We start from the raw sequence: 60,948 nt of genomic DNA, 5'->3' as shown, positions 1-60,948 counted from the left end.
CAGGGCTACCGCCAGCAAACAAAGCATCTTATGCAGAATTAGAAAAAGGCAGCCCTCTGGGAAGATGAGTGACAGACAGAAGGCACCGCCTCTGGGTCAGGGCAGGTCATGTTGAGCTGTGCCTGGGTTACAGCTCAGCTCCCACCATGCCCCCAGCAGGGTGTCATTGTGCAGGGACCCACACCCAGCGACCCTGACGGGGATTGTTCGGATAGCTGGTCCAGGTGGGACTATCCCAGCGGAACCCTGGATGACAGGAGGGGACGTAGCATCCAGGGGAGGGCAGGGCCAGCTACAGAATTTATGGGTCTCAGTGCAAAATAAAAAGCGGAACTCTATGTTATTAAGAATTTCAAGATGTCTGGGACGCAGCATTCAACTAGGTGTAGTGCCCTTCCAAGCACGGACCCTACGGGACTCTGCACGGGTCACAGCCCAGGAAGCTGCCCCTAGGAGAGGGGATAATGCCCGGGATGCATCCACCTTCCCCAGGCTGGCAACACAGGAGAACACACCACGTGGAGGATGTGAATGATAGCTCCCCAAATGTTCTGTTTTCCCCCAACAGGCCAGCAGGAGCTGCTCTCGCCCAGGGAAGGAAAGGTGCACGGCTGGGTTTCGCTTGTGCAGGACCCAGTGTTTTGCATTTGGTATCTCTCTTAATTCTCCAACAAGCCCATGCAGTTGGTACCAAAGTCATCTTCATTTAGGTGAGGGAAGCAAGGCTCAGGGAGGTGGTGTTGGGGGATTTGACTCAGCCAGTCTGACCTGAGTCCGTATTTTTAACCCCTTACACTGCATTGCCTTGTACCAGTTCGTTCTCACACGGGGCAGTGGGTGTGCGCATACACACACTCACACACACTCACACTCACACACAGTTTGCCAATGAATTGCTTTATTCAGAAGGGTGTAGCTGCCACTGCTAAGCAGGAAGCCGGGCCTGGAGAAAGTGGGGATGGGGAAATCTCCTGCGCCCTAGGAAGAGGGGGAAAAGGCGCCAGGCACACATGCCTCAGGGCTTGTCATTCTGGAAAGAAGGCTTCTATCTGGGGATGGAAGGGCTCCTGGCTTGTCTCTAGGACTGGAGAAGGCTGTTTCCTTCATTTCTGGGGAACAACTAGGGTAGGGAAGGGTGAGGGCTAGAGAGGAAAACTCAGCATCGGAGGTAAGGTCCAGGGTACAGGACCCTCAGCACCGGTAGGCTTTCCCTTTGCACTGCTTGTTGTTGTAGAATTGGTATTTCTTATTGTAGGTCTTCAGGTTTCTTTTAAAACAGGAGGCAGCTGTTTTATCACATTGACACAGTTGACTCTTACAGGAGCCCTGTTTCCCTGAAATCACAGGGAAATAAATACTGGATGAAGGTTTATTAATATTTTATGGCTCCAGGAAAAGACACAGCCCCTGTCCTCTAGAGGCGTCTAGTCTGAGACAAGCGTCTATGCTCCAGGTATTTCTGATGGATGGGAGGACAGATTCCTGTCCTCGGGACGCTAGCACCCAGCCTGATGGGGACACCAGCACCCACGCACTGGCAGACCCTTAAAGGCCCTCCTGACAGCCAGTGTTTACTTTTTTTCTTGCCAGCAGATGTGTCCAGGTGCAAAGCCCACCCCCTAGGCCCAGGAATGGGTCGTGATTGGTGTAAGCCAGCCCCGCTCTTCCCTTTCTCCTTTCAATGATTGGTTTCTGGGGAGCGCGTGACCTTGTTCTGGCCAATGAGCCGCAAACAGAGAGATGTCCAAGGGGAAAGCCTCCTCTCTAGGGTAAGGTCATGATGTTCAGAGTGGCACCGAGCATCTTGGCACCACATTGCCAACGTGGGGTGGGGGCGGAAGGTGGGGAAGAGGCTGGGTCCCTGACCACACGGTTGAGAAGCTGCCCCGGCCCCGCCCTGGCACTGCCCCCTGCCAGGCCTCCGTTTTGTTAAGTCTGGCTTCTTGTTGCTTGCAACCCAAAGCCTGTTAAAATACATGACCCTGTGAGAGGGCATGACAGGCAGACAGAGTTTCTGATCTTAAAGAGCTCAGGGCGCTGGGGGAGAGGCGGTGCTCTCTCCAAATCCCACCAGTGGGCCTGCTGTCTGGGGGCACTGGGCAGACCCTTTCAGCGGCCTCCAGCTCTCTCCTCCCTCCAGAGCCAGGCTTGCTCCAGAATCTCTCCGCTTCACTCCCTGCTCGCTCCCCACCCACTCAGACCTGGCTTTGCACTCAAGCTCCATGGCAAGAGGCCCCAGTGAGGTCCTCGGTGGTCTTCCTGCCTGGTCGGCCCTTATCCTGGAGACTCCTTGACCTTCTCTCTCAGATCTCCTGTCCCTCTCTGACTACCCCTCCTCTCCTTTCTGAGCCTTTGGTCATTGAGTGGGTGAGCACATCCAGCTCTCAGCTCTCTGCTGCGGACTCCGGAACCTGTGTCCCCACTCTGGAACCCCCCCTGGAGCTGCCGGTCCTCCATCCAGCCGCCCCCTTCACTTCTCGCTGGGTGTTCTAGAAGCTTCTTAAACATGACTACACAGAACTCCGCCCCCCCCCCCACCAGGACCACCTCCTGTTCATTCCACACAGCTGTACCCACCCAATAGCTCCCAATGCCCCTTCCCAGTCAATCACCAAGCTCGGCTGATTCTACCTGAAATGCACCTTAATGTCACTCTCCACCCCTTCCATCAAGACCACCATTGTCATATGTCCAATGGCGATGGTCTCATTGTTGCCCCTCCCCCTGCAATTCCATCAGTCTCTGCCTACCCTGCAGCCAGGGTGAGTCCACCCAAATGCAAACCTGTTCCTGTCACTCCTTTGCTCAAGAGCTCCCTACAGCTCTAGGACAAAATCCAAATACTATACGGCCTTGGGCTCGATCTAGCCCCCCATTCCTTCAGCATCACCTCTCACCACTCCCTCTCCTCAGCCTCACAGAACTGTTCCAGTTCCCTTGGGTTGCTTGGACCCTGCTGAGCCCTCCTGTAGGAAGGCCCCCAAACCCTCGTCTCCCCTGATGCCTGCACAGCCTTGGAGACTCAGCATAGATGTCTCAGCCTTCCCGAACCTCAGCCTGCGTTCAGGGCCCCTCCCTTTTGCTTACGTCCTATTGGAGTCTCCCATCTCGTGTGTTCATTTTTCCTCCCCACTCACCTGTGAGCTCCCTGAGGCAGGGACACTGTCCCTTTGTATCTCTATCTCTGGTGCCCAACACGGTGCCTGGCACAACAGACACTCAGTAAGAGAAACCTAGGAGACGGGGAGAAGCTGGAGGACTCCCTTACCACAGATGACTTGGCCCTTGCGGTAAGTAAAGCTGTAGCCTAGGGCCTTGGTGCCACAGCCCCGCTTCTGCAGCCGTTTGTAGCAACAGTCATGTGCGGCGCAGCACCTGTGGTGAGAGGACAGTATTGGGGCTGCCTCCCCACAGCTCCAGGGAGCCTGGTGCCCCGTGGTCTCGCCCTCTTGACCCTGGGCAGAGACCCAGTGACCTTGCAATGCTCTAGAGCAGAGTTTCCAACGCAATGACTGCTTTTCCAGCCGGGACCTCCTGGGGCTCTGTGATGGTGGGCACCAGCACTGCCCTGGCATCTCTCAGCCCTGCGGGGGCGACGAGTGGACAGAGGGGAGGAGGGCTGGGGTGGTCTCACCGATCCGTCGCATCCTTGGGGGATCCTCGGCCGCCAAGGCCACAGTAGCAACCATAGAAGCCGTAACTGGTTGCAGCTCCCTTTCCTGTCACTTGCCGTATCATTTTCTGGAAATCCCACAAACTCCCTTGGGTCTGCAGCAGGCCTGGAAGGAAATCGCCTGGTGATGGGGCCCAGAGCCCTGTGTCTTCTTCCTTCCCTGCCCCTCTCTGCTTCTCTCCCTCCCTCATGGCCTCTCTCCCACGCACTGAGAGAGGGTCTGCGGAAATGGGTAGGAAAGCTGGGGTTGAGGGTGCTTCCATCTCGGGCTGCACCTTGTGGCCAGAGGTCAGGGTCTGCTCTTACCAAAGGCCATGATCAAGGCCAACAACAGAAGGGTCTTCATGTGGACAGTTCCCTGCTGGAGAAATGCAGATGGATTGGCATAAACTCCCAGGTAGTCCCAGCTTCTGTCCTGGCCCCCAGTTCTCTGGCTCACAGTCAGCAACCCTGGAGAAAGAAATCTTCAAGGGAACACACAAACATGCTCCTCAATCCAGGATAACTACCTTCGTCACACATGGATCACATGAGTGTGCACAAGCATGACCTCCTGACCCTTCCCAGTTCTGCTGAAAATTTTGACACACATGCAGGCCTCAGACCCAATGAGACCCCCACATGGTACACTAAGGAGACCTCCATGCTCCCATCAGACTGAGAGTCCCTGGAGGTCACAACCAGGTCATCCCTACTAACTGGGAGATTCCCAAGGTCACAGGCTGTGTGCCCCCCATTAGAAATATCTTACTCGTTCCAACTGGATTCGAGGCTTGGGAATTTCATCCATGGAGTCCAATCCCCAATATTTTTCTCCCAAACTAAAGCACAGCACCATCTCTTTGAAAGACTTACAATCCCTTACATGTACATATACACATGCAAAATGCATATATATTCACACACATATGCATGCATACACACGTTCCTGAGCTCGCCGGCTAGCGCAGACCTCCTTTCATACAAGACACTCACATACCCACACAACACACTGTGCACACCCCCAAATCATGTGCATGCATGTTTATGTTCATGCATGCAACATACACACACATAAGCACACATGCACACATTTGTACAACACAGCCTCTCTTAAAGTCAGCCAACGAGCAGGGACTCACACTCCTGACAGGGCATGAATTTCCAGGGTGTTTACCTCTCAGAGGACGTCGGAATTGATAGCTCCAAGTGACGGTCTTGTATACTCTGAACTCCAGCTCCCCTTAAATAGCTGTCCCTTGGGGAGGTTGGGAGCTGGTGGGTACGCAAATGGGCCCAGAGTGCAGCCAGTTGGTGGACTCAAAGTTTGGCAGGTCCATACCCCTGGTCCATCCCCTTTTCTTCCCCTCATTAGTTGGCAGGACAGAGCTGAGGATGGAAAAACTTTATGTCCTGTTAGCTGATGCCAGAAGTTTAGATTACTTTGTAATCTTTCCCAGGGGCCTCATCCCTGACTGAGCACATGCTCATAACTGGCACTGGGTGTGAGCACCAGTCACCTTCCAGGAACCGTGTTGGTGATGGGGCGGGGCAGGGGCGGCTAGTGCTGCAGGCTGTGACTCATCTGCATGGCCAGCGGGACCACTGACTGAGGGACGATCGCTGCTTTCTTGGGCTGAATGTGGCGTTTGGGTATAGAAAGGGGGGCTTTTAAAAAAAGGGGGCATTTATTGTTATTCATTCATCCCATCAATCATTCATTCACCAGAAGTACATACTCAACCTTTACAAAGTGCCAGGACCAATGTGAGCCTCTGGGGGGTGCTGAGGACTGGTCTGCCCCCCTATGGGCCCCAGAAGGGAAAGGGGTGCAGTAAGGCAGATGGTCCCTTCCTCCTGACTTGGGCCAGCGCCTCCACCTTCTCTTCTCGCTCCCCTTTGTTTTTCTCCTCCCCTTCTGGAAAGAGCCAGAGACCGCCCGGGAGGTCACCCTAAAGCACTGCCTCCACCTTACCCCGTTCTCACTGGCCAGAGCTTCCCGGATCTATTGCTCTTCTTCAACCGTCAGGGACACAGAGACCGCAGCGTTAATCCCCAAAGCAAATAGCGTTGCCCCTGCCTTCCAATACATGCTAAGAATTTAGCTTCCATGGCCTCAAGTAAACACTCCCTGACACCAGTCCCCAAGGAGCCAGCGTGGCAGAGGTCGTGGGGCTCGTAAATGCTCCTCCTGTGCTCCGTCTTCCCCAGGCACCCGTCCAGGTGCGCAGGCCCAGGAGACAGGTGGACCCGGGGCGGGACCCCTGCGGCAGGGCGTGGAGAAAGCCTGCCCTGGAGAGACCCACAGGTCCTCAGTGGACTTAGAGAGAAAGGAGTTTTATTTTACATCACTGACCACTGAGCTTGGTAGTGACCACAGCATAACCTAATCTATGCTAAGAGCCTTCTAGGCAGCTTTCGCCTCTAAGATACAATTTCATTCAAGTGCTAGACCTGTGTTAGGTTGAATTGGGTCCCCTGCCAAATTCCTATGTTGAAGTCCTAACTTCCAGTGTCTCCGATGTGACTTTATTTGAAAATAGAGCCTTTGAGGATGCGATTAGTTAAGATAAAGTTATTAGGCTGGGCCTAATCCAATATTTCTACTGGTGTCCTTATAAAAAGGGGAAATCTGGCCCTAGCCGGTTTTGCTCAGTGGTTAGAGTGCCAGCCCGAGGACTGAAGGGCCCTGGGTGCGATTCCGGCCAAGAGCACATGCCTCAGTGGCAGGCTCTATCCCTGACCCTGGCCGAGGCAGGTGCGGGAGGCAACCAGTCCATGTGTCTCACATCCATGTTTCTCTCTCTATCTCTCTCTCCCTTCCACTCTCTCTGGAAAGCAATGGAAAGAGTGTCCTTTAAAAATAAAGGGGAGGGGAGCGGAATCTGGACACAGACACACACAGGAAGGCACCATGTGAAGATGTAGGTGGGGACTGGGGCGATGCTTCTATAAGTCAAGAAACGTTAAAGGTTGCTGGGCACCCACCAGAGCAGCTAGGGGGGAAGAATGGAACAGATCCTCACGGCCCTCGGGTGGGACCAACCCCACGGGCACCTTGATCTCAGACTTCTGGCCTCAAGAATTAGGAAACAGTACATCTTGCTGTTCATGCCACTCAGTCTGTGGGACTTTGTACCTAGTACACAGCCCTGGCAAACCAATGCAGCCTCCAGGGATCACTGTCAGTCTGGGATTTTCGCTCTCGCAGCTGTTCGCTTTAGCCTCAGTTGAGGTTCAGAGGTGATGGGCTAGACCTCCGGCTCCTGTTAAGCATCGCGGCTTTTGGAACGTGTCATTTCTTCAATAGGCAAACTACCTCTGCCCCCAGCTCCAAACCCTGGGGGGGCCCTGGCGTTGCATCCAGGTAGCAGGACCCACTGACTGCTGGCAGCACATGGTGCCTCTCTTTTCCCATCTTTGCAGGATTTTTTACCCCCAAGCATTCAAAGTCCAAGATTTGGCCTCTTGACAGCCTCCTTCACCCAAGGACTAATTTAAGCACTTGGAGTACATCAGTGGACAAAAGAAACACCTCTACTCGTGGGGTGTCGTTTCAGTGGAGAGGGTCACAGACTACACAAGAGACACCAGAAATAAATTATATAGCATGCTAGGTGGGGATGGTGCAATGAAGAAAGTAGCAAAAGAGATGGAGAAGGGATGGCGGGAGGCAGTGGGTGGGGGGGGCAATTTTACGTAGGACGGCTCTTCTCAAAAGGAAGGTTCTTTGAGCATCCTCAGTGTTCAGGGAAGTTTTCTTAAATTATTCATACTGAACAGACTCAGCCTTTTGGCCGTGGTTATTTTCCATCTTAGGCTTATGGTTGAAATTTTTTCAACTACTTTCTATTTCCTAACTTTCTTTGTATGAGGAAATACTATCCATCACTCCTTTTTTGGGAAACACACACACAAAAAAACCCTTCTTCTTTTGAAATATATTTACACTTACAGAAAAGTTGCAGTCATACAGTTCCTCTATATTCTGGGGCGTTCCAGCTTTCCCGAATGTTAGCAGCCTGCATATAGCCATGGTACAGTTATGGGACCAGCAAATGAATATTAGTAACTCATCTGCAGACCAGTTTTCCTACAAATGTCTTTTTTCCAGTCCACGATGCAATCCAAGGTGTCACAACTCATGTAGTTTTCACATCTCCTCTGATCTGTCATAGCTCCTTAGTCTTTCTTTGCTTTTTGTGACCTTGAAACTTTTGGAGAGCACTGCTCAGGTTCTTATAGACTGTCCCTCATTTGGGTTTATCTGATGTTTTCTCATGACCAGATTGAGGTCATGCATTTGGGGCAGGACTATCACAGAAGTGACACTGAGCCTTTCTCGGGGAAATTGATCGATGGCCTGTGATATTGGTAGGTCTCATTACTACTGATGTTTACCTGGCGAAGGTGGTGTCTGCCAGGTATCAACACTGGAAAGTTACTAGTTTCCTTTTGTGATTAGTATGTATCTTGAGGGGAGTTACTTTGAAACCATGCAAGTATTCCATTTCTCCTTTTTTTGGTATTGATTGAGTCAATTCGTTATTTATATTAGTATGTATGCATTATTTTCATCTGTGGATTGTAAGTCTATATCATCATTATTTATTTTCTTGCTCAAATTGTCCCATCTTGGCCACGGAGAGCACTGTTAAGGTGACAGCTGTGTCCTTTGGCATCCCCTCATCATCACTATTTTTTTCCTTAGCATTTCCTTACTTTCTGGCATTGCAAGTGTTCCAAGATTATCTTGTATTTTAACTTTCCAATCATCCATTTCTCCTAGGAGCCCTGGTTCCTTTTTTTCTTCCTTCCTTCCTTCCTTCCTTCCTTCCTTCCTTCCTTCCTTCCTTCCTTCCTTCCTCCCTCCCTCCCTCCCCCCCTCCCTCCCTCCCTCCCTCCCTCCCTCCCTCCCTCCCTCCCTCCCTCCCTCCCTCCCTCCCTCCCTTCTTTCTTTCTTTCTTTCTTTCTTTCTTTCTTTCTTTCTTTCTTTCTTTCTCTCTTACGTTTTGAGAATGGTATTTAGAAACAAAGACCTGGGAGATAGGCTGCTTAGTGTTACTGCAACGACGTTACTGCTTCTGGGCCTTCTCAGCTGTCAAAGTTGGGACACACGTGCACATGTGCACACACACACACACACACACACACACACAGATTGCTGCAGGCCTTCTGGCCTTCTTGGCTCAACCTGTAACACTGTGAAGCCATGTTGTAAAATATGAAATATTATTGATCAGCCCTTATTTTCAATCAATGCAGTGAGAGAGAGAGAGAGAATGAATGAATAGTGGCAGGTTTAAGATAGACGTGAAGAGAGCCTCATTTGGGGGATGGTTTTAAGACCCAGAGGCAATCAGAGGTTAGTGTTGGTGTGATGTTATGGAGGAGGCCAAGAGCCTGTTTGGGAGGGGAGTAAAGCCAGTCTTTCATTGCAGCAGGGGCTGGACGTAATGACCCTTCGTGGACCATGCTCCTCAGTGGCTCAGAATGTCCCTTCAGATCGGCTGCCTCTCCCCATTGCTCAGACTCTCTCTGGGATTTGATCCAGGGACGCAAATAAAACCACCTTTCATCTTTCCAGAGAGTGCACCTCAATTCCATTTTCCACTTTAAAAAATTGGCACTCAGAATGGCTACCTCACATTCACTCCACCCTGGCCCGCCTACAGCTCTCATGTCATAAATCTCTTGGCTGTTATGAATGTGGGCTTCTCCTTCATGCTTGAAGTGGGTGAGGCCCCAAAGAATCCCTCTTTCCACATATCTTACGTCAAAGGACCTCTCCTAGGAATAAGCCACCTCCCTTCCTTCCCACTGCTTTTTTACAAGGTGCTGCGTGTCATTGGATATTAGTATTTGTGTATACAATCTGTCCACACACAAGGGGCTCTTCAGCATCAAGGGGCTCTGCAAGCTTAGAGCTGTGTCTTTCCCTGCAGACGGAGAACCCCTCGAGAATATGGAATGGTCTTTCCATCAGACAGGGAACTCCCTGCATCTCATACTTCTATATCACCCCGTGACATATTCCAGGAAGGTGTAAGAAGCTTGTCCCTTCAGTTTGAACCACACGGAGAGTGCCAGGACTTAGGAGCTGAGCCCCGAAGTCCACTGCGGAGGAAAAGCTCCATTAGCATTAAGGGGCTCAACTTCCACCCCTTCCCCTCCTGAGCTGAAAATCAGAGGGAACTTGCTCTTTCCCTTAGCACGCAGCCTATAGATGCCAAGGGCTCCATCAGTTCGTGTTGAGCGAATGAATGAGTGAGTGAATGAGTGAATGGTAACTATGTAGGGACAGAGGGTCCATCCCAGGCACCAGGTGGTAGGGCAATAAGATAAATTCTAGGCCCCACCTTTGGGAGGCTCTAAGATGACCGACAGATAAACTGCTTGTCTGGGACATGACTGGCTCATAACGGGACAAAATTGTAGTCCCAAGTTTCTAGCGTCTCAGGACCTGCAGCCGAGAAGGTCCAGGGAAGGTTCTGGGGAAAGCCTGCTCATGGCTTCTTGAGGATTCTGTGTTGGGTTGAAAACAAGAGTTTGATTTGCTCACAGAGGGTAGGTGCTATGGTTTGTGCTGCCTGCCTGTCCAGTCATTTCCTCGGTTGGCTTTCTGAACTATTCAACTGCAGCAGGATTTTCTTTGGCTAAAGAATGGAGCCAGGATCTTCTCCAGCCAAACGTCCCTGAGGCCACCTGAGATCAGTGGCGCCCGTGGCCAGAGGTGCGGGGAGAAGGTGTTGTGCCTGTGCTCAGAGTCCTGGGGTATGCAGCCTTCCCAGGGGAGGCCCCTGGGCCCGGAGCTGGACTTGCCCTTGGCCTTGAGGCCTGCAGCCAGGCGGCGGCAGGCTGGCAGCCTCTGGACACTACTCAACAGACCGGTGAAGGGCGGGCCCGGGGCAGGCGGAGGTACAGTTGGAAACTTGAAACCCCTGCCCTGGAAAAGGAAGGACAGGGCTCTGATTTGGAATGAATGTGCCCAGAATAAAAACAAAGAATGCAGAGTGGGAAGGGCCCTTAACGAGGATGGAGCTCAATCATTGAATCTACAGACTCCGAAGCTGAGGCTCAGAGAATTCCCGGCGGAGCCCGGCGAAGCTGGGACTCTCCTCTCCTCCCAGCCTTTGCGCCAGGTCATGGCTATCTGGGAACGTGAAGCCTGTACAATCAATCACCTCCCTCTCATGGTGTTTGCCACTTGGCTTAAAGCTCTCCTTCAAGTCAGAAGCCCATTCTTACTAACTCCAAAGAAGCCATTGTCTGGGCAAACCCAGGAATGACCTTCACACCTCAGGGACGTAATACGCTCTTGGGGAAAAGTCAGCCCACTGCCATTTTATAAGGTGCTGAGTGTCTTTGGGTGTTAGTACAATCCGTCCACCACATAAGGGGCTTGTACAAATACAAATATTTGGTTACCCTTTTGGCTGCCATGGAGTGTGACTGATCTTCAGTTGACTTTCACTCAGACACAGGAACTTCCAGTCTCAGCTGACTTATTTAGTTGAGCAAAGAGTTGCAGTGTCTTTGAAATCAGGAAATGAATGTGATTTGGAAAGAAAGGGTAGTGAAAGCAGAGATTTTGAAAAGATGGATTAAAAAATAAACAAAAAGCACTGATTAGCCAATACAAGAATGAGGTATACAAAAACCGAAGTCATCCCCACGTAACACCAACAATAAATTAGAAAATGTAACGGGGTGGGTGGGGGGAGATGCAGCTCATGATAAGAACCAAAAAAGAATTTCTAAAAAACATTTAATACATGTGAAAAACTTTTATGAAGAAAAAAATCATGAGATGCTATGAAGAACATGTTGGAAGACCTAAAGAAATAGAGAGTAAGACCATGTCATGTTGAGCTGGCAAGACTAACTATCATCAAGTAATCTGTAAAATTCAATGGAATTCCAATAAAAATCCCAATGGGAGTCATCATGTAACTCAAAAAACTGGTCCTAGAATACATATGGAGGAGTAAAGGCTTAAGAAAAACCAGTAGCCCGGCCGGTGTGGCTCAGCGGTTGAGCATCCACCTGGGATCCAGGAGATCGGGGTTCGATTCCTGGTCAGGGCACATGCCCGGGTTGTGGGCCCGATCCCCAGTCAGGGGTGTGCAGGAGGCAGCCGATCAATGACTCTCTCACCACTAATGTTTCTCTCTCTCTCCCGCTCCCTTCCTTTCTCTGAAATCAATAAAGATATATTAAAAAAAAAGTCAATGTCATGAGAAATTAAAAAACAATGATCCAGGAACTTTGTAGATTAAAGGAAAGCAAAGAGATCTATCCAACAGAATGCAATGCCTGATTCATATTTGGACTCTGAATTGGGGGAAAAAGCAAACAAATTGGATATAAAAGGCATTATTAGGACAATGGGGGAAAATTGGTATTAGACATTTTTAATGGTTACTGGATAGTGGTTACTGGACAATATTGTATCAATGTTACATTTCTTGAGTGTCCCGACTGCGTGGGGCCATGTAGGAGAAGGTCTTGTCCTCTGGTGACAGATGCTGAGCTATTCAGGGTGAAGGGCCTGCAATTTCCTCTCAAATGCCGTGTGAGGGAAGACGTGGAGCAATGGCAGCAAAACATTAACACTCGGCGAATTGAAGGGTTAAATGGGTGTAAATTACAGCAATCTTGCAACTTTTCTGTAGATTTAAAATTTTTCAAGATAAAATTTTGCCAAAAAAATGTGAATACTCTATGATCCAACGTTGCTATTTTCAATATAGAGCTTAGCATAAGTCAGATCCGCAGGGCGCAGTCTGAGCAGAGTAGGAATATAACGTGAGAAGTGATGGTGTATATTGTTTATGGGTTCAAACGTGTAGCAGGAGCGTAAACTCTAGACTGGACACATCAAGTTCAAGGTCTGGTACCCTGTGGGCAGAGAAGGAAGGATGGAAGTAGGGCGGAAGAGAGGACAATGACGAATTTCAACTTAGTTGGGAAGGCCTTCATTCTTAAAAAAATATGTATATATGAAGCAAAAGCCAATATAGAAAAAAACAAAGAGAAAGAAAAAGAAAAATTCGTGACAGTGGTTATTTTGGGTGGGCCTGGGGAAGTTTCACTTTTAACGTTACACATTTCTGGTTTATTTTTTAATGTTTTTTTTTCTTCTCTCTGGTCATGAGAAAAAAAGCTCTACTATCTGTATTGTACCAAGGACTATACCGGTCAAACTAGGGGCTGCCACTCTGAAAAAACAAAAACAGAGTCCTCTGCGTCTAAGCTCATGGGAGTCTCTGGTTAGCTGTGTGACTTTGGCCAACCTCCTGGACCCCTGTCTGAAGGGCACTTTCCCCTGGAGAGCTCATGTCTGTGTTAAACGGGATAAATCAGGTGTCGTGCTTGGCACAGTGCCTGGCACCCAGGAAGCACCCAGGAAATGTTGATACCACCATTATTACTGTTGGGGCTGCTGACACTGTATGAGATTCCCCAGCTGGCCTGGCTGGGCAGGGCACCCCTCTCCACGCTGCTGCTCTGGGCTTAGCTGTCCCCGAATTCCTGCGATGGTTTTGGTGGCAGGTTCATTCCTGTGCTGTCTCCACCATTAAACTCCAAGCAAGGAGCGCCCCCGCCCTATTCATCTCTGTACCCGGTGTCCTACACAGTAGGTCCTCAGGAAATTATTTTTGCATGCAATTGTTTGTGCACGACACCACCGAATTTCTAGCCACTGTTTCCCACCCTCAGGGCTCACTTCCAGGACTAGGTTGTTTCCTTGGTGGTGTCCATACCTCCCACCCTTCCTGCTCTCCTCCCCACCTGCTTTCCTGGGCATCTCATCCTCGGGGTCTGTGTTCATGGTCCTGCCTCTGCCCAAACTGAGTGCCCCAGGTACTCTGATAGTCAAGTTACCGAGCAGTATGTTAGACCCTTAAGAAAGTTCTGAGCTCGGGGCCCAGGTTGGGTGGTCACTCCAGGCTGAGGGATTAGCAAAGGCCTTGAAGCCGGATAAGGCTGTGACCTGGATAATTCAGGACTCCAATCTACACCCCCACTGGATTTTCTCAGTGACTGCCCAGGCCCCTTTGGCAGGAGCGCCAGCACCAGTCTCCAGGATTTGGCTGGACTTCCTGCGTTGTGGAGGCAGCTGGGGGCTGAGCAGAGGCTGTGCCCAGCTGGGTCCAGGCAGAAGTCTCTCCTCACCACCTCCAGGCCTGTCTTCACCGTTTGCTCCCATTCATGGTGTTAAGATTCTGGAGCCCATGAGTCTGTTGGGATCTACAGCCTGAGGGCCCCAGTGTTGGGGCAGGAAGCAGGGAGCCAGCTGGGCTAGGACTCAAGACTCCCTGATGAGGCTGCTCATGGGAGCAGGCCAAGGAGGAGGAGCTGAGGCCAGGCCAAAGAGGTCAGTTATGGACACGGGGACTGCACAAACCAGGGAGGGGGAACCAGCCGGAGCTGGAGAGACTGGAGAAGGTGGGGTCCAGAGAGGGGTGGGCTAGGCACAGACCCTATTACAGGGGATCCCTCGGGCTGCTGGGGTCCTTTACTCATAAGCAGTCACAGCTTGTGAACTGTCTTATTCTCTCCCTTTTTTTTTTTTAATTCCTCACCTGACGATATGTTTTTATTGATTTGAGAGAGAGAAAGAGTGAAACATTGATCGGTTACCTCCTGCATGTGCCCCAACCGGGGGGTCAAACCCAAAACCTGAGTATGCGCCCTGACCGGGGATTGAACCTGCCACCTTTTGGCTTAGGGGATGGCGCTTAACCTACTGAGCCACCCGGCCAGGGCAGCTGTGCTGTTCGTAAGACTGCAAGGCCGCACCTGAAGGGAAGGTGGAGGTTACCCAGACGACCACCTGTAAAATCAGGGCCAACGCTGGGCAGGGTCATAGCGTTAGAGTTGAGACTTGTGTTTGTGTTAATCTGAGGCCTTGCTGGAATTTCTTTTTAACTCAAACCACTCAAACATATTTGTCACTGGCAATAGAAACAGTCTACGTGTTTTTAACATTTCTTAACCTTCTGTGAGCATCCACTGCATACCAGACACTTTGGAACATGTAGAAAGAAATACAGAGATGGGGAAGATGCCATTTCTCACCCATAGAAAGACCTTTCCCCTCCCTTCCCCCATCTCTCTCAAGCCCTCCTCTCCTTCCACTCCCACCCCTCTCCCTAGAAGTCAGAGAGGCTTTCGGTTAAGTATATGTGGCCTTGGGAATCAAACCGATCAGGTTCAACTCAGAGCTTTGCCCCTTGCCAGCTGTGATGTGGCTGAGCCATTTCTTTTCCTTTGAGCCTCAGTGTCCTCACCTAAACTGCATGTGAGAACAGTCCCTACTTTGCAGAGTCCCCTAACCAAAGGGTGAAACGGAATAAGCATGCAAAGAATTTACCATTGTATCTGTGCTCAGTAAGGATTAACTGTTTCTATTGGTCATTCAACAAACTTTTTTTTTTCTTCCTGAGATTGTGTGTTTGGGAAACTGAAAGGGCTTGCTTGAGGCTTCTTCTAGGGATGCCTTGGGGAGCAGGGTGATATAGAAGGCGAGGCTGGAGAGGGGGGCCAGATGATGAGGGTCCATGTGCCTGTGGGGCAGACAGGTGCCTCTGACTTTGGCAGCATGGGGTATGTGCGGCCACAGAGAAGACTGACTCAGAAACAGAGAGGAAGCTGTTACAGGCAGTTAGACAGACATGAGCAGAGCAAGGACGGTGGGCCAGGTACAGAAACTCACCAGGGCTGAAAGCCCCGGATGCCTAGCAAGGGGCAAAACTGGAAAAACAAGAACCTCCCCGCCCCCCCCGCCCCCCCAGGGTAACCTTTCCTCCCCCAGCATATCACTGTTCATGCTGTTTAGACCCCCTGACCTTTTCCTTCCTAAAGATAACATCTAGGCCTCCGTTGTATTTCAGCTCCAGGCCCAGAAAAGCAGCAAAACCAGACAAGTGACGCCTCTGGCTGCCTCAGGACCAGCTGCATTGACTAATGACCCTCCCTGGCACTGACCAATCATTGGAGACCACGACCCTGAAAGCTCGCACCTGGAGAGCTGATGAATATTCTATCGACCCTCCCCTGAGACCGCCCCTGAGTCCCACCTGCCAGAGAGACACAAATACCCTCCACACAAGGGACCCAGGGTGTGCTCTCCCCCAGGGAAGAGCTCCTGGGCCGTTCCCTTCCCCTCTGCCTCCCTTCCCCCCTAAAAGACCCCACGAGACTTGCAACCAGGGGAGCGACGGGCAGAGGCAGCTTTTCCCGAGCTGACCCCCTGAACCTGTCGCTGTCCCCGCGCCTCTCTGACTTCCCAGTGAGCCAGGGCAGCCCCCCTCTGCCCTCCCGTCGCTCCTTCCTTGCTGCACCGTCCCGAGTGTGTTTTTGCTGCGGCCCGTGAATTCTTGCTTGCTTTGCTGCACTTTGTCTCTTGATTGAAATCTTTCCCTCAAGGAGACAAGAGCTGAAGTCTCGTCCTCTCGCCAGTAACGCACTGGGTGCTGTGACCTGGATGGTTCTTACTGTGGCTCCGGTTGCTTCATCACTGGTAAGCCAGCCGTCCTCGCCACCTAGGCTGGAAGGACATGCCTCTCTGTGTTCTCTCCCCTCCCTGAATCTTTTCCTCGGGTCCTGGGGTCCCCCCCCCCATTGCTGCACTGTGCGGGGCGAGCATTTAAACGCGGTTAGGGAGCTCACAGCCAGACGACTCCAGTGACAGGATGAGAGGGTCCTGGGCCGCGGAAGTTGGCACTGGGCACCCCGCCGACTGCAAGACACAGCCTGCGCCGGGGACACTGTGGAAGCCCTCCCCCGGCCTTTCCCTGTCCTTTACTAGTTCCAGTGGAGAGAGAGGCTTCCTTGCCCTTGGCTGGAAGGATGTTCTTTCCTCTTTGTTCCTTGTGTCTGGAGTTAAAGTCAGGCTGCCTTTGAACTTTTTTTGAAACCCTCAAGGTGGAGCTAAAGATTAAGGGTTGAGAAGAACCTAGTCTATAGCCAAGGGTCACGATAACTAAGGAGGAGAGAAGGGATGGCTGGTGTTTAACTTTGCCTTTCCACTTGGCAGTGCTTTCCGAGGGTCTGAACAAAACCTTTTACCACATGAGTGAAAGCTGAACTTGTTCAGTTCCGAGGGCGGGCCCATCCACCCTCCAGCCTGGGTCTCGGGTGTTCTTGGGCCGCTGAGAATCTCTGTGGAGGCTTCAGAGGGTGTGTCTCATGATGTGCGGGAGCCCCATAGGGAATCCAGCTCGACTGTAATTAATTATTTGACTCATCCGGGCAGCACCCATCAAGGCTGGTTACCCAGCGCTCTGACTCCACGAGGCTGTGTTAGAAGCTGGGGGGAGAAGCCGAGGCCCACAAGAGGGTTTGAGACGACTCGGGAGATAAAAGCTCCTCGGAGCTCAACCCCCAAACAGCACACTTTCAACCCATTACACCACATCCCTAGAAATTTGTGCGGACCCTACAAATCTCAAAACAAAACTAAAATCAACATGGGAGATTGTGCCTCTAAGGCTGCAAACTCCCAGCCGCCAGCCCCATTAATACTTCTTACAATTAACAGAAAGCCTTTACTTGCCAATACTTACAGAAATGGGAAAACTTAACTAGAAGTGATATCGCCTGAAGGTGGTCCAAATGTAGCGCTTTTGATGCCTAAATTAATTTTTGCACCAAATCAGAAAAACCCAGCTCTAAAATGAAAACTCAATGAATGGGAAGCTTATCTTGATTGGAAATTCAAGGCTTCTAGGAGAGGCGCAGGTAAACTGTACCCAGGATAGAAGAACCAGAAAGATCGGTCTTACGTGAGAGGGGAAACGGATTGTACACATTCCCTTATACTAGAATAGGAATTAAGGGTTCTGCCTAAAGATTTCTCTGACTTTCTCCGGGGCCCTGATGGGTTTGCAAAGGAATTTAATTGAACTGTTAGAGAACATGGCCCTGGCTTTTCTAACGATTCCGATTCTGATTTCTGGGAGCCAAACAACAGAATTGCTAAATAGAGTCTGCTGGGAAACTCCTGTAGAAGTCTGTTTTTCTTGTAGAGAGCCAGGTCGCCTAAAGAAGGGTTCTAGGAAACTGAACTGGGACAAAAGAGAGCCCCCGGGGGAAGGTGGCAAAACTTTCTGCACACTGTTCGTCATCTCCAATGGGTTTGCCACTTTTCCTGGGAATTTCAGAAACGAATGGAAGGACAAGAGGTCAGGTCCTTGTCCCTGACGTCAGGCGCTGCCCTGCTAGGCCTCCTTATGCGTCACGGGAAATGGGAAAGATAAGAGACGAACTGGCAAGTTCAGTTGCTCAAGACTAGGGTGTGCACCCAAACCCAGCAACGAGGGGCTGGAGAGGAAGGAGATCCCATCGGTGAGCTTAGGGACGTGGTGTCTCACACAAGACTGGGGGCGGGTTACGTGGTAAGGCTAGCTGAGTCCAGAAATCGGGGTACGAAACAGGGGACAGTCTCCTTTGAACCCACTGTAGGGGGGCGGGATGCCTGTTTCTCTCCTACTCCCCTCTATTCTCTTCCAGATGGGAAACCAACCCTCTCTTCCCCAGGACTCTCCCCTAGAATGTATCCTCAAAAACTGGTCAAACTTGGACCCCCAAACTCTAAAGAAAAAGAGATGAGTCTTCTTTTATACTACAGCATGGCCCCAGTACAAAGCGGGGACCCAGGAGGCCTGGCCGAAGGATGGAAGCCTTAATTAGAGCACCGTCCTCCAGCTAGATTTTTTCTGCTGTTATCAGGGCAAATGGGCTGAATTCCTGTACATCCAAGTCTTCATGGCCTTAAGGAACAACCCAGGCCTTCGTAAGACTTGCAGCAAGACCTGTTTTGCGGGTCCCAGGGGAATGGACAGAGGTCCCTGTACCCGAGTCTTCATGGCTCTTGGGGATGATCCTAAACTATGTACTACCTGTAAACCGCATCTCTCTGTAATTGCTGCGGAGCCTGAAAGGAAAACACACCCAAATGAGAGAAGAAACGTTTCAAAAATGGGTGAATGAATTTATTTATCCATTGTTTGCCAACATTTGAGTGACAACCCAGTTCTTGAGATATCAAAAACCACAGTCCTTGTTTTACAAATAAAGTCTTTACAGGGCCAGAGGTATGGCTCCAGGAACAATTCGAAGGCTACCAAACCTCATCTGGACTAGCCTTTAAAATGCAACTTTCTAAGGGGTAATCCTTATTAAAAGGGGAAAAAAACCTTAGCCATTCAAGCGAATCAAATTAACTTATTTCAGCTGATAAACATTAATTGCTAGACAAATCTGAAGTTCACCTACTTTTGGCCTTTTGTTATTAAAAAAACTAGAAAATAAATTTGGAACTATTAACACACGTCCTACACTTCATTAGGTATGTCTCTGAAAGGTATGAATGTGTTTGCTAGAAAAAGAGCCTATGTTTCTAGAAGTCATAAAATATACTTGCCAATCTAAACAAGACTAATTGCTTACTTTTAGCAGTTACTAAGATAAATTTTCTAAAAGTAAAGAATTCAAATTAAGTTGGAGGAAAACTATGGTTTAGTAATAGAAGATATAAAATATGATAATGCAGTTTTGAAGGACAAGAATCGAAATTGAGTTGTTATAAACTGGTTATTTCTGAACAGGTAAGAAGATTAAAACCCTCCCACCTTCTCCAGCCTTCTAAAACGTTATCAAACACAAATGAAAAAATCTTATGCCTTCTCTACAAAATTAGTGACTTGGATTATGTATATGGTCTTTATGTGATATGTGTTCGTCAGTGTATTATATGTGGTGTGTTTTCTGCCTCTGGGTAGCATAACCGGGGTGTAATATTTATTGGCCTGTAGAAATTAAATACTTATATAAATTAAACAGGATCCTGTGGTCTAGACAAAATATTTAATATTAACACCAGCTTAAGTTTGATTAACATCTTTTAAAGTTATTACCATATAATATATGTTAGTTTTACCCAGGTTTACAAAAAAATTTATGTTATAATCTGTTGGTTAAGTTTGTTTGACAACCTCCCCAAAGTTTAAATTTTAAAATACTTTTTTTAAACTGAGAAATGACTTTAAGTTATCCCAGTGGGCCCCTGGAATACCTTAAAGATTTGTTCTCTCTCCTCACAAAAGAAAACTTTTTGAGCTAATTAGGCCTATTTAATATGATTAAAATTACATCTGAAGCTTTGCCAAATAAAATAATAATAATAATAACTATATTCTATTTATATACATATATTTTTACTAAAATGGATGTTCTAAAATGTTCAGCCTGCGATAGGAAGGAACTTGCAAAGATTCAAAGCCAAATCAGACAGAATACTGTCAGGGGTAGCAGGTGTCCGGTCAGTGACACTAGGCAAGCCAAGAGTGATGGTTCCCTGTTGTGGGGGACATCAGGCAGTGACACTCCTGGTGTTTGTGATTAATACATTGAAAATTCATAAATTGTTTTCAATGCTCAATGCACACTTCCAATAAGCCATGCATGTTTTAAAATCTCACATATTATTTGTTTTTTCTATATTGAAATTGTGTGTTAAATCTAAACATATGGGTTTTATATTGTTCTTTTGTGTCGTTTCATAATATTTACCAAGAAATGGTTATCTTGGAAAGTTATATCTTACAAAAAAAACAAATTTCTTTATCAATTGCATTATAATCAAATCTATAACCATGTCATTTTAATTTTGTCATTTGCAGACAGTTATTGTTTTACTCTAATGCATTTGCAAATATGTTAGTTATGTCTTTGGAAGGGTCATAAAAATAACTGACTTACTCTAAATTACAGATTTCTAAGCAAGTAATATCTTTAAACTAGATAAAGATTCATAAAACTCTAAGAAATAACTGAATTCATGGAAATACTGGCAAATAATCAGGATAAGCAAAAATTGGTTATATGGGATTAAATGAACTGAAAATAATTATTATTCTTATAACTTTGTTCAAGATGTTGATGATTTTAAAATCTTTTTGTTTTCCAGATATAAGGAAACTTGTTTTTTCCCTAGAGTAACTTGGCAAATAATGCCCTCATAAACAAGATTGAAACACTTATATTTCCCTCCCTACCTAATTCCTCCAGAATTTGGCAACTCTTAATAAATGAATATTATTTTCATGGCAATACGTTTCTTTGCATGAATTCAATAAGACCAGTTTCCAATTATGGTTTTATTAACCAAAACTTTGACTGGAATGGCATGTTTGAGAGAGGCATGCCTAGACTCTGGATGTTACTGGAAAGCCTTAAGAAATGAAGATTGACTTTAAAGCTAATAAAAACCCCTTGGAGAAAGGGCCTGGTAACTTGCTTGGTCAGTGGGTCAGTTGGCAGTCTTGCCAGGTAAGGAACGAAGGTTGCTTCCCCAAAAGATGGCAAGAAAAGAACCTCAGACATTTGGGGGACCTCAACAACTTGAGAAATCCACCCAAACCTATAGGTATTGCAGGCAAGGCCTAATGGCAACTGTGTGGCTTGGCTCCTGTGCTGAGGGGCAAATTAAAGCTCAATCTGAAAATTCCTTGTGAAATTCCAGCAAAGGAAATTTAAAAGAACTGTCTAATCAAGTATTATTCTTGTATTCATGGAAATAATCAGGTCAAATTGAAACTGGACTTAACATAGTAAATAAATTGGTCTTAATTTGGTTCTCTAATAAAAATAAGAATGATTTTAAGGGGGGAAACCATGTTTCAATAAAGTCCATTATACACAGTTATGAATATTGGACTCTAATTCAGCTAATTGTCTTCAAAGTTTTATTTTTCACCCATAGACTCAACTGAACTAGATCCTGAATTTTTCTAGTTTTCTTAAATAATTGGCTACAACTCTCCAAACTAATGTTTCATTTTTCTTTCATCCTTTGCCTTGAAACTATTAATAACGAAAATTTTATTGCTTTTACCAGACCATTTGTCATAATTCTTGCCCCAATAATACTGAGATCTGTAATACAGTCAGTCTCCACCAAGTTACAAGCCCTACTTGTAGTCAGGAAATTCCACCCCAGGCACCATCACAACCTCCTTTTGTGTCCAGGCTTCATCATCTCTCTGACAAAGAGCAAGGCTCCCTTGGCTCTGAAGGAAAACATCGCCCCCTTTCAGCAGGAAGCAGCTACAAAAGAGACCCTGCACCCCTATTCTCTGAAAGAATTCAGAGCCAAGATCCTTGAGGGGGAATGTTATAGGCAGTTAGACAGACATGAGCAGAGCAAATATGATGGGCCAGGTATAGAAATTCACCAGGGCAGAAAGCCCCAGACACCTAGCAAGGGGCAAAATTGGACAAACAAGAATTTTGCCCCCAGGGCAAACTTTCATCCCCTAGCAATAACTATACCTCAGCTTTCACGTCTCCATTTTGTCTATAAAGAAATCATATGTCACTTCGGTTCGATTTCTGGTGAAAATCCTAATCATCATGTCTCTATTGGATTTCAACCCCTTTCTGTAGTGGAAAGACCATGGACTTGGTCAGGCTTAAGATTCTGGGTTCACCTTTTACTAGCTGTGCGGCCTTGAGAAAACTAGTTAACATCTGGCCCTCAGTTTCTTTACAGAATGGGATCATAATGCCCCAAGATTTTGTGAGAATCAAAGATTACAAATGCTGAACTTGCCTTGAACTTGTGGCACAGTGTATGCTCATTGAGTACTGAATCCCTTTTTCCTTCCTCCCTGAGCTATCAGCCTTATAATCCCCTCCAACAGGAAGCACCAGAGTAGACAGTATATGTGATAAGTTCTGTGATAAGACAAACTTCATGTGGAAGAAGCAATCAGGGAAAACTTCCTGGAGGAGGAAAACTCAATGTAGACTTTCTGTCTGTGACCCTTGGGCAATCCTGTTCTATGTGCAAGCCTCCTCGGGGTCATCAACTCATTTGATAAGGCCGGGGGTGTTTCAGTAGCTTGGGTCCCAGGGCCAGAGATTGTCCAGGTATCTGTGGCTGCCCTCACTGGGGCTTTGGCCCTGGGATGAGCCTGCACGAGATAGACACAGCAAATACCAGAGAACAAGCATGTTTATGGGATGCTTAATTCATTCCACAGATATTTCTTGAGGACCTACCAGGGGTCAGAAGTTATTCCAGGTTCTGGGGTCAGAAATGAATCAGAAGATTCCTGCTCTCAACAATCTTCTACTCTGGTTGGGGTGTTTTAATTGAAACTGTGTGAATGACTGGATCTTTTCCCAGAGAGAGGGGAGTTGGGAGGGGCTGGATTGTGGGGGAGACAGTGAGTTTAGTTCTGGGGTTCTTGTGGGCCACTGAGCTAGACTATCAGGTAAGTATTTGAATTTATTTAAACATATAATTAATATAACATTAAATTACAGTATAATTAATAAAATCTAAACACCTGCCTGATACTCAAATACCTGCCTGATATTTAAATTTGGTAATAATTCAAATTATATTAGAAGTGCAGACTGGGGCAGTGGGGTGAGCATGAAAGCTAGAGCCGGAGAGGTCATGCATTCACTTAGCAAACCTAGCTGAGCACCTGCTATGTGCCAAGTGCTGGGGGTACATTAATGAAGCAGACACAGCGCCTATCCTCAGAGAGCTCTGAGTTTAGTGAAAAGACATACAGCAATAATATTTATAATCGCTGTGATTCACTGAGCACCTGCTAGGTGCCAGGCCCTGCACCGAGCCCCTCAGCCTGCCTCATCTCATTGAATTATCAAAACTATAAAATGAAGCGGGTCTTACTATTGTCCTGCCTTACAGATGACGAAACTGAGACCTGAAGAGGTCAGGTGACAGAGGCGATCAGAAGTGACACCAGATTTGAATACACTTCTGTCCGACCTGAAGCTCAGGCTCTTTGACCGACACTGTGCTCTCTCCATTCACACATTCGATCACTTGCTTACCCGGTGTTATTGCTGATTCACAGCTAGTGCCAGGCGCTGCTTGGCCAGTGAAAGCTCCTGGAATCCGCATGGAAACAGGACCCAAATCCCCGACCTCAGATGAGCTCACCCCAGGAGAGATAGAGAAACGGGGGGGCAAACACTCTTGAAAACACCAGCATTTGGGGGGCAGACAGAAATGGGAAATGAGCAGCAGGAGCGCAGACGGCGGGGCAGCCCCTCCAAGGCCAGAGGGAGACGGTGTTAGACGGTCAGCGGACGGAGTGCCCGAGACACGGGGGGGTGAAGCCAAGCTCGGGCAACACCGGGCTTTGGGGGGCCCTGAGAGCTGGCTCAGGGATGCAGCCGGAGCCAGGCAGCAAAGGCTTCAGGGGCGAGCGGGCCACGAGCAAGTGGAGGCTTCTCTGTCCAGAAACTGGGCGCTCAGGGGAAACAGCAAGCTGGAGCGAGGTCAGCAGAGGTAAGGGATGTTTTCCCCTTTTGTTGGCTCCCTTTTGTTTGGTTTAGGAAGGCGAGGCCTGTGAGTGTCCGCAGGCGGAGGAGGAAACGGGTGACTTAAGAGAAATAAAAAGGCAGAATAGAGGAGCTTTGCCCACAGCTGTTATGCCCCTGGACTTGTATTTATTTACTCGATGCCTTTGCTGTCCGTTTCCCCCAACCAGCCGGGCGCCTGGTGGGGGCTGGGTGTCTCTTGTTCACACTGGGTCCCCAGCAGTCCCTGGCATGCAGCAGAGCAGACGGTCAGTGGGTACTTTTTGTATTAAATTGGATTCACGGGGTTCCGTGGGGTGCCTGTGGGCAGGTCCCGGGAAGAAATGGGTTCGCGAGGGCCTGAAGGAGGGGATTTTTGGACAGGAGGATGGGTGCACCCGCGTCTTCTCAGAAAAGTGTGTGTATGTGGGGTCGGGATGGGCACGCGGGGATTAACAGAAGAGGAGAATGGACTCATAGCAGCTCCCCGTGTCCTTGTGACAACACACTTGGAGGTTATTTATTTGTTAGCGTTATTTTGCCACTATTCTGTTACAAATGCATGAAATCACTCAGTCCTAATAACTGTCTGAGGCAAGAGACCTAAAATCGGCCCTGAGGTGAAACAGCTTGGAGTGGGGAAGCCAGGATTTGAACCCGGGACTTGGAGCTGTGACATTAACCCAGAAGAGTCCGTGCTGCTAACCCCTGCGCCGCACACCTCCCCACTTGGCCTTATTTCCTACAGTGTGTTCCTCTCCACGAGCCTCTCGGGCCGCTGGGAGTCATTATTCCGCTATGTCACAGGAGCAAACAGAGAAGTGTGGTGACTGGCCTGGGGTCACACAGCTATGGAGTGGGGGGCCTCCAGCTTGCATTTCTCCAACTGCAAGGCGGTGGTTTCTCCTCAGAGGGAGGAAACATGGCAGTTTGGTAGGGAGTCAGGTGCAAAAAAGAGGGGGCAGCTGCGCTTGGGAGCATGTTACTGCGACTCCATAACGGGGCTCTCACAAGTTCCCGAACAGGACAGACAGTCGGGGTTGGCAGATGGGGAGCAACTGGAAGAGAAGGGGCAGAGCCTGGAGGGGGTGCCACCTGGCTGTCCTGGCTGTCCCTGGATGAAGGAGACAAAATGAAATTCGAGCAGGAACGTGGGCTGGAGGCCTAGACAGAGCTCCGGTGTGGCCGGGGGCGAGGGCGGTGACGCCCAGAGGGGTGATTCCAGATCTCCAGGCCTTGATGGAGAAGAGCCCTGGACCGCGGGTGGCCCAAGCCAGACGGAACTCAATATCCCTCCTGAAAGCTACTCAGGCCCCCTGATGTAGCTGCATCTGAACACAGAGAGGGAAAAATCCCCCAGAGGCCTTGGGGGGAGAGTAAGGCTTCCTCCGTGAGTTTCCAGTTATCCTGGAGCTGGCAAGGGTGTGGGAGGCGGGCAGCGAGGCCCTTAAAACCAGGCGCGCCCAACCTCTGCCTCTTTTCCAGGCCTGGCAATGAAGACAGAGAGAAGGTCTCACTGGTGAGGAATTTCATTTGGGGGGCTGCCTTACCTGAGGGTGCAGAGGTTGGGCACAAAGAGGAGCTGTGAGAGGGACTCCGGGCCCTCCACTGCTTCCCCCACGGGCTGCAAGGAGGTCTCAGACGTGCCTTCCGACAGGGCTGGTGCTGTCCCTCCTTTCCTGCTGAAGGACGTGAACTGAGGGGGTCCTGGGAGCTCGGGGGACTGCTGCATGTGGATTTGTCTATCGGGGTCTGTCTATCAGTGACCCGGCCACTCCCCAGCCCCACATTTCCGTGCTCTGTCAGGCTGTCTGTCTCCACTCTCTCCACCTCTCATTATTGCAGCCACTGCTCCACTCCAAAATTATCTCCTGGCTGCATGCATTCCCCTCTGTGGTTACTTGATAAAAATAGCCACCCCCACATCCTTCTCCTGGGGCCACGGATGGTCTCTTTTCCCTGCCCCACAAGGGTAGCTGCTTTAGTGCCTCTGCCGCCTTCTCTGTGCAGTTTGCTCTCTTCTAGGCCCCTTTGCACGGGGCCTGTGCTCACACCCACAGCCCGTGCCCCTGGTATTCTAAAACGCACTGGGATTTTGGTCTTATTCAGGTATGATGAGGCCAACATGTCAGGAGATGCACCATTTAAAAGAGAGTTTGCTGTTCACAGTTTCCAAGAGAAGGGAACATGCCACAGCATGCAGGGCCACTGGGGGAAGCACCAGGGTGGGCCAGGAGGCAAAAGAAATGAGAGAAAGCATAGTCCAGAGCCTTAATTGTGTTCTCCACGGGAAAGGAAAGTTCACGACTGAGTAACTTGAAAAATTTCAATGGAATCCAGGCTACATGGGGTGGCACCTGGTGGTCTGTCCCTGGCCCTCGGGTGATGTAGGGCAGAAGAAATATTGGCTGGGAGCATGAGTGTTAAATAAAGGTGGCTGGGCCAGGGGGCTTAGGACTGGTTGGCTTGCCTGTGAAAGGTGTGTTCACAGAGCCGTCTTTGGCTATCTCTAGGAATTAGCTAGTCCTAGGAGAGGCTCTCTCTTCCCAGCCCAGCAAGGACACCAAGATGTCAAAGCATCATAAGATGTGGAAGGGGAACAACGTGGTTACTGCACGGGGGCTGCTCAGAGGCAGGGCAGTCCAGTCAGTCAAAGGACTTCAGGCCCATTCCTGGCCTGAATCCTCAGACAACTCACTTCCCCTTCCTGAGCATCGATTTCCTTGTCTGTAAAAATCAACATGTATTATTTCATTCAGTAAAGGACTGTTGAAGGGACAGACACTGTGCCAGCAGGTCTAACAATTCTCACCTGCCAGGGTCCTTGGTGGGTTTAAAGAGACAGTGGACAGTGCCTGGCACATTGTAGGTGCCCAGCACATGGTAGTTGGCATCTTCCTCTTGTCACAGCTCTAGGGAGCAGCTGTGAAAGATTGGTGTGGAAGGGTAGGGTCTAGGGTCATTACCTTGGCTATTCAGAGCCCTCAGAGCAGAGGCCATGGGTGGATACACCCTCAGGAATGTCCTTGGAATTCAGAGGAGCTGCTGGGCAAAGGATGGCATGGAGAGGACATTCCAGTAGCCAGGAGCCCTGGGGAATTGGGGGTTGTGTGTTTGGAGCCTGGCCTTGGGGGGGGGGGGCAGAGGCTGAGGGCACAGCACTGGCAGAAATGACCACTGAACTCAGGGATCAGAGATAGCAGGGCACCGAAGGGGAAATCCCAGCAGACCATTGGCCAGCTGAGCAGCTGCGGATGAACAAGGACTTTGGGATCCAGAGAGGGAAGGGAAGCAGGCAGCCGCTGGTAAAGGAGCCTCTGAGAGGCCAAGTTAGAATCAGGCAGTGGCCCAAGACACATTTCCTCTGCCTCTGGGTGTGACTTTTTTGGACTCTAGGCCAGAGATTTATGTGTCTGCTTGGGAGGGAAGCTGGGGCCTCTGGGCTCCATGGCTCAAAGGAGAGCTCCTCCCTCCGGGGAGCGAGGCTGCCTGGTGCCTTGAGGCGCACACTGCCTCCACTTCTTACTAAATGTGTGACCTCTGGCAAGTTCCTTGAGCTCTCTGAGCCTGCACTTCTCCACTGGCAAAATGACAACAGTGATACCCACCCTTCAGAGCTCTCATGAGCGCCCAGGGTGAACTTATTGCAGGCATAATGCCTGGGACCCATGAAAATGTTTCTGTTTTCAATTATTTTAACATTGAAGAAAAAAGGAATATAATAAGAATAATGAATCCAGCATGGATTGCATTTGTTTTTATACCAATGCAGTTGTAAAATCTAATTTATTAGAATTTCCTTTTGGAGGAACGGGACTATGAAGGCAAAAGTGCTTGGGACCCGCAAAAGCCCTAAAGAGGCCCTGAGAGCCACATCGCATAAGCGCTCTGCTTCATTCCTGAGCCCCTGCTCCTGGCAGCCGCTGCCCTCGGTGCCAGGAGAGGGGGGTGAACCCTCCCAGCCTCTGCCCTCAACCCGGGCAAAGAAGACGCCCTTGAACAGGCCCTCCGCACCGTGAGATCAGAGGAAGACAAAACTTAAAAGCATCAGCTTCCCTTGCCCTCCCCGCCCTGCCCCAGCCTCGCCCCTTGTCCAGGATGCTTTTCTCCCTGCCAGGTCCTTTCATCCCTCCTCAAGGGCCCTGTCCCTGTGTGTCAATTCCTGCCCCCACTGTGCCGTCAAATCTCCATCCATGTATGAATCCCACCCATTCCTCTGGTTACTTTTAGCCATTTTTTTGCAGAAGGGGCAACTGTGTCGGGGACATTTGTGTCAGGCGCATTTGTGGCGGGACAGTTCTCTCCCGTCTCTCCTGGGGACAATACCCCGTGGATGCCCCTCTGCCCCCAGGGACCCCTTGGGTCAACTCCTTGAGGTATTTGCCTCATCCTTCCTCACTGGACTGCCTATTTATTGAACAATGTGAGAGGACGGGGCTTGGTGGGAAGCCGGGGCCGGGTTTGAATGGGCTGTGAGGACATCTCCTGGAAAGTGTGTCACGGGATGTGTTTTCTTTTCCAGAACCTTGGAGATGAAGGGGCTCCTCACACTGGCTTGGTTCCTGGCTTGTAAGTGCTGGCCCCATGACCTTTGAACTTGTGACCTTCTACCCTCTAAGAACAATAGGGTCATGGCACGGAGATGAGTCTTTGAGGTCATAGAGACTTAAGTTTGAATCTGGACTCTGCATTTACTGTGTAAACGTGGGCAAAACTTTGCCTCTCCCAGCCTCTGCCTTCTCATTCATGACGCAGGGTAGCAGTCGGCCAGCAGGGCTGTGGCGGGGTTCCCGGGGGTGGTTAGGAAACGTCATGCTCTACGGAGACTGTGTGGCTTGTAAGTACAGGAGGCAGATTTTTTGTTTGTTTGATGCAAAACAAAATAAAATAAAGCCAAAGCAAAACCAAAATGAAAAACAAGCACCTTATAGGGATATTCCATCCCAGGATTCCTGGTCATTCTCCGCTCAGGCCTGTCCAGGTTTTCTGTGCAGCCCACTGGGGGTCGCTGCACAGCATGGGGGTTGGGGTCTGTCTTGAGCCCTCCCCCGCAGCTCCTGACTGGCTGTCCTGCTCTTTGATGCCTCCAGATCCCTGGAGACCGACTCCAGCAGGAGCAGGAGGCCTGGAGCCTCTACCTCTGCACAAACCACCTTTCCCCTCTAGGCCTCAGTGTCTCCATCTGCACGAGGAGGGAGCTGGCTTCAATGGGCTCTCAGGGGCCCACCCTGCCCGAAGGTTCTTATGTTCTAACTGGTGTTAGTAGGGAGGCGGGAGGGGCGTATTGTCAGGAGATACAGGAAGAGCCTGTCTGCCCACTTTGTACAGATACATTAGTAATCACACCTAATGTTTCTCTGTCACTTGTCACGGATCTGCCACTGTGCTTGAAATGTACACCCTTTACCTTATTTTAACCCTCCAAGAGGTAGGAGTGCATTTTAGGAAGCTGAGGACAGCGAGGCCCTGGGAGATCAGCGGCCTACGCAATGCCACGCCGTGAGGCAGCGGCCGCGCTGTGATCTGGACCCAGGCTTGCACACCCCAGACTTGTGACTGCTTCTCTCTGCCGCCTGCCCTCACCTTCCTTGCCCCTCCCCTTGCCCACGAACGCAGGGGATGGCAAAGAGACGCCCGGCCCCTCCAAGCCCCGGTGGGAGAAAGCATGCTGGGAGAGCGGGCTGTCTTTCAGGTGTGCCTGCTGTGCCAGGGGGCTTGCTGGAGCTGAAGTCAATGATTGAGAAGGTGACGGGAAAGAGCGCCGTGATCAGCTACGGCTTCTACGGCTGTTACTGTGGCTGGGGCGGTCGAGGGACTCCCAAGGATGCTACCGATTGGTGAGCTGATTATCACAACTGCCCTTTGCGCTCTGGGCTCTGTGCCCACACTATCTCCTCCAATTCCATGTTGTTTCTGGAAGGTGAATATTAAAGCACCATTTTATAGATAAGAAAACTGAGTCTTGGGGAAGTTAACTGACTTGCCCAAGATACATCTAGTAACTCCCCCCAATCTCAGTGGCCTGATGTATCAGGCGGTCTATTGTTATACAACAAATCATCCTAAAATGTAGTGGCTTGAAGTGACAATGACCATTTGTTTTGCTAAGAATCTGCCATTTGGGCAGGGTTTGGTGGGATGGCTTGTCTCTGCCCCACCTGGATTCAGCTTGGGCACCTGGAATGAGGCTGGTGAGACACTTTCCAGATGGTGCACTCTGATAGCTGGCACGTGGACATTGTCTGCTGGCTGGGAGCTCAGATGAGGCTGGGGGCTGGGGGCGGGGGCTGGAGGCCACAGTTCCTCTCACCCAGGCCTCTCCAAGATTGTTTGGACTTCCTCACAGCACGGTGACTCTGGGGTTCCAAGAGTGCATTTCCCAAGACTGCAAGGCAAAAAAGTATAGCGTTTTTATGATTAAGCCTCAGAGAGTTCACACTGGTCCTTCCAGCACACTCCTGGTTGAGGTAGTAACAATGGCCTTAAGGGGGAGGGGACTTAGTTTTCACATCTTGATTAGGAAGTGTCAATGTTCTTTGGAAAATGCCACCTGCTGGGTTAACAATTCTGAGACCGCTAGACACGTATGATGGAATGGGGCAATTAAGCGAATGGATGGCAGATGGCTGGAGCCAAGTTTCTCGCTGCTGGAGTGGGAGTTTACAGGCAAGCAAGGGAAGGAAGCTAGAATGATCTATGTGGTGGTGGATGAGAGTTGGAGATGTCAGTATGAACTCCCATTTAACTTAATATAGATTCAGGTGGTTACATATAGAAGCATGTACACATATGTGTATATACACAGGGTTAACATAGACACATATATATACTCTTTTACTCTGTCAGCTGAGAGGACCAAAAAGAACCCCTCAGTAGCCATAAGCACTACCTAGTGCCCAGATCTGTTTTTTAATACCATTGTCCCAGGAACCAAGGGTCCTTGGAGGAATGGCTGCTGCGAGGACTAGGGCAGGAAATATACAAAATGAGCCTGGAGCTTCTTAAAATGCAGAAAGTAAGAAAGTGCTTAAACAAAACAAACCCCATTGACAGAGATATGTCAAAGAGCACAGGAACCAACTGAAAGAGCTCCCAGTAGCCAAAGCTGGAACAATTTGAGCAAAAACATAAACACATAACATGAGAAAAACATCAGAGAAATCCCAATAGCAGGGCATTCTGCACGATAACTGACCAGTACTCCTCAAAACTGTCAAGGCCATCAAAAACAAAGGACGTGTGAGAAACTGCCATGGCCAAGAGGAGCCTAAAGAGACGTGATGACTCAATGTCATGTGGGGTCCTGGGTGGGATCCTGGAACAGAAAAGAGGACATTATGTAAAAACTAAGGAGAGTTGAATAAGCTATGAACTTTTTCTGTTTTTAAACATATCTTTATTGATTTCAGAGAGAGGAAGGGAGAGGGATAGAGAGATAGAAACATCAATGATGAGAGAGTCATTGATCGGCTGCCTCCGACTGGGGATCAAGCCCGCAATCTGGGCATGTGCCCTGACCGGAAATCGAACCTCGATCGCCTGGATCCTAGGTCGATGCTCAACTGCTGAGCCACACCCGGCCAGGCCAAAAGAAAATTTTAATGCAACCTGCTACACCTAACATACTGGAAATTTGTTTTTTGATCTTATAACAGTTTAATCAAACATGTTGATTCTGGAACCCAGGTTCCTTCCATCTTGTGGCTCTGCCATTCCCTATGGCCTCAGAGTCCTTGGCTAGATCATCTTTATCCACCTTTATCCAGGTGGAGAAGGAGAGAAAGCAGAGGATACTGTGTAAGGTTTCTATGGGTAGATCTGAAAGTGGTGTACTTCGCTTCTGCCCACATTTCCCTGGTTGGAACCTAGTCATGTGAGCACATGTACCTGCAAAGGAGGCTGGGAAATGTAGTCTCACCATGAACTTAGGAGGAAAAAGCAGATCAGTGAGCTGCTAGCCAATGGCAAGCAGCCCTAGAGGAAGGGCATATTATTATTAGAGTCTTTCTTTCCCAGACCACACCTACAGTGTGGCCTCTGCTTAAGTGGCACGCCCCTTCCAATCAGGATCTAAGTGTCTTGCATTGACAGGTGTTGTCAGGTGCATGACCACTGCTATGGGCTGCTGGAGGAGAAAAGCTGCAGCATCCGGACACAGTCATACAAATACAGATTCTCACGGGGCCTGGTCGCCTGCGGTAAGGCTGCGACTTCCCATTCAGGCCACTGCAAGAGCCTGGGTCTGTGCTGGCTCTGAGTTCAGCTGTCCCTAGAAGTCAGCCAGACTATATCTTGGGGGACAGAGCTGGGGGCAAGAGAGGCAGGCATATTGCAGCTATATGCAACCTCCTAGAGTGAGCATTCAGTAGGTACCAAATGCTTTGCATACTTCCTTTTACTTGCTCCCTGAAAATACCCTGTGAGTAGGTTTAGTCTCCCCATTTTACAGATGAGGAAACTGAAACTCAAAGGCTTGCCAGTAAACACAGCTAGAGCTGAAATTCAAGTTCAGGTCCCTCTGAGTTCAAAGCTAAGTCTGGGTATGATGTCTCTATGAGAAGGGGGGTTCCTCCAGAGCAGGAGCTGTCTCCACCATCAGACTGGGAACTCCCAAGGGGAGGGAATGTGTGTCCTCCATCAGACTGGGAGCTCCCTGAGGACAGGAGTTCCGCCTCCCTGGGCTGAACCCTCACCCCGTGCAGCAGTTGGGCCTCTGCCATCAGATTATGCATTCCCCCAGCGTAGACGCCGTGCCTCCCTCATCAGACTGAGCGCCCATCAGAGCAGAAATGGACCGGGAGTGCTCGGCCTAGAAGCGAGTCCTAGCTGCAGCAAGCCCGGGCGGCAGTGCCTGGAGAGCGTGCCTTCCCCGCCTCATTCTGCATTTGGCGTCCTGTTTGCAGAGCTTGGGCCCTTCTGCCAGGTGAAGCTCTGCTCCTGTGACCGGAAGTTCGTCTACTGCCTGAAGAGAAACCTAAGGAGCTACAACCCTATTTACCAATTCTTTCCCAACATCTTCTGCACCTAGTGACCTCAATGAGCTCCCCCAGACCATGACTTTTGCCCCCTTCTCCTACTGCACAGGGCTCACCCACTCTGCTGGGTTCCTGAGGGAGGCTCCCAGGTCTTGCCCCTGGTTCTTTCTTGATGGTCCCCTGGGCTTGGGGGAGCCCCACGGCCACCCTTCACCCTCCAGAGAATCCCCAGAGAGGGATTCTGGTCACAGGACTTGACAAGGTCAAGGTCCCTGGCCTCCACTTGTGAGGTCAGTCCTTTTGGTGCCCAGAGATCCCGCCTAAGGCCAGGCCAGCCGTCCTCACCTCTGAAGACAGTGCCCCTTCTCCGGAAGGCAGGCTTTCCTGGGACGCATTTCCTTTTCGGTTCCTGCCACCCTCTAGAGAATTTTACTCAAGGAGAAACAAAATTGACTCCATAAATCTGACATGTTGATATTAAATAAAATTTTTCCTCAAGACTAATAAAAACCATCAGGCCTTTTTCTGTGCTCTGGAGGATTGTCTGTGCCTCTGTCTCTGCCACTGAGCCACTAAACCCAAAGATAACCACATTCCCTCAGAGACAGAAGGTGCGGATTAGTAAACGGGGGGTTTTCTGAGATGAGTGTCAAGCCTTGTTTGGGGCTCATCTCCTTAAACCTTGGGGGTCCTCTGGAGCCAAGCATTGGGTCTCATTTTTCCTTGAGGGGGTGGGGAGAAGGTGACGGACAATTATGCCAGCTCGGGCTTCCAGGCCAGAGAGGGCCACGTCCAAATCCCAGCTTGGCTTCTCCAGCTAGGTGAGCCCACCCCTTTCTGAACCATCTCTGACATTGTCTTTTTTTTATATATATGTTTTTATTGTGTATTTTTTATCTTTTATTCTTTAAGAGAGAGAGGAAGGGGGAGAGAGAGAGAGAAAACTGATGTGAGAGAGAAACATCAGTCGGCTGCCTCTGGCACACACCCTACCAGGGACCAAGCTGCAACGGGCACGTACCCTGACCCGAAATCGAACCGGTGACCTTGCGGTGCATGGGAAAATGCTCAGCCAACTGAGCCACACCAGCCAGGGCTCTGACTTTGTCTTTTTAAAAAAGAAACTGTAATGTTTCTTGCAGTGTAAATTGGGAAACCCGAAGCCACCCTGATGCTGACGCAGGGATGCTGAGGTTCTGGGATTTCACAGAGCAGAACATTTTTTTAAATAGGGTTCAGCTATGGGGTTTATTTTTACCAAGTAAGGTAAAAATAAAAACCCCAGCTCATCTAGTAATGCATGAAAGAATATCAAGACAGCAGGAAGAAAGGATATATTTTAAAACAAAGGAGAGTCCTGCCCAAGGAAAGACCTTTGGCTTCCTTCCACCGACAAACCCCAAAATAACCACATGATAAATGGGATCTATATTTAAAAACCTCCAGTGTTAAACATTTTCAAAATAAAATTTGATCTTTTGATTACCCTGAATGTGCTGGTGTTTCAGAAAAGTTTGATGTGGACTCGTGCCTGTATTTGACAATGTAACACAGCATGGGGCTCAGATGTCCAATGTACTCATAAAATTTTTTTGATCAGAGCCATTTCCCAAATCCATTTTTAAATAGGTATGTGGAGGAAATGGGGAGCTTCGCTTTTAATGCCATTTCTCTTCAATTGCAATATTCTGGGTGATGGAGAAGAGACCCAGCCCAGGCTTCTCCCTTCTCTCAGGGTCAGGTGGCAGGCAAGGTGGTGTCTTGCAGGGAAGTCTTGCTGTCAACAGGCCCTTTTCCCTGGGACATCCCAGCTCAGAGACCTGGTATTCAGACAGATACCAACAGGCATTTGTAGATGACATATGCTGTGAGGTTATAAAAGCAACACTACAGGCTGATGTGGGTTTGAGCTGGAAGGATCCATGAAGAACCTTCGTTTACCTACCAGGACAGTGAGACTCAGAGAGGTTAGGAGACTTTCCCAAAGTCACACAGCACATTGACAACACACGCTGGTTCTAAACCCTGGGCTCTGACCACCTTCCCACTGTCTTCGACTCCAGTCCCCACAGAAAGAAAACGGAACCTGGAGTGGTTCAGGGACTCAGCCACATTGGGAGATTCTCAGGAGCATCCCCTGGATTCTGCCTGAGAACCAGCTCAATTTCATCTCTGCTCTAACTGCCTCCTGGGATTCCAGAGTCTGTCCTTGGATGGTTAGACTGGCTGGGGCTCTGGGCTTCATCTTCAGTGGAGGGGACCCCACTGAGGTCCTCCATGTCCACTGCCTTGGATCCAACCTCAGAGCTGTGAACAGCTTCGGGGGAAATGATGAAAACCAAGTGATTGCTGAAACTTGGGAAGGGGCGACCTCCTTGACTGTTTTATTTTACTCTCTCTTGGCTGGCAAGAGAACCATCAAGAAGGTCATCTCTCTCAAAATTGCATGGCCCTCCTTTCAAAGGAGGTACTGAAATGTACAGACCATAAATGCCTCCCTGGGTAGAGCTTTATATAAAAGTAGACAGACAATATAGATACATAGACACCCAACAGGCAGGTTGCCTTAGAAATACGGGCAATTCACTGGCGTTTGAATCTGATCCTGCCAGTTGTAAATTTTATGACATTCTGTGAATTGCCATCAAAAGGGCTTGAGAAACCCTTGTTCACATGACCTCTCAGGGCCCACCTGGCTCTGCAGTTGTGGGTGTCTCAGTGGCTTCCATGTCTTAGCTTCATCATATGGACCCCAAAGGCTGCCCTGGGGATCGATGCCCCTGGAATCCCTCAGCCTTCTCTTCAAACATTATTTGATCAGAACTGGGCTTCTGGCCAAGGCTTTCCAAGCCTCTGATGGCACCAGTCCCTAAATGTTCAATAACCACCCAGCACAAAGAACTGGACATAAACACCAGTGTTTGGCTCCTCACTGGGAACCAGAGAACAAGCCACCGAGTTTAATCACGGGGAACTAGTGTTTAAGGTTTGGAATGAGAGAGGGGCTCCTATTGCGACTCTACGTATTTCCTTGCCATGTGACTTCAAAGCCTGTGATTTTAATCCTCTAAGCCTCAGCTTCCTCAGCTGTCAAATGGGCTAATAACACCTTCCTCACTAGGTTGTTGGAAATATTTGATGATATGATGCACAGAAATTACCCACTGCAGTGCCTGGCATACAGTGGACATGCAATAAATGGTACCTGCCATGGGGGAGATCCACCAAACCCAAACCCAAGCCCAAGGGTGTTTAACTCCAAACGGATGACCCTAACCATAAGCCTTGAGGGCAAGGTCAGTATCCAGGGCGGAGGGTTGCCCCCCTTCTCCCAGTCTTCCCAGGCTGCCCCATGAAGCACTTACCACGCTGGATGCGGCCGTGGGTGGCACTGTGGCTGTAGTGGTCTTATCTGGGGAACACTGGTGAGCTCTCAGGAGGGAGAAGCAGCCCTGTGGGGAGACCCAAACTGAGCCCAGACAAGCACGTGCTTCAGCCTGTCCGGAGGCCACGTGTTTCCGCACCTCCAGCTTTCGTCTGTGCTGCGGCCTGGGCCTGGAACACCCACCCAACTGTCCCACCAGCTGAATCCCTCCCATCTGCCAAGGCCCGGCTCAAATGCTACCTCCAGGTGGCATCTGTTTCAGATGACACCTTCCCCAGCAGAGGTCATCGTTCCTCTTCCGGGCTCCCAGAGAGTACCTGTCATTTGTCCACTCAAACACCCACCATTGATGGAGCACCTGCATGTGCCAGGCCTGGCTAGGCCCTGGGGACACAGAGACTGAATAATATCCACAGAATAGAAATTTCTCCCTCAAGAAGCTCAGTCTAGGGAAGGAGAGAGGCACACAACAGACAAGCACTCCACAACGAGGTGAGGATGGGAAGTCTGATAAAGGAGTTTTGAGTTGAACCAGGAGGCAGCTGTCCAAGCAGGAAGGTGGTGGGCTGACGCCGCGGGCCGGGCTCCCCCACAGAGTCTCCTGGGGTCTGCCTGGACCACCGGACTCCACCTCCATCACAGCCAGCAGAGTGCCCGTGCTGTGCGTAAAGGACCCGATCACACATCTCAGGCCCCATCTGCCAATACAGGGGAGCCTCGTGACTCCAGCTCAGAGACCACAGCTTCCCAGTGCCATGTACATTCTCCACTGGGACAGAGAGTTAGGGATTTAGTCCCAGTGGGGAGGGGAGAGCTCTGCACAGGCAGAACCTGGTACATTCTAAGGATGCCCAGGGACTCCGGGGTAGACGGGCTGCTTTGGAGCTACCTGCTGTAAACACAAATCCCCAAGCTGAATTCCAGTCCTTTGGTCTGGGAACCGGAAATCTTTTTGTTTTTCTTTAAATTCTTACCCGAGGATATGTTATTACAGATTTATTTAGAGAGAGAGAAACTCTGGGAGAGAGATAGAGCCTGAAACATTGATGTGAAAGAGAGACATCCATCGGCTGCCTCCTGTATGTGCCCTCTCTGGGGATGGAACCCTCAACCGAGGTATGTGCCCTGACTAGGAATTGAACCCACAAACTTTTGGTGTACAGGGCGATGTTCCAACGCACTGAGCCCAGGGCCAGGGCCGGAAATCCTTATTTGTAACAAGCTCCGTGGGCGATGCAGACAGCTGTCAGGTGTGGGGACACTGGGAGGCCATGTGCATCACAAAAGGTTAGCAAAACTTACTGGATATACTTGAATATATCCACTGGACAGCCCGATGGCATCCACAGGGACTGGGACAACCTGTGGTCCCGGTCCTCATTTTACACATTTCTAAAGTTGGGACGGTGTGCCAGGGGAAGCAGTGTAAGAGGTGTGTCCTGATAAATACAAAACTACACACCACCACCCCCGTCTGCCTAGCAGGTGTACATTTTGTAACTGTCTCTTTTAATTAGAAATGTAATTAAAACATTTTTCACACGTTATGATAGAGGCATTTTCTTAAAATGTGTTACTTACCTGTCCGCCTTTTAAACCTAGCACCTCCCTTGTAACCGACAACATCTCCCCACCAAACTTCAGTCTGGCGCCTCTGAGCCCTTTTTTGACTGGGCCGGTCCTCCTGGTCTTCCTCGGGTCTTGCCCTCCCTCCAGAGCAAGAATCTTGTTAAGCCAGTTTATGGAGAATCCCCGACCCTGGATATCTGATCGAATTCCTGATCCCTCACTGTTCCCAGGTGCTGGATCACCCTGGCCTGCCTTCAGCAGGAATCCTGTCCAGTGTGCTTAGCCAGGATCCCCCTGTACCCGTGACTTTTCCTCGTAGTAATTTTCCATCCGCTGACCCCCAGCCGGCTCCCTGGCTATAAACCCCCACCGTGCCTGATATATTTGGAATTAAGTCCCGTTCTGCACTGAGGTCTCTTTCCCCCACTGCAATCATTCCTGGTAAGAATCTGTTTTTCCTCCCTAAGCTACTGTCCAGCTCTGGTTTTCTTTAAAAAAAATCCCTGAGTGAAGATTAACAAAAACAACAACAACAAGGAGGTGACTGCAGAGAGCAATGTTGTGTTTCAATGGAAAACTAGAGCGCGCCCTTTCGGGTTCTCCAATATCTGGCTACAGTTCTCCACATTAAAGTTCCTACCTGTCCTCTCACCTTCCTGCCGGCCCCGCCGAGCACCGGCACCACCCATTTCCAGAGGCCCAGCGAGCAGAAGCTGGGACAGAAACCTCAGACAGAAACTGCAGAGAACCACCCTGCAAGATCAAGAATGGGCGGCGTTCCTGCCTGCTGTCCTGTGGGCCGCTCAGAAAGTTCATCGGGACCCCCGATGCCATCGCCGGAGACAATGACCACGGGACCAGGAAATGTTGGGTTGCCCCTGCTGTCCTTCCTCCCTCATCTGACGACGCTCAGAGCCCAAAGCTAGAAAGCTTCTCTGCAGGCTGCCCTCTGGACTCAGAAACTGGGTTTCCAGCTATTAATCTCTGTCTTTCTTTTATTTTCGTAGAAATTCCCCCATTAAATGACTGACTGCGGCACCACCCAGCAAATAGCCTCTACGACCACGTCTCAACACGTGGCTTGGCTGATCCTTAATGAACAAAAGGCGACCAGATGAGAAATGGACTTAAGCTGTTCGGAGGAAAGAATGTCCCTTCTTTCCTCGAACAAAGGCGGGGACCCACAAAGACTCTTTCCTTAACCAAACTTTAGTCAGGCTCCTCTAAGACCTATTTTCGACCAGGCCTCGTCCTCAAGAGCAAGAATCTTGTCATGTTGGTTTAGCCAGAACCCCCACCCTGGGTGTCTGATTACCATTGATATCAGACACCTCCAAGTGGTGCCTGATCACCTCGGCTGGCCTCCAGCAGGAATCCTGTTGAGTTGGTTCAGCCAGAATCCCCTCTGACCCCGGATGCATCCTCTCGGTAATTTTCCATCCACTGCCCCCCTGCCTGCTCCGTGGCGATAAACCCCACGGTCCCTGCTGTATTCGGAATTGAGCCCAGTTCCACACGAGGCCTCTTTCCCTCTCTTGCAATCCTTCCTGGTTAGAACCTGCTTTTCCTGCTTCAACTACTGTCCGGCTCTCGTTCTCCTGCGGCCTTGTCTTTTCCAGAAGGGTCCCCGGTCACTGCGTTAATTCCCTGCGCTGACCTTCCCAGTGCCCTTCAGCCGTGCCACTCCTATTCCAGCGAGGAGCTGGGGAGAAAGGGAGATGGATCGCATGGGAAGGAAAAAGCCACACCTCAAACTCACCAATCCATCCATTTCAGAATGTCAGGCTCTAGGACTTGGCCAGCGACTCAGTTATCAAGTCTGGGAACCCCTGATTTAGAGAATCTAAAAGTGTTTCTAAAACTCTGTGAGTCATCAATGCTAAACATCTGACTTTAAAAATCCAGAATGTTGCATAATTGCTTTTCTAAATCAGAGTGAGCCAGCAGCTGGACGCCGAGATTACTCAGGTTGCAAGTAAACGTGTCGGTTGTAAAGCTCGAACCTGCTATTATCTCCCCGAAGGATCTCTATCTGAGGCAGCTGTGCTATCACGTTGAGCCTCCCGTCAAAGCTGGAACTCGTTTCGGCTTGCAGGCCTCCTTCCCACGTAGCACGCCCCAGACCTTTGAAAGATGTTTTTCAAAGTGTTTTTACACCCAGGATCCAGTGTAGCCTAGAAACATCCCTTGTTACGCAGTGGGAAAATGCGAGGCAGAAGAGCATCTTGCTTAAGGTCACAAGCAAGTTTAGTGGTGCCAGGACTTGAACCGGATCCTCGGACCCTGAAGTCTGGGGCAGTCTCCCCAGCCTGACTGTTTCCTTGTAGCAGCATCAGGGTTTCTCATGGGCACAGGGACATCTCTAGGACTGGGACTGGGACTCCTTTATGACCCACCCTGGTTTGCCTGGTGCTTGACACATGGAGCAGAGCCCAGTGTGGACAGTGTCCTAACGTGGTTTTACTGATCCTCAGAGTAGCCCACGAGGGAAGTACTCGAACTCCCCATCCCGTGTGTGAAGAGACTGAGGCACAGAGAGGTCAAGGAGTTTGCCCAGGAACCACAGCAGTGCAAAAGGGTACGCGCCCCAGAGCCCACCCTCTTCGCCCAGGGAAGTGCTGAAGCCACGTGGCTGCCCCTGCGTCAGATGACTCCCGGGCAAGGTTTCCGTTCAGACTTTGGCCAGCATGCCTGTTGTCCTAGGCGGGGAGAGTGCTCTGTTGGTGGCATCCACAGGCTGCCTCTGGCCCTCCGAGCCACAGTGACCGCCATAGATAGGACAGCGGAGGACAGACCTCTTCCCCGTGGCCTGCTTGATCACGCCACAGCTCTGACCAGCTGGCACAAGTGAGGGCGAGCCCTGCGGGGAAGGAAGGAAACACAGTGACGCTGGTGCTGCGTGGCTGGTAACATCTGATCAGCAGCCAGGACAGTCCCAGCAACAGCGGCTTTGTGACCATGGGCTGGTGTCTACATGCCAGACTGGCCGCTAGGAGGTCTGTCATTTAGCTCCCACACTACCCATGAAGGTGGTACCGTAACCCCCACTTTACAGGCAAAGAAACTGGGCTCAGAGAGGCTCAGTAACTTGCTCCCATGACCCCACCCCAGGAGTGGGAGGCCCCAGGCTGGCACCCCTTGTGTGTGGGACCCGGAGCCCAGGCTCTCGGCTGCTATGTTAGAGCATGGCTCTCACCAGTCTTTCACGTGGCACATTCTCTCCACAGAGTCAAGATGGAAATACTGTTGTTTATCTTTAAAAAAAAATAATAAAATCCTCACCTGACGACATTTTCATTGATTTTTAGAGAGAGGGGAGGGGAGAGAAAGAAACGTGGATGTGAGAGAGAAAGATTGATCTGTTGCCTCCTGCACATACCTGGTCCGGATGGGGGATCGAACCTGCAACCAAGGCATGTGCCCTGACCAGGAATTGAACCCAGGACCTTTTGGTATATTGTATGATGCTCCTACCGATTCAGCCACACCGGCCAGGGCTACTGTTGCTCATCTTGCTCGATTTATTTTTCTTTCTTTTTTTGGCCGCAAAAACCTTTATTGTTTCCATTTGGTCCAATGCGTGGGAGGGCCCCAGGGCGGTTAAGAGAATGGCGAGGGGTTCTGGGGAGAGGCTCAGGTAAAAGCCAGACACCAGGGGAAGCAGAGGGGCCCCTCAAAGGCCTCTGGCTCCAAAGGCTCCTAGTGGTGCTTGAGGGTGAGCCTTTCGAAGAGAAACTCGCCCAGCGCAGCCTGGGGGCCAGCCTGTGGAGGTGACCAGGTGTCACCTGTCTTCTTGATGAGTGTCACCTGCTCACCCAGGGAGTGGTTCTCCCGGGAGTCACAGAGCTGAGGGTCTGCGCCGGTAGGACCCAAGGGCGGGGTCAGGCTCCTCTCCAAGGCCACAGCAGCCTCCATGGCATCCTGGGTTTTGCCCCACTCATCCTGGGAAGGTGGTTCCTGCAAGAAACTCGGCCACCGCACTGGTTTTGCATCTTTAAGATGCTCGGCTACCCCGGCTTCTCCGCCACTCTTGGAAGAAGTGGCCAGTGCCCCCCAGGGCCACGTCGTCACGGTGGAAATAGAAACCCAGAGACAGGTAGGTGTGGGGGCCCCGCAGATGCAGGTTGGCCAGCTGGGTGACCGCAGCCGCCACCTCGGTGGCATAATTCTGAGGAATTTGGGAGCTCATGGCTGCTCAGCAATAAGGAGTTAAGGTTAAAAAAAAATGGTGTTGGCTGGTCTCAGAGACTGAGGACGGCTGAGGTGGTTCCGAAGGTGGCGACTGGAAAAGACGCTAGAGGGAGGTCGGAGGCTGGAAGGAGGGGCGGCCCTGGGTCTGTTCCGTCCAAACATGGTTGAAGCGAGAGACAGATCCGGGACCCCGAGGGCACTTGCCTTCCTTACTTTTCCATATAACATGTGCCTTTTCCCCTTGGACACTTTTGTGTTAATGGAGAATTGCGGGCCAGTGTTGGTAAGGAAAGACTTTCCTCTACCCTTTTAGGTGTAGTGATGAGGGCCTGCGAATTAAACTAACAAAAGGCAGCTTAATGGCGGGCAGCATGAAATATTTATTAATATTTACATGCACAGGAGTTCACAGAAAAAAGAAGTGAAACTCAAGTGGTTAGACTCAGGGGCTTATCTACCTTCTTAGCAAAGGAAAGGGGGGTCAGGGAAAATAAATTGTGGGGAAATAACTAGGAAATATAGGCGGAAACTAATGGAAAGATAGGGGCTATTTTAGGAAAGCCTGTTTATGAAATTCAACTTGGCGTCGACGCCCCATCTTTGAAGGTAAGAGTTGTTCTGCTCTCCCTGGTACAAGGGCGGGGACAGGGGTGCGGGCACCTTCTTTGGAGGGCAATTTAGGCCCTGTTAGGCAGAGAAGGAGAGAACAGAGAATTCTCTGTGCGCCTGTCAATTCTCAGTTGCCTTCAGCTCAAAATAATTCTTATGCCAATGTGGCATACTTGGGGGTGGCACATTCTGATTCCTTTGGAGGCCGTGGAGCAAAGGAGTGACAAGTGCGTCTAGTGTGGGGTCTCCTGCTCCCAGCCCATGACTCCTTGACTGCCCTGCCCCCTTGCCCGCCGTGGTTTCTCTCCTCAAGAGCAGATCCCATGTTCTCATCTGGCTTCCCCCGGCGTCCAACTTCCCAGAGAAGAGTCCAAGTCGCACTGACTCACAGGGCAGCTGTGGACTGTCAGGGTGAAGGTGGTGTCAGCGTGGAGCCAGCTGCCCTGAGCATCTCTTGAGCACTTGCTAGTTCACCCAACTATTGATTGTGCCCTTCCTCTGTCTAATAAGAGTTTTATTTTCGTTGCATTTCTTTTCATGGCCACCTTCTGTCTATGACAACTGTTACTGGCTTGTCCTATACCAGAGCAATATGTTTCCTCCTTAAAGAAATTTATTTAGGTTAAGAAAAGCTTAAAGAAAAAGGGAAGTGAAATATTAAAGCAGATCTCAGGAAGGTGCTGTGTGAGAGGCTGGGGTGTGGGAAGCACCCCCGCACCCCCTCCTGTCTGGCCGATGAAGCAGAGGCGGTGAGAGACTGGGCTCGCGTGGAGTCTGATTTAGGATGTGGGGCGCGAATCCTCCAGCCCAGTTTGCTGCGCCAGCACAGAGTGAACACACCTCGGTCTTAACTAGCAGATCGGTCCCAGGGTTGGCCATGGGGACAGATTCCACCTGCTCCAGATGCCGGGTGCAGGGGAAGTGGGGTACCAGGGCCCAGTGATAGGGCCTTTTTTTTGGAGCGTGATTCTCAGCTGGAAGCATCAGTTTCTCCAGCAGCGCGTGTTACAAAGGCAGGTTCCTGGGCCCCACCCCAGACCCAGAATAGGAGCCTCTGGGTGTGCGGCCCTGGAACCTGCATTTTCAATAAGTTCTCCCCAGGGATTCTTGTGAAGTCTCAGAACCGCTGCCTGAGGGGGTGCCCCACCTGGGCTGGGGAGGGCGGCCCCAGGACTCAGGCCTAGTGTGTGTGGCTTTAGCTCCAGAGCCCGGCCTCTGCCACTGCTGCTGCTCCCCGAGTGAGTGACCTCCTGGAGATGTGTCTCAGCAGAGCTGGCTTCCCCATCTGCAGGGTAATGGGGTGTAAACGGGAAATGCGTGTGAGGCTCTTAGGGCAGGCGGGCCCAGGGACCTGCATCTCCTATCTCCCGCTTAGGAAACCAGGGGGATTTCTTCCCCTTCCTTCTGCTGAGTTCCCCTGGCCTGGGGTGTCGGCCAGGGAGGAGGCACTCCCCGCAGCCTGTTGGCAGAGCCAAGCCCAGTGCAGACTCAGCTCAGGGCTGGGTCCTTGAGGGTAGGGGACAGCCTTGGCTTTGGCTCGCCCGAGCCCAACCTGGCTCCTGGAGGGGACTCCAGAGGAGGCAGCCCACTTGGAGAATGACCTCCGACCCCACTTCCAAGGCCTCTCGGGAGTAGGTCAGTGTTCTTAGGGGGAGGGGGTGCTGATTTGTGAGAGTTGTGAGGGAGGAGATTGGGAGGTGATAAAACCTGTCCCCTTTCCAATCTGTATCCCCACCCCTTCCACTCTGTCCCAAACCTCTCACCAACCAGAAGCCCTCACCAAGAAAGAGGTGAAGGTTTGGTCAAAAATTCCTGTTCACTGGACTCAGAAACAGCCCCAAGAGGTGGCTATGATCTCCCCATTTACTGATCACAAATTGAGAATCAGAGAAGTAGCCCGAGGTCACATAGCTGGGAAGTAGCCCAGTTGAGAGAAACAGGATGAGTTTCCTATCAGTTTTCATTCATTCATTCATTCATTCATTCATTCATTCATTCATTCATTCATTCCTCATTCATTCAAAAGATATTTTACATGCCTCCAGCTTTGTCCTGGATGCTGGGGATGTTGTGGTCTCTGCATTCGGAGTGTTTACATTCTAGCCGAGCACTGGAGTGAGATAAACAAATGGCTGAATGAGTGAGTGACAAAGAAAACCATCAGAGAGTATAAAGCAGAGAATTAGGATTAAGGCAGAGAGGCTGGGGTAAGTAAGAGTGGTGGTGGTGGGGGTGCTTCGGGTTGGGAGTGCAGGAACATTTTCCTGAGGGAGTGACTGTCAGTTGAACTCTGGATGACAGGCCAGTCTTGCAAAGAGCCCTGGAAAGTACCTTCCTGGAGAGCCCCCAAGGTGGGCAAGGCTAGGCCAGGAACCTAACTAAGGCAGGGAGAGAACTTGGAGGAATCCCACGGCCGGCCTTGTCAGCTTCAAATTATCACAAACTGTTTTAAAATCTCTTCTTTATTTTAAGCAAAAAAACTAAGCAAACAAATATACCTGGAGGATCCTAAGCTAGAGAGAGCCAGTCAGACCCTGACTCTGGGTTGTCCAGGCTGCCTCGGGCTCAGGGGTCAGGCTGGCTCACAGCTGACCTCAGTAGTGAGCAAGGATGCAGGGACCCCAATTGTACATGCCCCCATTTCCCCTCCAGGGACCCTGGGATGTGGAGGAAGGGACAGGAGCCCCAGCCCCACCAGCACATCATAGCGAGGGGAGCGTGGGTGAAGGGAACCCGGGTATTGGGAGTGAGATCCAGCTGGAAAAACAGGCAGAGACATGGAGAGGTGATCAGCCTGGGCTGGGCCCCCACATTCCAGAGATGGGACCCTGGACCCAGGTGACCTGTGGATTGGGTCAGCCAGTGGTGGGAAGGGGATCTGTGCAGGGGAAGGTGCTCCAAATGTGAGGGTTCTATTTAAGCACTTATTGCTGGTAAGATTACTACTCACTATGCCTTTACCCAGGTGTCCTGTCTTGCCACACCCAACCTCACCTCCTCTGCGATGGTCCCTGGGTGTGGTTATTGTCCCCCTAAGGGGCACCCAGGGCTGAGTCACCAACTGTCCCAGTAAAGAGTGTGGGAGGTAGGTTGAGACATGGCCCTGGAGCCAGAGAGACCTGTGTTCGAATCCCAGCCCTGCCACTTATCAGCAAGTGACTCATCCTCAAGTTTCAGTTTCTGTAGCTGGAAAATGCAGGTGGCAGTGTCCCAAGGGAGGGCAGAGGAGTGGGTACATGGGCACCCCAGGTGTTTAATGTCTTGTTCAATGCCCCTTCTACTCCTCCTGCTAGTGTCCCTTTGCAGAACCTGACCTCAAGGGAACAGAAAGCTCAGGGGCTGCGTCTTTCTCTCTGCCTCCTACAACCAGGGGTACGTGAGAGATGGGGGCAGAGACAGAGGTGCCTGTGAGTCTCTCCTTCCTTTGAGTCTCTTATCCAATTCCAGTGATTGGAAATTGGTCCAGATTGAGAACTCAGAGGATGGGAAGGCCTTGCCTTACTTCTGGGGCTCAGTTCTGGCTGCCCTGAGACCCTGAAGCGGTCTCATCTGCCCATCTCTCCTCTTGGTCCAAAGTCCCATGTCTTTAGCAACCTGGGATTCATTCATTCATTCATTCATTCATTCATTCATTCAACAAATACCTATTGATACCTACTATGTGATCACTAGGCCCTGCACTAGGTGCTTAGCTCACAGAGGGGAATATTGCAGACACAGCCCTGCTGCTGACCCAGCCCTGGGTTTGCCCACCCGACATCAGTCCTATCAATAGCCCCAACAGCCCTCAGTTTAGCAGATACTTATCCTTAAGAGACATTGACCCTGTCCCATCTTAGAGATAAGTAAGTCCTGAGGAATCTAAACTGACCAGGGTAATCATTGGGACCACATGGTTTAGGGTAGCCAGTCCTGAATGGGAGGTCTGCTGGGTGATGGTGGTAGGGCTAATTTTTAAAAAGAGACAGAAGAGACAGCATTTTCTCTGCTGGATGTTGGCATGTCCTGGCTTGAGGTCTGGGTCATGGCTGCCATCTTGGAGCCAGGAGGAGCCATCCAGAGATCAAAGCCAACACAGCGAGGGTGACTGGCTGGGAGCAGGAGAGAAACCAGGTGCTGATGACATCATCAAGCCACTAAAGAGTCACCTTCCCCTTGGACTTATTGTCATGTGAGGTCATAAATGCCCTCATTGTTGAAGCCTGTTGAGTGGCAGTTTTCAGCTGGAAGCTTCCTGATTAGTACAAATGAGGTGGGGTGCGAGGGGGCAGAGTGGGAAGAATCTGGGTGGGATCCTGGCTCTGCCTTTGCTGGTTGTGGGAGGTTCCTGTCCCCATTCTGAGCATCAGATTGTTCAATTTTAAAGTGGAGATAAATGCCCATACCTGCCAACATTGATATTGTCAAGGCCACAGAGTCTGGAACATGGGAGCTCTGATGGACAAGGAGAATCGCCAGCTCTTGACCTTGACTAAACTGGACGTCATGCATCGGGATCTCATTGGCACAGCTTGTACAGTCCTATAGATGGGAGCGAGGGATTGGGTGGAAAGAGGGGAGCACTGTTGAACAATTTTGTCCTGATTTAGCTTGGGGATGACTTCAGATTTGGTTACTACATAACAACAACAACAACAATAATAATACAATTAACATTTAAAGGGGGATTGCCATGTGCCAGGCACTGTGCTAAGAGCTTAGGCATTCATCTTGTTTAATGCACTAACCTCATCTTATTTTCTTCTTAATTTCATTTATGCTTCATCTGAACTCAGTGCCCATGGTTCTTAATTCCTATTATACTGCTCCTCACAAGGCACTGAGCTTCACATGGGAGGAAAACTCCTCCGTCAGCTGTGTTACATATGTGTGCCACCGGCTGGAGGTTGTGGGTGGCTCTCGGTGCCCCAGCCCTGTTGCTGGAGACATGGCTACTTACATCTGAATGACAAATTGTGAATCCTTATGTGAAAAAGCTATCCATTCATCCATGATCTGTCCATCTATCCATCCAGCCACCCATCCGGCCACCCAAACTCAGTTTCCCTAGAAGCCAAGACTGAGACAAGATTTCTTGTGCAAGTGAAGAATTTATTGAGGGAGTGCTCCCTGGAGAAACCTGTAAGGGAACAAGGAAAACAGGATCGGCCAGGGGACAAAGCAAGCAAAGAGATGGTTCCAGATGTCTGCCCTCAGCCTGATCCCAGGAGGAGCTCTGGGACATGCAGGGTACCACCCAGGTGGTCCTGCACAGATGGGGGTGGGCAATTTTATGCTCCATGGTACTATATTCCATACTTATCGGTTAGAGGCGAGTGGGGTGGGGGTGGGGGGCTAGGCGAGGCAGGTCCCAGCAGACACTTCCCAGCCAACATCTGGCTTAGCGGGAATGGGGGGACTGGACCAGATCTACGTTGCCTTTTAGAGAGGCCACTCGGGCTGCAGCTTGGACAGTGTATTGGAGGAGTGAGACTGGGGCTGAGAGGCCTGGTGTGGCAGTGTCAGTGGCAGGGAGAACCTGCCACACCTCAGCCCCCAGGCCCCAGGCCCCAATACCTGCTACTTTGGCCCAAACACCTTCCCCTGGGGCTCCCTGGCCTTGGCTTTTCCTAAGATCTCAATCCACCCTCAAAGGAGACAGCTTCTGCCTAGGTTGGGAAGATTTAGAAGGTCCAAGAGGCAAGGCGGGTGGAAGGGGAGAGGCCGAGACCCTCCCTCTTCCTGGGAGTGTGTTAAAGGAGCCAGGCTGGTTCAGGGGGTTAGCTACTTCTGGGCCAAGGGTGTCAGCAATCCTGTGGGGCTTCCAAGGACCCAGGTAGGGGCTGTGGGACAGCCGGACAGGCTTCTTCTAGCACATAGGAGTTTGGCCCCTGCAGCGGGACCTGGAGAAACGGGCAAAACGCAGCTTCTTCTCGTAGGTGCCCATGTTACGCTTCAGACAGAAGGCCACCTCCTTGTCACAGGCACACAGCTGCTGCTCACACCAGCTCCCTTTGTCGGCTGCGGGGTGGAGGAGGGGGGAGCTCAGTGTCCATCCCTTCCTGAGACAGAGCCAGGGCTACGTATAGGGTGCCTGGAGGGAACCCCTGGAGGCAGTGCCATCCTCCCTCAGCTTTAAGGTGTCCTTTCCAGCTACTGTGACTCCAGCTGTGTGACCTTGGGCACGTATCTTTACTTATTTATTCATCCAGTCAATGAACAACTGAACACCTATTGTGTGGCAGGCCCTGGGGGATAGGACTGAACACAGCAGACCTGTGAGGTTCTGCTTCCATGGGGGCAGCAGCTAGTTGAGAACCACAGAAATGAATATCAAGCTGTGCTCCCTGGAGGTAAGGGGCTGCGGGGCAGTGAAACGATCGGGCCAGAGCCACTGGCGCTGAGATTGGAAGGGTCTGCTCTCCCTATGGAAAGCCAGGGTGGAGGAGGGGGAGTGTTCCAGGCAGATGGAACAGCATGTGCAAAGCCTCTGAGGCAGGAGGGACCACAGCACTTCAGTTTCATTGTCTGTAAAATGAGGGTGGTCATAGTGCTGCCTCGGGGGGGCTGCTGTGAGAATTAAAGGAAGAAGGCAAAGCACTCGGGGCCTAGTAAGTGCTCACTGAACGTTGGCTGTTACTGTTAGTGTTGTTGTTGTTAAGCCCTCAATGAACAGGGACTGCTGTGAAGCTCCAGTTTGATTCCCAGCCCCGGAAGCTGCCACCTGGCTTCAAACACGGGCCCAGGGGCCGGGTGACCTGAGATCCAACCCAGGCTCTGCTATTTGCAGCTGTGCGACCCCAGGCAAACACTTCACTCAGTTTCCTTGGCTATTAAATGGAGATCCGCAGGGCGGGGCTGCCCCTGGCTGGGCTGCTGTGAGGATCAGTAACGATGGAAACAGTGACAATAATATCAGTCGCCCGCGTAAACTATTGGCAGGCCCCGGGCAGCAGCGTCTGTGGAGCTCGTTCTGCCTGCCCTCCTTCTAGAGCTTGGACTGACTATGTGGGGTAGAATGCGGTTATCCTCAGGCCATAGATGAAGATCCTGAGGTTCAGAGAGGTTGAGCAACGCGTTCAAGGTTACACAGCTGGTCAGCGGTGGGTCTGAGATCTAAGCCGAGGTCCACCAGCCCTCCGGATCCTAAAGGGATCAGAGTCCCATTGGACCCCTCCCTACTCCACCCCCCTCCTCAGTCTCCACTCCCGTCCCAGGCACTCACAGCACTGGATGTCCCCCTCGGAAAAGCTGTACTTGTAATTGTCCGTGTGGTAACGACAGCGGTGAAACTTCAGGTGGGCGTAGCAGCAGTCATGAGCGTGGCAGCACCTGGAGGGAGGGGACAGGAGGTGGGGCAGGGACATGGGTCCAGGCTGCCCCTGCCCCGAGGAGAACCTGAGCCCTCCCCGGAAGGGTCAAGGCCTCCGGGGGTCTAGTCTTCGTGGTCACGCGAGCTGACACCAACTGAGTGCTTCCTAGTACCAGGCACCTGCCTTTTCTATGAATTCTCTCTTAATCTTCGCTGCCACCCTACGACAGGGGTACTAGGATTATCCCATTTCACAGATGAGGAAACTGAGACTCAGGGAGGCCAAGCCACTTGCCCAAGGTCACACAGCCTGTGAGCGGCGGGTCAGGGAAGGGACCTGGGCCTGGCACTGGCTCTCATCTCTCCTCTGGTGGAGTCCCAGGGTTGTGGGGAAGGTCAAATGAGAAAATGGCAAAAAGAGGTGGGACTTCCTAAAAACACCGAGCAATGGCAGCAGGCGTGTGTGTGGGGGTACTCTAATTAGATGAGGGGTTGGGAGAGCAAGGGGGGTCTTCAGAGACTTTGGGGAACCTTCTAGAAGCCAAGCACCAGGAGGGTTGGGGCTGTATCAGAGCTCAACAGAGTTCCTAGCACATAGTACAAAACAAATTCACAGAATGAATAAATAGAGGGAAGGGGCAGGGGAGAGCCCTGGGAACAGGACTGCCACCCGTGGGCCCGCCTGGGGAGGGTTACCAGTCCGAGTCATCTAAGGGTGTGCCTTTGCCACCAAGTCCACAGTGACAGCCGTAGGGCCAATAGGTGGTGATGGATGTCTTCCTGGTCACTTGGCTGACCATCTTGTTCAGGTTCAGAATCCCGCCCTGGGTTGGAGTGACACCTGCCAAGGGGCCCAGCAACAAGGAGAGGACATGAATCCCAGAGGAGGTCAGCGGACCCCAGGCTGCCACCTCTGCTCTATCTGGACCAAACCAATGACCTCAGATAACAAAATGACAACTACCACTATGGCTATTAAAAATATGATAGCCCTGGCTGGTTTGGCTCAGTGGTTAGAGCGTTGGCCCACCGAATGAAGGGTCCCGGGTTCGATTCCGGCCCAGGGCACGCACCTTAGTTGCAGGCTCGATCCCTGGCCCCGGTCGGGGCGTGCGGGAGGCAACCAACGGATGTGTCTCTCTCACATGGATGTTTCTCTCTCTCTCTCTGTCCCTTCCACTTTCTCTGAACAGTTATGGGGAAAATGTCCTCTGATGAGGGTTAAAAAAAATAAAAAATAAATATAAATATAATGATTGCGAGTGCTCACTATGGGTCCTTTCATGGAGTAATTTATTGACTCCTTCCATCCCATCAGATAAACACTATTTTTTTTTTTTTTATAAATCAGCTTGTTCTTTTGGTTTATCTGAATGTATAGAAAAGTTACAAAGATTACACAGAAAGTTCCCATAGACCCCTCACCCACTTTCCTCTAATGTTAAATCATCTTACACATTTGTGGTGTATTTATGAAAACTAAGAAGCCAACATTAGTACAATGGATGCTATTTTTAGTCCCCATTTTAGAGAGGAGCAGACTGAGGCTCAGTAACTTGCTCTAGGTCATGGCAGCTGGTAAGTGGAAGAGCCTGGATTGAGAGAGACCCAAGGGAGCCTGGTTCTACTCTCCATCCCTGGGCACTGAGGCCCCATAATAGGAAGGCTCACCCTGCTTCCTGCACTGCCCACTACCACCCCCATCCCCCCTACCCCCCATCCCTCCTACCCCCCTCCCCCCAACCCTGCATTTGGGAGAGAAACTCGCATAATCAAGAGCATGCCTGGCTCTTCTGGGAGGTCGTGTGATTTAGAAATCATTGATTTTCATGGAGAGTTTTCATTTCGGTCATAATAGCTTCTGGTTAGAATTGGTCGTAGGGGAATTTGTTTTACTGGGAGAGAGGAATGCATTATGATGAGTTAGGAGAAACGAAACGTATTAAGTCAATGAATTCAAGGGAGAGTTTGGGCCAAAGACACAAAACAAGAAGGGGACCGAGATGTGTGTGGACAGCCTCTACAGATGGCTCAAGAACACGGATGGAGCCGAGTCTCGGGGAGACTTGAGGCGGCCCCGATCCAGTTAAATGATGTTATGATGAAAGCTCCTCACGCAAACAAATTAAACAGTTACCCGGGTGTGAGCCCCGCACTGGGGAGGTTGGGGTGGGACTTGTGCAGTGGACCAAGGGGGAGACCACAAGCACGTGGCCTTGGGCTGCAGCTAAAAGTGACAGGTGGTGCCTGGTACTAGCAGTTCTGCTGTGTCCCCAGCGTGTCCCCTCCATGTGGGAGAACCCACGTTGCCAGTCCTGTTTGACGTGGCGGCTCTAGGTGCGATGTTCAAGAGAAACCTTGGAGGCTTGGACAGAGCTGACGATGACCTCAGGCCCTCCGGAGTCCCGGATTCAGGGACAAGGAACCCAAAGTCAACATATAAAGACGGTGACCATCCATCCACCATGTCGGCCAACCAGGGACCTGGATTCAGAATCTTGCCTTTTTGGTATACCTCTGTCCCTCTTTCTGCCCTAAATCTAGCCTTTTCCATTTGAGCTTAGAAATACATGCACCCACCAGCTCACTCCCAGACCACGCAGCTCCCCCTCGACCGGCAAGCCATCACTTCAGCTGTCGTTCAGAATGCCTTTGGGTGGTTTCATTTCTTACAGTTTTACAGAGGCGAGCCCAGCCCTGAGAAATTGAGTTTAACCCGTGGCTAGGGGGCTTTGGTGAACTGGCTGAGCTTGTTGGCAACTCCTGTCTTAGTAGCTTTCTCCATCCTTACCTGCCACCAAAAATGATGGAGCCCCTTTTCCCAAGGGTCCCCCCAACAGTGGTGGGAGGCAGTATTGCTACCACCTCGTGCACGTGCTGTGTGTTAAGCTAATGCTTCCTTAATATTACTGACAATTGTCAAATATTTTGTATATTTTCTCATTAGAGTCCCTCTAACAACCCTATGAAGAGGGTGCTATTGTGCCCATTTTATAGATGAGGCTAGAGGGAGGTAGGGTGGCTTGGGGCCAAGGCCCTGCTGCCGGGAGATGGTAAGGCCAGAGTTCGAATCAGGTTGATCTGTGTATTTTTGTCTATGCTGTATTGCCTCTTTACAGCTTAGAGATGAATTTCTATAGCTTGATTGCAACTCTCCTAATGGTTTTCACTAGAGATGTGTTTCTCTGGAGAATTTGGGGGTCCCAAGATAACATACAACCACACTTAAAAGTGCATCCTTCTAAAATCATGTATTTTGAGATGGTCAAGAAACAAAAATGCCAATTTGCTGAGCAGCCACATTTTTACATTTGATCTGCTAAAGATCAAACAGAAATTGCCCCACCTCCCCCTAAGAGTCAACAGAACCCCCTCCCAGGTTCAAGGGAGATGATGAATATGAATGGGTTCTAAAAATATGGAGCTGTGTCTTTGTAAATGAATGTTACTGTTTGCTCAAAAGGATAGAGGGGAACAAGGTGAGGTATTTTTTATACAAAAAATTCTATAATTTTTGTCCAAAGTACCATAGGTGTCAGCTCAGCAGGCCCCTGGATTCTGAACCTTTCATTTCTGACCTTCACAACAGTCCAGAGCATGCCACATACCTTGGCCAGCCACATCTCTCTTGCCAAAGACAGCTGTCCTAGGGGACTGGAAGCAGCTGACGGCTCTTTGCAAAGAGAAGAGGCTTGAGGGGCCAGGGCAGTGGGGATCAGAGCAGCTGCTCAGTCTAGGAAAAAGATGTAAGTCCTACCTGAATCCCTCCTTCCCTTCCCAGCCCTGGTTCCTGTCCCCACTCACCAGCAAACACCACCAGTGCACACAGCAGGGGAAGTTCCATGACCCCGGTCCCGAGCAGTGGAAGCAGCTGCTGGAAGTCCCTTCATGCAGGCAGCCCCTTATGTAAGAGCCCCCCACCCCCAACCCCAGCTGAGCCTGACCCTGACCCCGACCTTCCCAGCCGTAGCTCTCGTGGAGATACCCAGGCTTCTTCTGTTTCCTCTTTTCTGGCACTGGGGAATTAAAAAAATTTTTTTAAATTTATTTTTAACATCTATTTTTTAAACTTTCTGATTGCAAAAGGAACACATGTTCAGTGTAGAAGATTTGGAAAACATAAACAATAAGAAGGCTTTTCAGATCCCCTGTGAATCCATTAGGCACCATTGCCAGTTCGGTGTATGTCCTTCTGGTTCTGTCGCTCTCTCTATATCGCCACACTTTTTCCTGACCAAATCAGGAAAATGTTATAGGTGGCTGTAGCCTCTCTTTTCTCTAAAACCTGAACATATTTCTGTGTTGTTAAGTCTCCTTCTGCAGTAACATTTTGAAAGGCAGCCTCGCGTTCCGCTGTAGGGCTATGCCATGCATTTCATGAATCCCCTGTTGATGGACACACGGCTTAGTGTTTACTACTCTAGACTCTACAGAGGTATAGTGAAAGAAAGCCTTGGGGCTAAATCTCAGTTCACGTCCAGAGCTGCCGCTGTGGGATCTCTTCCTAACGCGGACTTGCTGAGTCAAAGCACGCGCACAGTTTGAAGGCGGGCGACTGACGTGTGTGGACAACTTGCAGAAGGCCCGCCCCAGGTCACATATGAGAGTCGCAATGAACACACGGTGTGGGTCCAGTGTAACTAGGGTGAAGCTGCCGATGGCAGCACACACGAAGGCATCGCGGAGAGCAAGTCTGCCGCAAAGGCCGCGAGAACCTTTCCGGGTTTAATGGACAGCCCAGAGGTGGCAGAAACTGGTTTTCTTCTATGCCCATTCAATGGTGGTTCAGGGACGTAGAGCCCAAGCTGAACTTCTGGCTGCCAGCTAAGCAGTTCACCCCAAAAAGTGTGCCAGCCAGAGTCACTGCTGGGAGTTGTTCTATCTGTCAACTCTCTTCCCCTCTCTTCTCCATTTAATTTTTCCTTTGTTCCTTGACTCCATCACCAACTGATCCCCTCGTATGTGAGAAAAGAACCTGCACACAAAACAGTTCAACAGCAGGTAAAGTGTCTCTGGCATGTTCTTGGACGGGCCTCCCCATGTGTGCTCAACAGTCCTTCCTTTCCATTCTTACCAGGGTAGGGCCTTACCCTACAAGCAGTCTTCTGGGTCTGGGCTCTTCATGGGGCATGGGGCTGCCCCCCAGAGCCCCAGCTTCCCCTGATCGGGTATCATTTGGGCAGAAGCCAAGACAGGCAGGACCAGAAGGTTTTGTTGATTCCAGAAAGCTCTTCCCTAGTGAGAGAGAAGCCGTGATATCGATGCTGTAAAGGGGCCTCAAGAACAGTTGTTGCAGATACCTCCAGGGGCCCCGAGGCCCATCTGGAAGGCTGGGTTTGGGAATCAGAGGGACCTGCTTCAAACTCTGGCTCCTACTCTTACCGTCTGTGGGACCCTGGGCAAATCACGTCACCTCCATGAGCCTTGGTTTCCACATTTGCAGGGTGGGGACAGTATGGGGACCACGGCCCCTCCCTCCTCTGATTGTTGTGGCGTTTAGGGATCCCATGCACGCAGCACGCCGCCGAGCCTCACCCATGGGGAAAATGCCACACGGCGACCGCACGTGGGTTGTGTAGCGTTCTGTGGAGGTGAAGAGGGTGGGGGGGACCAGACTGCCTGGATTCCAGAGGCTTCGCCTGCAGCCGGGCGCTCAGCAGCGCGTCTTTTTGTTTCTCAAGTGTATAAGAGGGGGGATGATAGGACCTACTTCGTAGCCTTCCTGTGGGGATTAAACAAGATGATATGTGAGCAGGACTTGGTCCCTAGCTGGAGATCAATAAATGTCAGCTGCGGTTACTCCCATCATTATAATCATCACCCACGCCACCGCTGCTTATAATAGAATAATCTTTTCCCTGCATCGTCTACTCTGCTGTTAATCCTATCCGCTGTATCTTTCAACCCCGACAGTGTATTTTTTTTCTCCCTCTAGAAATTTGATCTGGGTCTTTTTATATCTACTTAATATGCCCAAGCTCTCCTCTATATTCGTACACATAGAGAATATAGTTATAATAACTGTCATAATGTCTGTATCTACTAATTCTGTCATTTGGGTCACTTCTGGGTCTGTTTCTATTGATTGTTGTTTTTTTCTTCTCATTATGGCTTTTAAGATCGCCGCTGCTCCTTATTATAGATGACACTACGATGATAAAATCTTGCCTACTTATAAAGGGTGGTTTCTTTCAGATAGATTTCCAGAAGTGAAATTGCTGGGTCAGTTGTTAGAAATGTTTTTAAGGCTCTTTGTTTCTCTGAAGTCTGTGGAATTTAGAACCCCTGCTTCTGCCTCTATCAGCAGCATATGAGGACTCACTGGGCCTGGTGGTTTGTTGAGACTTGTCAGCAAGCCTGTGGGTTTTTACATCCCTGGGAACAGCAGGAAGAACCCTTGCTAATGCACCAAGATCTCCAGGTGGTGGGTGCAGAGGAGCAGGGGGGCTTAGAGGCTGGAGGGCTCATTCGATGGAGCTGCCATTAGCTGAGCCTCTACCACGTGTCAGGCACTGGGCTGTTATGTAGTTCTCACATCCACACCATAAGGGAGATACCTCTGTGTCCATTTACAGGTGAGGAAACTGGGGCTCAGAGAGGTTAGAAACGCACCCAGGGTCACACAGCAGGTACGGGGCAGAGTTTGGGTTAGAACGCAGGTCTGCCCAGAGCCACCCTTACCAGGCACTGTTCTAAGTGGTTCCACATAGTAAATGCAAGTGGTTACTGCCCTAATCCCCATTTCACGGATGAGTCATTGTACCCAGGCACTCGGCTATAATTTTCTTGCCCTCCCGATATAGATGGAGGTGGGCGTGAGAAGAGCTGGCAGAGCCTGGAAGTCTGCTGTCCCCAACCTCACTGCTGAAAAGAAGGAGGGCCCCATCCCCTAAGAGATACCCCATGGGTGAGGGCATGTCCTCTCAGCCAGTGGCCAGGTCCTCCCCTCGACCCATCCCTCCCTGTGAAGCTCTGTTTACCAGGACGGTCCTCCTGCCTGGACTCTGTCCATGATGAAGCCGCCAGAGGGTATTAGAGATGAAGCTTGGAATGACTGAAGGTTTGTAGGATAAGAGGAAGTGAAAGGAGCTGGGCTTCCCCAGGGGCTTCTAGCTGCATCACTGGTAGGCCCCTGGCAGGGAAACAGGAGGGAGGGAGGGAGCTGAGGTCCCTCTGGGGGAGAATGACCCACCTTTCTGCAGCTGTACCAAGGCAGAGCCAAAGCCAGTGGATTAAACTACTGGAGACCCCCAAGTGTCTGTCTTCTGCAGAACGGATGCGTGGTGGCAGAGCCACTCCAGGATACACGTCCAGAAGCTGCAGCTACGCACAGCAACACTGGAAAATCTCACAAGCACAATGCTGAACCCAAAAAGCCGCCACCAGAGAGCACAGACTGTGAGAGAGAGGTTCTGTGTCTATGACCTTCCAACACAGCCAAACTGAATTGCGCTTTTACAAGTCAGGACAAGGTTCCCCTGAGGGGTGGGGCCCGGACGGGCTTGTGAGAGGGCTGCTAGTCTCTTTCTCTGACTGGCCGTTGGTTACACTGGTGTGTTCACGTTGTGGAAACTCATCCAGCTATTTCAATTCGTGCATTTTCCTATGTATATTATACTTCTACAAATTTGAGTGATGACGATAAAAGCGAAAGGGCAGTGGGAATTGCTTCGTATAGCCTTCTAAATGATGAACTCAGGTAAAAAGAGTGGTAGAAAAAAACCCCAGCTTTGCTATCAGACGGATCTGGGTTTGAATTCCAGCTTAATAATGGCATTGCCTTGATTACATTACATCGTGTCCCTGAGCCTCAGTTTTCCCATCCAAAATATGAGCCCAGTGATGCATCCCCCGAAGGCTTGCTGTCATGATCACAGGTAGAATGATTGGTACACAATAGGTGGTCAGTAAATGCGTGGCATCTGGTGGTCCCTCCTCCCAGGAGAAAAGAGTCTGAAGTTCTGACCAAAGCAAGGGGCTGGGCAAATGGACCCCACCCCACACCTCAGCCCGAGAGACTTCCATTTCTAATTGACACAGAGCTGGTCACCCACAGCAGGAGGATTTCCACTCCGACCTCTCAGTTTACCCGGAGTTACCCAGGCTCCGACTAGGGGCCACAGAATCTTCTTTCAAAATTGCTCCACAGTTCCCATGCTCGGCAGCTTTGGCACGGTCATGGCTCCAAGGTTCTTGCTCTGTCTTCAGCCCCGGCGCAGCCCCCTGCTGCCTTCAAGGCCACATCCTGCTGGGAGGCAGCGGCGCCCGGGTGGTCAGAAGGAGGCTTGGGGGTCAGACAGGTGACACCTGCATCCCGACTCCCCGTCTGTTTCCCCATCGGCTAATTGGGGTGGAGGAAAATGAGAAGGCCCGGCTAGTGGGGCTCTTGTCTGGATGCTGAGATATGGGGCCTATCCGATGCTTGGCTTGTATACAGTAAGCGCTCAATAGTGGTAGTTGGTGTTGTCATTATTAGCATTAGCTTACGGGGGCAACGACCACACTTCCAAGAAACCCCACAGCCACCTGGCAAATGATGGGCATTTCCAGGCCCGTAGGCAGACCCCGCCCACTGGGGAGGGTGCAGAGAGGAAGGGGCAGGACAAGTCCCTGCCCGGCTAGGAACTTTTGGTGTCCCCAGAGTGACCAGACGCATTCAAGCTGATTGGAACCTGAGCAGTGCAGACCCCCCGGTGGCCCGCCTAGTGGGTGTGGGAGGGCGGCTCACACCGATACGCACAAGGCGGGTGGATCTGCCTGTGGGGTCAGAATGGGGGGGTGACTGTGGACCCCAAGACATTCGTCTGGTTTTACATCTGGGTCTAATATTTATTTTTAAATTTTTTGGTAAAATATACACCACAACGTTTACCATATTAACCATCTTTGAGTGCGCAGTCCAGTGGCATTAGGTACATTCACACGTTGTGAGCCGTGACCACCGTCCATCCACAGAAACCTTCATCTTGCAAAACTGAAACTCCGCACCCATTAAACTCTCTGTTTCTTCCTCCCCGCTCCCGGCAACCACTATCCTATTTTCTGTCGCTAGGAATTTGACTACTCTGAGTTCCTCATGTGGTGAAATCACACAGTGTTTGTCCACCGTGACTGGCTTATTTCACTTACCATAATGTCCTTAAGGTTCATCCACATGGCATGTTTCAGAATTGTTTTCTTTTTAAAGTTGAATAATATGGTCCATTTAAAAAAAAGAAGCTTTACTGAAATGTAATTTGCATACCATGCCATTTATTCACTTGAAGTGTACAAATTGATGCGGGTTTTTTGTGTATGCACAGCTATGCAACCATCAATCACCACAATCTAATTTTAGGACATTTCCAACAACCCCAAAAGAAACCTTACCCATTAGCAGCTTCTCCGCATTCCCCTCTGCCACAGCCTTGGTCAACCACTAATCTGCTTTCTGTCTCTATAGCTTTGCCTGTTCATTTTAGAGAAGTGAAACCACATAATATATTGTGTCCTTGTACACATTTCGTAGAAACAGAATCATAGAATGTCTGACCCTCTTGGCCCGCTTCTTTCTTTTACCATGTTTTCAAGGTTCATCCATGGAATGGCATGGAACATTGTATCCCTTTTCATTGTTGAGTAATATTCCTTTGCATAGATATACCACATTTTATGTATCCATTCATCAACTAGTGGACACTTGCTTTCCCCTTCACTTTTTGATTATTATGAATAATTATGATTATTATGAATAATGCTGCCATAAGTGTTTGTGTATAAAGTTTTTGAATGGACATGTTTTCATTTCTCCTTGGTATACACCCAGGAGTGGATGCCCTGGCTCAGGGGTAACTGCATGCTTCACACTTTGAGGACCTGCCAACTGTTCTTATTAAACACAGAGGCTGCACCAGTTTTCATTTTGCCCAGCAATGTCTGAGGCTTCCAGCTTCCCCACATCATCACCAGCACTGGTTATTATTTGTCTTTTTTCTTCATTAGAGCCATTCTAATGGATGCGAAGGGGTATCTTGTTTGGGTTTTGATTTGCATTTCCCTAATGTCTGATGGTGTTGAACGTCCTTTCCATATGTTTATAGGCCATTTGTTTATCTTTGGAGAAATGTCTATTCAAATCCTTTGCCTATATTTAAGCTGGGCTGTTACCCTTTTATGGTTTAGTTGTAAGATTTCTTTATATATTCTGGATACAAGTCCCTTATCAGACATGATTTGCACATATTTTCCTCATTCTGTGGGTTGTCTTTTCACTTTCTTGATGGTATAGTTTGCAGGGAAGAGTTTTTAATTTTGAAGTTCAATTTATCTTTTTTGGGGAGGAGTCACTTGTGCTTTTGTTGTAGTGTCTAAGAAACCATTGCCTAACCAAAGATCACAAAGATTGACTCCTTTGCTTTCTTCTACGAATTTTATCATTTTTAACCCCGTGTTAAGGTCTGTTTTCCCTCTCTCCCTCCCTCACCCCTTCCCTCTGAGATTCGTCAGTATCTTCTATGTTTCCATACCTCTGGTCCTATTTTATTCATCAGTTTATCTTGGGAATCAATGCTGATTGGTGTCTTTATAAGAAGAGGAAATTTGGACTCACAAAGAGACAAGAAGAAAATGCATGCAGAGAAGAAAGACCATGTGAGGACAGTGAGAAGGCGGCCGCCTGCAAGCCAAGGAGAGAGGCCTCAGCATGAACCCAAACCTGCCAACACCTTGATCTTGAATGTCCAGCCTCCAGAACTGTGAGAAAATAAATGTCTATTGTTTAAGCCACCCAGACTGCGACATTTTGTTATGGCAGCCCTCACAGTTTAATACAGTTGATATTATTTCTTCCTTAGGTAATTGGGTTGAATTCACCAGTGAAGTTGTCCGGAACTGGAGTTTATTTATGAGAAGGTTTTAAACTACATATGTAATTTCTTTAATA

At 50.1% G+C, this 60,948-nt stretch overlaps 3 protein-coding genes and 1 pseudogene across 11 annotated transcripts; 1 reads left to right on the top strand and 3 right to left on the bottom strand.

The window, feature by feature from the left end:
- Positions 1–884: 884 nt before the first annotated feature.
- On the bottom strand, positions 885–25,820 carry PLA2G2A (phospholipase A2 group IIA). Of its 4 annotated transcripts, none has more exons than XM_081144494.1 (5): positions 25,558–25,820; positions 3,980–4,034; positions 3,635–3,779; positions 3,269–3,375; positions 885–1,334 (listed from the first exon to the last, which is right to left on the bottom strand). In XM_081144494.1, exons 2-5 carry the CDS (start codon positions 4,017–4,019, stop codon positions 1,192–1,194), a joined length of 435 nt encoding a protein of 144 aa, XP_081000620.1. In that variant the 5' UTR covers positions 4,020–4,034; positions 25,558–25,820; the 3' UTR covers positions 885–1,191. The 4 variants fall into 4 exon arrangements, with proteins under 4 accessions (XP_081000620.1, XP_081000621.1, XP_081000618.1 ...); XM_081144495.1 differs by having other exon boundaries at positions 3,980–4,031; positions 25,558–25,597; XM_081144492.1 differs by lacking the exon at positions 25,558–25,820 and adding an exon at positions 4,830–5,015.
- Positions 24,114–33,518, top strand: PLA2G5 (phospholipase A2 group V). Of its 5 annotated transcripts, XM_081144491.1 has the most exons (7): positions 24,234–24,276; positions 25,493–25,526; positions 28,252–28,383; positions 28,530–28,576; positions 29,700–29,844; positions 32,099–32,205; positions 32,911–33,517. In XM_081144491.1, the coding sequence occupies exons 4-7, from the start codon at positions 28,540–28,542 to the stop codon at positions 33,033–33,035; spliced, it is 414 nt and encodes a 137-aa protein (XP_081000617.1). In that variant the 5' UTR covers positions 24,234–24,276; positions 25,493–25,526; positions 28,252–28,383; positions 28,530–28,539; the 3' UTR covers positions 33,036–33,517. The 5 variants fall into 5 exon arrangements, with proteins under 5 accessions (XP_081000614.1, XP_081000613.1, XP_081000615.1 ...); XM_081144487.1 differs by lacking the exon at positions 25,493–25,526 and having other exon boundaries at positions 24,160–24,276; XM_081144489.1 differs by lacking the exon at positions 28,252–28,383 and having other exon boundaries at positions 24,230–24,276.
- An 8,117-nt stretch (positions 33,519–41,635) lies between these two features.
- LOC308560417 (ferritin light chain pseudogene) lies at positions 41,636–42,125 on the bottom strand (annotated as a pseudogene). The gene has a single exon. The product of its transcript is annotated as a ferritin light chain pseudogene (transcript).
- A 5,693-nt stretch (positions 42,126–47,818) lies between these two features.
- Positions 47,819–53,871, bottom strand: PLA2G2D (phospholipase A2 group IID; the record flags this gene model as incomplete). The annotated part of the gene is made up of 4 exons (XM_081144352.1): positions 47,819–48,736; positions 49,941–50,047; positions 50,724–50,949; positions 53,832–53,871. The coding sequence occupies 4 exons, from the start codon at positions 53,869–53,871 to the stop codon at positions 48,585–48,587; spliced, it is 525 nt and encodes a 174-aa protein (XP_081000478.1). The 3' UTR covers positions 47,819–48,584.
- Positions 53,872–60,948: the final 7,077 nt, after the last annotated feature.

Source organism: Miniopterus schreibersii (genome assembly GCF_964146895.1).
Source record: "Miniopterus schreibersii genome assembly, chromosome: 8".
Classification (NCBI taxonomy): Eukaryota; Metazoa; Chordata; class Mammalia; order Chiroptera; family Miniopteridae; genus Miniopterus; species Miniopterus schreibersii.
Note: the sequence above shows the minus strand (reverse complement) of the source record. Positions and strands in the feature narration are given on the sequence as shown.

Excerpts from the sequence above, each read along its gene's own strand:
- PLA2G2A (XM_081144494.1), bottom strand. The coding sequence starts at position 4,019 with ATGAAGACCCTTCTGTTGTTGGCCTTGATCATGGCCTTTG. Across the intron at positions 3,780-3,979 it reads GGCCTTGATCATGGCCTTTG|GCCTGCTGCAGACCCAAGGG; the intron begins GTAAGAGCAGAC and ends ATTTCCTTCCAG. Across the intron at positions 1,335-3,268 it reads CAAGGGCCAAGTCATCTGTG|GGAAACAGGGCTCCTGTAAG; the intron begins GTAAGGGAGTCC and ends CTGTGATTTCAG.
- PLA2G5 (XM_081144487.1), top strand. Across the intron at positions 28,577-29,699 it reads ACTGGCTTGGTTCCTGGCTT|GTGTGCCTGCTGTGCCAGGG; the intron begins GTAAGTGCTGGC and ends GCTGTCTTTCAG. Across the intron at positions 29,845-32,098 it reads CCCAAGGATGCTACCGATTG|GTGTTGTCAGGTGCATGACC; the intron begins GTGAGCTGATTA and ends TTGCATTGACAG.